General features: G+C 32.4%; 1 protein-coding gene across 1 annotated transcript; it reads left to right on the forward strand.

The window, feature by feature from the left end:
* The first annotated feature begins 18,503 nt into the window (after positions 1 to 18,503).
* On the forward strand, positions 18,504 to 52,964 carry LOC118202572 (RWD domain-containing protein 1). Its single transcript, XM_035374738.2, has 7 exons — positions 18,504 to 18,653; positions 25,212 to 25,289; positions 29,889 to 30,016; positions 36,727 to 36,870; positions 46,160 to 46,286; positions 50,062 to 50,124; positions 52,663 to 52,964. The coding sequence occupies exons 1-7, from the start codon at positions 18,581 to 18,583 to the stop codon at positions 52,743 to 52,745; spliced, it is 696 nt and encodes a 231-aa protein (XP_035230629.1). The 5' UTR covers positions 18,504 to 18,580; the 3' UTR covers positions 52,746 to 52,964.
* The last annotated feature ends 19,125 nt before the right edge of the window (positions 52,965 to 72,089 follow it).

Genomic DNA, 72,089 nt, shown 5'->3' on the forward strand with positions numbered 1-72,089 from the left:
ACCGAAGCATAAGAATAACATAATTCAAGTATGGTAGTACATATATTTGAATTTAACAAATATTCTCTATTTGTATAAAGCTATTATAAAATTAAAATTTAATTAAGTTGCTTCACAAGAAAACGTAAAGTTAAATTAAATTTAAATAATTCCCTTGCGCCACTGCTGCAAAGAATGAAATTTGAATTTAACAAATATTTTCTGTTCGTATAAGGCTAATATAAAATTAAAATTTAATATATATATATATTCAAGTATGGTATTCAAGAGTGGAGATATATATATATATTAGACAACTATACATAAAAACGCAAAACGTCTTCATATATATATAATATATATGTAATAATAAAAGCAAAACAAGGAAAAAAGACGGAACACTGTAGATGCGTGATTAGACCCATATTGAAGAAGATTTTGATTGCGTAGTATGCTAGTAATGCTAACTTGGTAATATCTAAAGAACTTGGCAGTCGAAGCAGTTTTAATTCCATTTTTATTTCCAATTGATATTTGTGGCCACAATCACTTGGCACTCTAGTCGTGCCTTTCCACAGAAGATTTACATTTTTTATATTGTTGAGATAGAAAGCAAGCCAGCGAAATTACATCTTAGCAGAGCAGAGGGCAAAAGCTGAAGTGCGTCGTTATGAAAGATGGAAGCACGTGAAGAGAAAAGTTTTGGTTTACAAGGTCAGTTTCAGTTCTTAATTATTACATCATCAGAGTTGCGCGGGCCATAGAGTGATCTGTATATATATATATATATATAGATGTGTGTGTGTGTAATGATTTTAAAAGCGTAGATGAAAGCAGTGGACCTCCCAACAGCTTACGATACTGCGTAGTGCGTAGATGACCGAGAAGACCGTAGTGGCTTGAAGGTGGCAGAGTGGAAAGCATGATGACGCAATTTAGCACAACATATCTTGAAAAATCACAATCTTTATTTTTTCCATGCATATCAAATAATCCTTTTCAAACAAGATATTTCTTAATAATATTTGAATAGAATAACTCCCATTTTGAAGTACGACCGTCATCTTAAGCAAGTAAGCGGCAGCAGCATGGATGAAAAGCGTCTTACCAGCAGGAGAGCTCACGCGAAGAAAGGGGAAGGTTATAGTACTTTCATAGGAAGAAGGCTGGGAGTGAAAATGTTTCAGTTCACAGTTTTGGTTTAGAATTAATTTGATTGGACAAGAGGCATCTGCATTAAAACGTTACATAAGATAGAAAAGTCTGGAACCTGTGAGAAGAGATGAATTTAGGGGCAGATTACCAAATTTAGAATGTGAATTTTGAGGTCGTCAATTATTTTTTTGAAACAGCTATCATATTTTGTTATATCTTACATATATATATATTAGGAGATAATATAATCAATATTTCTTTAAAACAATTCTTTTGAAAACCAAACACAACCGAAAATCATTGAAAGAGTTAAAAATCTTAAAATTTACAATATAAACTGCTATGACCATTGAAAACCTCTACACGACCCGCCACTCCAAGAAATCTACGAAAGTCTTGTAGATATGACAGAATTTTTCCTGAAATACTTAATATACTGGATTTACAAAATGCAAATAATTTCTACATTTTTCACTGTACAATAACTATATTAGACATTCAAACTTTCTTTACCTGCAAACAATTCCAAAGGTAAGTTCATATTCCACTCGTATTTGTAACCTATTTCTATTTATAAAAAAGAATTTAAATTCCTTAAAAGCCTTTCTGATAACGATTTCAGTAAATTTGAACACACTTATAGATACATTGATGACATTATTACTTTCAACAATTTTAATCTCATTGGAAACAGCAACATCTGCCCAAATTGTCTAAAACTAAATTAAACCAATAAAAACCAACAGAAATAGTTTATCTTGATCTTAGTATGTATAAACTAAAGGAAATTAAACTTTTTGATAAAAGAAAATATTTTAATCTTTCTACTAATAATCCTATTAATTGGAATTCAAACATATCTAAAAAAGTTATTGCAAACACTATTTTTAACCAAATTAGTAGAATTAAAAAAGTTTGCACTGAAATAGAAGAAAAGAAGAAATTTTATTTCTCATCAATATTTTAAAAGATAATGAAATTGCTTTAAAATTGATTAATATTATGTTAAAGAAATCTGGAGTAGTCTACACCCTATAATATTTTTTAAAAGTGTGAATTTTTCATTTGAAATCTCCAAAAGAGAAGGATAAAGAAGAATGTTTCAAAGGGTATATAGTTTTTTTTTTAATTACTATTCAGTTACTAGCATGGCCTTACACATTCTCAAAGACGTCATGAGAAGCCCATGACGTGAACACGTTTCACTTTTCTAACATACACTGCTGTGCAAAAATTAAGGACGAGACGGTTTTTTTCAATATAACTTTGTACAAAAGCTTTCCAAATCAACACACTTAATACCGTAAGATCCCCAAACATTTAATACCGTAAGATCCCCAATACGTAAGGACATGAGTAATGTAAGAAACACTTACTAAAAGAGAAATCAGAGGGATAAAAAGAAGCTTTATTGAAAAGGTAGCATGGAGCGCAATGCGACTGAAGGCCGAAACATCCCTGTGATGGGTGTCCAGCAAGAAACATCCGGTCTTTAATAGGGGATATGATCTCCCCTGACTGCTAGGCAGATTTCACAGCGTCTGCCCATGCTGAGAATGAGGGTGTCAATGAGTTGTTGAGGCATTGCTGCCCATTCGTCTTGCAGCGCCAATCGAAGCTCCGGAATCGTTACTGGTGGTAAGGTACGAGCTGCCAAGTGTCTCCCTAGAAAATCCCATACATGCTCGATGGGATTGATATCCGGAGATCGTGCCGGCCAATCCATACGTTCAATATCCTCACTCTCTAAGAGCTGTTCGGCAGCTACTGTGTGATGACATGGTGCATTGTCGTCCAAAGAAAAGGAACTACGGACCCATAGCGCCTCTAAAAAGACGCACGTATGGAAGAAGAATCTCGTTACAATAACAGGTCCCGTTGACTGAACCTGCGTCGAAGATGTGAAGGTCTATACTACTACCAAGCACGATGCCTCCCCAAACGAGAACACCGCCACCTCCATACCTGTCCCTTTCAATGATATTCGAGGGATGATGGCGGCTTCCCCGCTCTCTCCAGATGAGTATGCGATGAGAATCGCTACTCAGACTGAATCTGTTCTCATCTGTAAAGAGTACTCGTCCCCATTCATTGTCTCACGAATTCCGGTGTTCCCGGCACCACAGAGAACGCCTTCTCCGATGGGCAGGCGTTAAAGGTACACACCGTACAGTGCGTCGTGCAAACAGACCACCACCGTGCAGTCTTCTGGCCACGGTAAAACGCGATATCGGTCGCCCAGTCGCCTGTGTCGTGTGTCTAGAGATTTCTCGCGCTGTCTGCCGCCTGTTTCTTCTGGCCTGTCAGGCAATATACCGGTCATCTGCGGGTGTGGTTCCTCGTGTACGACCACTACTAAACTCCCGGATAGCTGTTCCTGTAGTTTGAAATTGTCTCCAAAGTCGTGAAACGATGATGAGCAATTCCGAACTCTGCAGCCTACTTGTCACACTGCGGCCTTCCTCCAACTTCCCAATGATTCGACCTCGGGTAAAAGCATCCAGATGTCGTCTAACAGATTGATTATTCGCCATTTCTCGCTGAGGCAGCAACTCGGTGTGATTTTAACTGCTATAACGCGTGCAATCTCTTTGCCAGAAATACTGATCTTACACCGACAACATGCTTTATACTACTCAGACACTCCCCCATTACGTCTACCTGCATATCTGGGCATGTGCTACCGTACATCACCTTACTTAATCTCCTGATTGGTCTTTCTGTCCGCTCTGCCTCTTCGTTCAGTTGATATGCTAATTTTTCGACTTTTTCCTTAATTTTTGAACACCAGTGTAGTTCCTTTACTTCTTTTTTCAACTCTTTCTGTAATTTTAAAGTACAAAATTTAAAACCTAAAATTTAACTTTATAGATATATTACTCATATCTACTAAACAATTATTAAAAACTCTTTGATCACTTTTTGGACAACTTTTTGAGTTTTTTTAAGGATTAATTGATTTTAAAATTTAATTATTAAAGTTTTACACTAAATAATGTTATTTATTCCCTTTTTGTTTTACAAGAATAAGCTTTTACGTAAATTTCATTAAATTAATATGCAATCTTTTTCTATGACTAAAAATAAAAATGAATTTTCCTTGAAATATTTAAAAGTTTTTCTTTTGGTTTCAAAATTACATTTTACGTACAAGATTTTAGCCTTTTGAGCGATTACTTTCTAGCCAAGTTTTCTTAGTTTGGCCAATGAAGTCAAAATGGCGAACCTGTATGTACATTTCTGTTTCGACTCTTATGTTTAAAATGGAGTCTAATAAGAGTTATGGAATTACTTAATTAATTCTTAATTACTTTTTGCGTATTCTGAATGGGTTTTTTTCAACTACATCTTAATTCATTGGGTTATCTGTTTAAAGGTAAACATTTTAATTAAAAATTTTTCACTTTCGTTTTAAATTCTTTTAAAAAGAAAAAGAATTCTCTTTTTTTTTTAAGATTATTCTAATTTTCTAATTAGAATTTACTTTGTTTTTCCCCTTGCTTTGGGGAAGGGCCAGAATTTTCGGGATAACTATATCAATTATAATTAAAATACATTGAAATGGTTCATCGACTAATTCTGGATACAGAAAAGCAGGGATTTTTGTTGAAGAGACATTTCAATTAATTTCATAGTTCTTCCCCCCTCGATGACGTGACATTAAAGTTGATAGAATTCTTCTTCTGTTTTTGTTCATTTTTCATTAAATTTCAAAGAATTTTCCGAAGTGGGATTTTACTTGTTTGAAATGTTTTGGTTTTAACATTTTAAAATTCTTTGTTGCATTTATATGATTATTTGAAATTTACTAATTATGAATTTCAATTTCTGGTCTTTTTGAAGTATTAGTTCTAAATTTCGTACTTTATGTCTTTAACTATATATATATATATATTATGTAGTCATATCGCAAGAAATTTTGGGAGACCCTTATTTGAAACTATGGTTGTCATTTACAAGAGATCAAAAGTCAGTATTTAAAACTTAAAATTCTTTCTTGAGAAAGATAACACTTCAGCTGCGGAAGTAAATCATGTAAACTATTTTAGAATCCAAATAAATATGTTTTACTGCAGATATAAAAATGTATTAATAGACTTCGGAAAATTTATTAAGGCTACACTTCCCGAGTAACGTAAATATTTTTATAAACTAAGCATACATAGCAATCAAAATACACTTTAAGGAACACTGAGAACTTCAAATGAGCTTTTCTAAAGAAGATACCTCAATGGAATAAAGTACAGACAGCCTGAGAGAAAATTCCACAGCCCACCGAAATAGAAGAAACTTGTCCATTCAATCGTCGCATAAAATTTTTAATATGAGATTATATGTCGAATAATTAACATATTATTGAATCAGATAGAGAATTCCATGGAATAACGAGCACATGCATGCATCGGATAGAGAAATGCGCGGAGTGAAAAACATATTTTGCGCATCGGTAAGAACCCAAGTCATTTGTAAATTTGTACAATTTATTCTTCTGTCCTTCTCGGAAATGCGGTTCCCTGCCAAACATTTCCAAAACTCGTAGTTATAAATAAATAAATCTCATTTACCTGACAGGTCTTTCGTTTTCGCCGGTATTGTTCTGAATCATGAGTCATGTTAAAGATCCTAAAAGCAAGCATTTTATTAACACAATATTTACAGGAACAAACTAGAACATTTCAGCAAAAAATTGCATCACTGTAAAAAAATAATTACAGCTGTTATAAGCAATAAATTAGCTGCTCAGCGATGAAAGGTCTGATCACAATAGTGGTGCCTTAGGCCATTTTTTTCCTTCTTCCTGATGCCAAAATTTCAGAAAAAAATAAATCATAGAGGGGGAATCTGCCACCACCTGACAGTAAGAATAGAATACCTGTAACTGATAGAAAAATATTTTATAAAACAGTGTAGAGTCAAAGCAGAAATTTTACTTGAGTGTTGATGTTAAAAGAGAAGTTAAGTGTTCCTTACACCCTGCATGATACATGCTTACTGAACATAACAAGATTTCGTGGTTTTCCCCATGTGTCACGTGGATACGAGCCACTTTCCCTTAAAAAGACCTCATCAGGGTATCCCTCCCTTTCCGTCTAATGCCCAAGGGCAAAACACGTAATAAGCCAAAAAAAAAAAAAAAAAAAAAAAAAAAGAACATAGGAAGAAATTTATTGTGCAACTAGTTTGAGTTTACCTAATGCAGATATTATGTGTAGGTGTAATAATTAACAGTCGAATGTCCTATGGAAATTAAAATTTTTCGGTTCAGAGACAGGAGCACGCACTTATTTGGCGCATTTTATGAGATTAATCATCGCGCCAGGTGTGACATCCAGGCCGATTTTAATGTTTTGGAAGAGAGCGCATTTCGAAGCATTTTCGCGCATGCTCAGCATGTATTTTAAATTGACATGTTCTAATTGGTGTAGACCGTAATAGATGAGAGAAAAGCATTTATTTCAAACGATCCTTCAAATATCTGTTAACAGAGTGGAAAACCTCTTTAACAGCACAATATTTTACTAGGTGAATTTATTTTTCATTACGTAAAGTTTTACAGATACTCACAATGAATTCCGGTGATATTAGTATCGTTGAAAATATGAATGAATGCTTCTTAAAGTATGTTGAATAGTCTGAAAGTATTTTTACCATGTTGCATGCTTTAGGAAAGAGGGCTATATTAGAATGGTGATTGAAAGACGGGCTGATTTGATCACCGTATGCATGTCCGAAATGAGGGAAAAGCATGAAATTGAGAAAAAGAAAGGGTAAAAATGCAACAAATGAGGGTTTTGAATAGTATTTTAGGAATCACTCTAGTGCGAAAGAAAAAAGGCATGATGTGCGTAGGAGTATAAAGAAAAGGTCTTAGTTTGGTTTCAGCAATTTGAATAGATGTGCAGTTTTGTTAGTGATGCGAAAGTGGTTTGGAAGGTGCCCTTAGAAATATACAATCGAAGACTTGAATGTTTCTAGTTACACGGTTGGCGATTGATATAATTTCTGTAGGTAAATATGTATTCCTGTTATGGTGAGAGATAGTTGCAAAATTGGGAGGAGTGGGTGAGATTGTTTGGGAAGATGAAGTATAGAAGAGACAGGCTCTAGAAAGGAAGATGGGTGTTTGGAGGAATTGAAAGAGATACGAACATATGATTTTTTAGACTGGTTCCGAATCGAAAGAATGCCTGCTTGCTTGATGTAATTAGTAAATGGGTGTTGCCTGGCATCACAATCATTTTCGACTGTTGGGCTGCCTATAAATGTCTGGAAGACGAAGAACTTCGGCATTTAGAGGTAATCCACAGTTTGACGTACTCGTGTGCCCGGTAACATGTGTGCATACTGATACTACTGAAAGTCTGTGGGGCAGGAATCAAACGATTTATTGGAAATTATACTAATCGAACCGAAGAAATGTTTGACTCATATCTGTACGAATTTATGTGGAGAAAAAGACATGACGACTCCATTAAAAAAATGTATTTTAAAGCTTTCTTGCCGATATTGCAAGAATTTATCTCCCCAGTTTACGAGATTCAAAGCCCGAAAAAAACATTTTTCACGAATTTGATGGGGACGATGTTTCAGACTTCGATGGCCATATTGATCTTAATTTATAATAAAATAAATGGGAAGATTTTTGGGATACAGCCTTTTTTATATTCAGGTAAGTGAAAGTATTTAATTCTTTCAGTGTTTTGTAACTATTTTAAGTGTCTCAAACTTACTATGTTTTTGAAACGATTTTCTGTTTTAAAATTGTTACGCTTTTTAAAGGATTTTCAGTTTCAAAATTGTTACATTTTTTGCAAGGATTTTCCCTTTTAAAATCGTTATGTTCTTTAAAGGATTTTTAATTTTTAAAATTGTTCTTCAACTTTTTTTGTATTTATTTTATTAGTTAGACACTGTAAATGTCGCGCCTTGCGCAGTGTCTTCAGGAGAGTTTTTCAAATCCAGGTGACAAAACGCGAGTGTGTAGCAAGTTGGCGATTTTGAAAATTGCTCCAAGTAGTGGGTGATTCTTCACTTTCCTTGTGTGCAAATGTCAAGGTGCCACTTCTAAAACCCTGTTAATTGCTACAAATTACGAGTATTAGTTGAGTATGCATACTTTTTTGTGGTCATAGTTCATGATTTTCAGTGGAAATTATGGTGCTTTGATGATGTTTAATAATATAGTAAAAATGTAAGCAGTTTTGGAAAAGCATTGTTTGCTGATTTCAATTTTAAATGGGTATATAATGTGTTGTGCCTTAAAGAATTAGTGCATTAGCAATTTTTCAGAGGGATTTATTTTGTAGATTTTGAATTTCACAAATATTTTTTTTTCGTCATGTTCCTGCATGGAAGAGGCATTTATTAAAGCTGATATTGTTTTACATAATATCATTTTATTGTGAAGAGAAAGGCTATTTTTTTTCGAGAAAAAATCTTAGGCTTTCTATGGATTTATTTTTCCTTTGAGTTTGGCAAACTGTGTCTAAAAGTGCGTTTATTGTCAAGTATGATGCCTAAGATGTAACTTCTTATCCCTAGTTTATTTCATCTTAAAATACCATGGGAGTAGATAGCAAATTAAGTAAATGACCTTCGTGAAATAGAACCGCATTTGATTTGATAACGTTAATTGACACTCTTATCCAGTGTTTCCCAACGTTTTTTGTGCGGTGCCCTACCTAACCCTCTCTAAAATTTTTATGTTCCCTCCTAGCATATACATAATTTTTAATATTCTCAAATTGAAATGTTCACGAAAGAAACTTGAATGATAGGTTTCAGTACGAAATCACTAGAAAATTTTGTGAGCAAACACACAAAGTAAACTTTCAAAACATATAACGGAGAACTGAAATTCAAGTACGAAATAATTTTAACGAAAGTTTTCTCTGCGTTATTTTGAGCATTAGTAATTATAGATTACTTAAATTAGGTCCTTGCATTTGATGCTTACTGCAAAGACACTGCACTTGATGCAATGTCAGGTTCCAATTTAGTTATTTTTAATCTCAAGTCTTCCCATTTTATTACATCCAGCTGATTTCTTTTTTTAGCAGCAAATTATTTATGGCATTAAATCCGCATTCAGGTAAATATGACGATGGAAACGGTAACAATAGTCCTCTTGCACATTTTGTTGCATTTGGATATTTGATTTCGGTTTTCTCACAAAGACATGCCATCGCTGCTTTTATGTTAAGTAACTTTTTTATTGACTCAACATTTTGCATTTCTGCAAGATCTTCTTGATACTGCTGTTTGAAACGTACACCAAATCCGCTAACATTGGCTGCATCATCCAAGTTGGGAAATCAATTTGTTTCAAATCAGAAAATCTTCCATTTAAACCAACCGATAGAATTTTCAGATGATCATCAATAACATATATAGCGTTATGAAGTAGCCAATGAAACTCTTCAAAATTTTTATTGTAAATATATGCCTGACATAATTCAATAAAGATAATAAAACCAAATAGCTTCGCTTTTGCATCGACAAGAATTTTGTTTGCTTCTTCGAGTTGTGTATTTAAAATCTTAAGTTTTTCAAAGATATCGGCTAACTAACTCTCAACCGTTGACCAATTTTCATTTAAGGTTTGACGCTTAAAAAATAACAAACAGTGTGATATAGTTCCATAAATATTTTCAAGCAGCTCCCTTTCAACAGTCATCTTACTTCAGTGTGAAGTATAAGTCTCATATAGTCTTCATTTTGTTCACAAAATAACTTAAAGCGACGTTAACATTTGGCACTAGCTTGAATTGATACGCTGTATAACAGAATTTCGTGCTTCATTTAGAACAGACGAAATGTTTTTAGCTACCAGGTTTTTTCCTATGGATAACACAATGCACAAGAAGCATGTCTGGATTCTCATCTTTCATCAGTTTTAAGCAACTCCTTTTCTTTCTCATCATATTAGGAGCAGCATCTGCAGCACAAGATGTTATATTTTTCATTGGTACATTTTTAACATCTAAGTAATTTGTTAGCTTATTATAAATATCTTTGAAGGTAGTGTGCTTTCTAATGATTTACAGAACATTTCTTCGGCAAAATGGCCTTCATCAATATATCTTACCTAAATTATAAGCTTTACTGTCTCTGAAAGTTGATTCATCCATTTGCACCGAAAATTTTCTTGTTTTCAGCCTTTTCAATAATTTGTACTTCAAAATCCTCACTCATTTCATCTATTCTTCCTGCTAACAGTATTGTTACTTAGTGGCATAGCTTTAACATCTTTGTCATCTTTTTTTAGAACAGCTTTAAGAAATGCTGATATTCATATTTCAATTAAGAAATATTGATATGGTTTGATTAAATTTTGCCCTACAGTATGACTTATCCCAGATTTAGCGATGAGTAATTAAATTTGATAACTAGCCTCCCCAAGAGTATGATAACTGTTGCCTCCTACGCGGCAATAAAAGTTATGTACAGCTCATAGGTTCTGCGGAACTTCAGTCAGTTTCAATCCGGACTCCTAGCGAAGCATACATGGTTTTGATCCCGTATGGTCGGGAATTCATTTCGATTTTGATTTATAGACTTTGTCATTTCTTAGGCAGTTTACCTGCTTCTCGAGAGTTGGTATACGAACGGCTCTTCATCGCAACACCTTGTGAGAATACCATACTTTTGGAATTCTCTGCCTACTTCATCATGTTATGATAGAAACGTCATGCTAATTCGCAATGTGTTACATTCAGGATGAGGCTTTTAGCCTAGGCGCCTGTAAACATGTGCTTCGCACCTGAGCCTTCGATTTTGATTTTAGTTATGTTACAGTTCAAAATATAAAATTGGTTGTTGTTGTAAAGTTGTTTTTAGTATGCAGACGAACCAGCGCACCTCAAAACATTTGGTCACGATCGGTCGCAGTTAATTAGAATAACAAAAATGGCTAATGAAGACATTATTATGTTAAACAGAAAACGTTTTCTATCAATCATCATTCATTTTTTTTATCAACTAAACACCGAGATCATGAGCTCTACATTAAATTCTTCGACCAATAGTGCTGCTGGATAGGGGTGCCTTAGAAATTAATTTTCTCACAACTTTCCCACATAATAATAACCATCTTGAAAGCAGCCACAGAATAAGCTCTTCTGCGATGGGATCCGATGGTGATTTATTAGTAGTGCCTTGTGATTCTTGCGATTCACAGCGACCATTTGAGATTAAGAAAAGTTTGTTTTCTAACTTTGGATGAAAAACACAATTTACTGTACACTGAAACGTTTCACAAGCGTAAAACTATTTACATACAAAGTCTACCTGCTTTGGCAGGAACAAAGTTCATAGCGCTTTGTAATCTGATAAGTAAATCTATAAGTAAAGAAAATTAAGTAAAATCTTGGCTAAACGAGAAGAAAACGAAAATATATACATTACCACCGACTATTATGGTGAACAGTGCGGGGCCTCTTGTGGCGTTGTTCAATTGTGAAATCATAATTTCCTAGTTTTTTGATGATATTCTTAGGATGACTGTCACATTTCATAAAAAAGTTATGAGAAGATTTTAGAATTTCAGAATCCGTGGGTTTAAATTTTAAGTTATTGTGAAGAGTGCTGTTTCGTACGAACCAAGGCGCATTTGTAATTATTCGAATGACCTTGTTTTGAATTCTTTGTATTTTTTCCCGATGAGTTCTTGCAGTTGCAGCCCACGCTGGGGAAGCATACATTAAAATCGGGCGGATAGCATGTAGATAAATAATTCTTTTTGTAGCGAGACTAAGTTTAGAATTTCTCCCCTATGAGTGCATACATACTGCCTATTGCTTGGTTGGCTTTTTCACAGATATTTTTGATATGGTTTTTGAAGGTTAGTTTTTGATCGAGATAAACACCTAAATATTTGACACATGTTTTATTTGGAATGGAGATATTATTAATTGTGATATCGTTGAGATGTCTTCTGGAAGAGTTCTTTTGGAAATATATTGTAGTGGATTTCCTTTCATTGATTTTTAATTTTCCAAACGTTAAACCATGGGAAGATATAGCCTATTGCATTTTGGAGGTTTTGGATGCATTTTGTTCCTTATTTAAGGCACTTGAAGAAAGATATGATAATAAGAGACTGGTTGTAAATTCTCATATCAATGAATTACTTTTTATCGAAAAACTAGTTTATGAAAATCCTAAAAATTTACGCCCAATAATTGATATAGTTCAGAAACATTTAAGAGCATTAAAAGTTATGGAATTAAATATGGATAAATTAAGCAAAGCTTTGCTGATTAATATTCTCAATAAAACAGATGAAGAATAAGGTAAGCAATTTGCAATGTCATTAAATAGTAATGATTTATGTGAATGGGAATCTTTCATGACCTCTCTTCAAAAGCGATGCCAGAGATGTTAGAAAATATGCAAAACGAAAGTGTATTGGCAAAACCAAAGCAAAACATTCTTCAGAATAAAGTTCGATTACTAGTGACAACAACGATAATAAATTTATGTGTTCGGGTTTGTAAAGACAATCATCCAATTTTTAAATGTAAAACATTTCTAGCATTAGATCCAATGGAACAATGTGAAATTATTAAAAAGCTTTCTTTGTGCATTAATTGTTTACAGTCAAATCATAAAGTAGATTCCTATCGGTCTAGACACTTTTGCTCGGTTTGCAAAATCGAAACATAATTAATTCACTTCTTCATCGGAATGAAGTTTCCATGTTGTCTTCAGTAAGTGGGAGAAAGCGAAATGAAGCCACGCGCTCACCAAAAAACCTCAAAACCGAAGTTGTTTTGAATAGTAATGGATCTACAGAAAAAGCCTTATCGGCGTGTCTTTTTTCGAAACATAAAACTGTTCTCCTTTCAACTGCGGTTGTTTGGGTTAGAAATATTTGTGGACAATTCTTTACAGCAGGAGCTCTTCTTGATTCGGGTTCACAGTCAAATTTTGCCGCTCATGAATTCTGTGAGTGTGCAATTTTAAAAAAAGGAAAGAATAAATATTCCTGTTTCTAGTTTAGATGGGCAAATTTCAAACATTAAATCTCGTACTTTTTGCTTCTATTTTTAACGGAAATAATTCGTTCTCTGCTTCATTAACTTTTCTAATTGTAAATAAAATCACAGATTTAGTACCTTCTACAAAATTAAATATTGAAAATACAGATATTCCTGATACATCAAGTTTGGCTGATCCAGAATTTGTAATTGCATCTATCACAGATATGCTTTTATGAGCAGAAATATTTTATGATATTTTTATTAATGGCCAATTTAAATCTTCTACTAAATCACTCGCTTTTAGAAATTCTGTGTTTGGTTATATAGCTACTCGTTCTATGAAAACATCCCTTGAAAATTGTCAGAATTATTCTGGACTTCTCGGTAATTTTAATAATATTGATAGATTGGTAGAAATATTTTGGTTAGTGGAAAATATTGTTGAAGAAAAGCCAATTCTTATTCAAGAAGAAGAATTTTATGAACAACATTTCAAAGACAATTACTGACGAAATGAAGATGGTATATTTATCGTAAAAAGGCTTTGAAAGACGAACAGTTAGGAAATTTAAAGCTCAGCCAATATTAGACTCAATCAATAAGTTTAGCAAAAACTATCGCTCACGAATGGCAACAAATAGTTTCAAATTTAAAGACTATGGAAAGCATAAAAATTAATTGTTACATCCTCTCCACTCATCCAAGCAAGATTTCACTCATTGCATATGCAGATGAGTCTGAAGCCGGTTATGGTGCAGTTGCCTACTTGAATTGAGTCGATGAAGATCACAGCGCGTCATCTCATCTACTAGCCAGCAAATCTCGTGTGGCTCCATTGAAAACCTTATCTATTCCAAGATTAGAACTTTGTGCATGTTTGGTATTGGCTCATCTGATTTCGAAAGTTAGCAACTCATTGAAAATGTATTTAGGTGCACTGATTCAACGATAGCACTGTCATGGTTGAATACTTCTCTTCATCTTTTGAAGACCTTTGTTGTAAATAGTCTCCAATATCGAAAGACTAGCAGAGCCTCGACACTGGAAGCACGTATCGTCAGCAAATAATCCTTCAGATCTGATTTCCCGCGGTGCTTACCCTCATGAACGTGTGACATCTTCCTTGAGGAGGAATGGTCCTGAACAGATAGAACTTAGTGCTAATTCTTTATTTGAACTTGACAAGACTCTCATAGATTCTCCTGCCTATCAGCTATTAAGAAACCTTTAGGCATTAATTTGAACTGCAAGTTAAACTTGTTTTGGAATACCTTTTTTGAATAAAAAAAAAATTATGTTAAACTCATTAGAATCTTAAGTCTTATTTTCAGGTTTCTGTCCAATCTGAAAGGTCGAGTGAAGAAAACAGGCCCCATTAGTAGTATCGAGTTTCAAGATGCGGAAATTCATTTATTAAAATGGTTCAGGTAATAGAATTTTCAGAGAAGATTCAATCACTTCAAGATCAGAGAGTAATCAATAGTCAGGTAAAAACTTTAAATCCAATTTTAGATGGAAAAGGTATATTACGTGTGGGCGGTCACCTAACTATGCCACAACTGATTACGATTCTAAACATCAGATTTTATTGCCAAAAAATTATAAGCTTCCTAAGCTAATATTTATTCACTATCATTTGAAAAATTTTCATGCTGGTCCTCAAGCATTGTTACATTTTGGTAGGGAAATGTTTTGGCCCATTGGTGGCAAGAACTTAGCTAGCAAAACAGTTCACTAATGCTTAATTTGATTTCGTCATAAACCTATGATTTCATACCAATTAATGGCCGATTTACCTCCTGAACGTGTAAATCCAAACCTAATCTTTCATAACACAGATATAAATTTTGCAGACCCTTTCCTAATCAACTATAGAAATCAAAGAAAATGTAGTTTGCAAGTTTACAAGTTTATATAGCAATCTTTGTTTGCTTAGTTACAAAAGCGTTTCATTTAGGTATTTCCACGGTACAAGTCCGCGGTACATTCCGCGGTACAAGTAAGGTCCCAATAAGCAGTCACCGATGATTCCAGCCCCCACATTTATCACAAAACGATATTGCGTAGCTTGGCGTTTCATACCATGCGGGTTGTCGCAAGCCCACACATATGAATTTTATGTATTGAACACACCTTCACTAGTGAATGGAGCTTCATCTGTAAAAATGATAGAAGCTTGAAAACTTGGGCACATGGCTCTTTCTGCATGAACTGTTGTGCAAATACCATACGCTTCGGTAATCGTTAGGATGCAGTAACTGCAACCTTTGCAGATGGTAAGGATGCTCACATTCCTCGAGCAATATCAGCCACACTGCTCAGTGAGACATCCCAAGCTTCTAGGCATTAGATCGTGTGCTGATTTCCGAAATATCTTCGATGGACTGTAGGACTTGTTCTGCGACGTTGACCATCCGCGTCAGTCGTCTTCTCCGCTGCGCAGTGAATCAACGCAAATTGCGATGCCCACGCGCAAATATTTGATGATGCGAGTCTTTATTGCATGTTTAAAACGATTTTTCTCGGGTAGAAGTAAAAGCTCGTGTGTAATTAGTGACAATGCAACTAATTTTGTAGGAGCACACAAAGCGTTAAAGAAACTTGCTTCTTTAATTAGTGTTCCCGATGAAGTTTTGGGTAAGTATTTGGCATCTGAAAGTATCTCTTGGAAATTCATTTCTCCTCGTGCCCCCCAATTTTGGTGGAATTTGGGAGGCCGGAATCAAATCTTTTAAACTTCATCTTAAAAGAATTATTCCCGATGCTAAACTTACCTATGAAGATTTTTTTAACCGAAATTAGTCAAATTGAAGGAAAACTAAATTTGAGACCTCTTTCTCCTTTATCGTCTGAAACATTAGATTAGGAATCCTTGACACTAGGTCACTTTTTAATAGGTAGACTCATAAACTCAATTGCAGAACCTCAATTTTAGATCTGTCAGAAAGCAGATTATCAAGATGGCAGAAATTAACTAAAATGATATAGATTATATGGAAACGATGGATAACTGACTATCTTAATTACTTGCAACAACGAAAGAAATAGTATTTTTCAAACGACAGTATAAAGCAAAATACAATGGTTATTATTAAAGATGACCATTTAAATAGTTACTAGGAAGAATTGATCAGAACATTCCTGGTAAAGATGTTAAGATATGAGTAGCAGTCATTAACACCAAATTCTGTCCAATTAAAAGGCCAATATAAAAAATTTGCGTATTGCCTATTGATGACAACTACAAAGATTAAGTTCCATTGTTAATAAAATGTATACATTGTTCTTTATTATACTTACATTTAGTAATTTTCATGACAAAATTTGAATTTTTTACTGTTTGAAATGTTGATATACTTACCATAATTATTGAAAAACATTGTAAATGTTCAAACTTTATCAAATTCTCTGAATTGTTAATTTACATTCTGTAAATAATTTACTAACTTTATCTCTCTTGTTAATGCTTAAAAAATGAATAGCTGAATTGATAACATTTGATATTGAATTAAATGCTAAGATTTAGTTTGCATATCATAAATATTGCGACGTGGGGCGGACGTGGCTCCTACGCGGCAATAAAAGTTATGTACAGCGCACTGGTTCTGCGCAACTTCAGTCAGTTTCAATTCGGACTCCTAGCGAAGCATACATGTTTTTGATCCTGTGTGGTCAAGAATTCATTTCGATTTTGGTTTTAGTTATGTTACAGTTCAAAAAATAAAATTGGTTGTTGTTGGTGGAAAGTTGTAAAGTATACAGTCGAACCAGCGCATCTCAAAACAGTAATAGTTGCATTATGAGCAGTAAATAGAAACTTTAATGTTACTCTTTTGTCAAACTGAATCTGAATCAGTTAATCTGAATCTGAACCAAATCTGAATCAATAGAGCATTGTGTTTCACCTTCAAAAGTGCCTCAAGACGACCTCGTTTCATTGCTTCGTTGGTCAGGCATTGTTAGCATAAAAGACAAAAAGATGACCGTTCATCGTGTATAGCGGGTATGAAACCAAATTTTAAAAATTCCTCAGTTTTAATACTGACGAACTTTGTTCTTGCTTGGCCACTCATTTCACTAAAGGGTGAAATAAATAAACATAAGATAAATTAAAAACGTCGTCACACCGCTGAATATAAACAAAACTTAAAGCAGCTGCTGTTGCATTCAATGGAAGAATAATTCACCTATTGGTGTTCCTACAGTAACTAATAAAATGAATTCGTTCGTTAACATGTGCAAAAAATGTCTGGAAAGCGTAATGTCGCAGCTATTTAAATGCCCTTTAAAAGTATTTAAATGTCCATGTCTACATAAAAAATTCCTTATGAAATATTTAAAATGCACAGCAATTTAAAACCTTTTTTACGTCCTGACATTGTTCTTTGTTTCTGGGAATAAAAAATGGTATTTCCACTTCTTGAAGAAAATTTGGGAATTTGAAGGTTCCTTTTCCCCTTAAAATCTGGACAAGTCCATTTTCAAATAGGCCCCCTTAAAAATTAAATTGCGTCCCCCCCCCATGGAATATGGGCCCCACGTTGGGAAACTCTGCTCTGCTCTAATCTCTAAGCTATTAACAATTTAAAATAATGCTGAAGTTGACTGTAAATATTTTGAAGTTTTCTGGCCTTCGCAAGAATAGATGTGTCAGCGGTGTAAAGAATTAATTGAACTGTAGGATGTTACGCGATGCCATTCGTATATATAGTATACAAGAATCAGAATTGAGCCTTGTGTTTAATTGACCTCTGTGACAAGTACGCATTTCCAAATTAGAAGGTGAATGATCTGTTACGGAGAAACGAAGCGATAATTCAAGGTAGATTATCTGGAAAATTAAATATGGTCAAGTGACAGATGTGGTTAAAACACGGAGTATAAAGAGTATATTAGTCACGGAGTCATTATTCTCCGTGGGTTAAGCACAGCAGTAGCATAAAGGAAAGTAAACATAAGTATTGCCAATCCCTAAAAGATAAATTACAGCAAATGAAAGATTTATTCTTTACAATTAAAATAGCAAAAGTAGTATTGGCTTTGGGAAGAGACAGTGTCAGACAACTGGACATGCTTTATAAACAATGAAGGAATAAAATTTGTATCCTTCAAATAAATTCATGGCAAGATCTTGGCAAAATGCTATGCCCTCTTCAAGATATACAAAGGCCGACTAGTCGGCCTTGGATATATTTAAAAGTGTATTTATGCTCTGTTAGTAAAGAAAACATTAGTTCAAAATATTTATATTTTAGTTCTTTTCCCTATTTTTATCTTTAAACTTCTTTCCTCTTGTATTACTTTAATATGGTCATCTTGCTTCCCTGTTCCTTCGCGTGTACAATTTATAATTTTCGGCTTTCTGGCAAAAGGACATAACAAATGCAAAAGAAAGCTCTTTTGTACATTTCATTCTACGCTGTACCCATGTTAATTTTTGAGATAGGTTTAGTGGAGTAATAATGACAGACTATAAAGAAGAACAGAAAAATGAAATAGAAGCTTTGGAATCTATATATCCAAATGAACTTAAAAGTATACTATATCATATATTTAAGTGTGCAATGTTTTCAAACAAAGCTCATTATTAATATTTCTTGTGAAGTTATCGTAAATGTATTTCTCATGTGTGTATATTATTTCCTTTGCAGGCTCATTTTTCCGAAACTGTATCATAAATACGTATAGCTATTTTTTTATGACTAATTGAATTTTTAAAATCCCTTTAAGTATAATATATCATGGGAATGACAACTGTTTTGTTCTTAATTGCATCACGTGTAATCTCGTGTATCTTAATCGTATTTGTGGTTTCGAAGAGTGCGGATAAGTTGCATTCAAAGTAAATTTTTTTTATTAAATGCAGTTAGCTCCATGATAATAATAATAATTTATTTACTATAAATCTGACAATAATAATAGTTTATTTATCCTTCCAGTGGCCGCGCTCTAATATATTTCACGAGCGAGCGCGTGTCGTAATTTTTACGGCGGAATATTTTCGTCTATTTTTACACATTTAAACTGTTACAAATGCAAATTTTTTTATAAAAATTAAAGGATAACTTAATAAAAGTTATGCACATCTATTGAAATTATTCGTCTTTGATTATTTAAAATATATATGTATACTCGAACTACAGTAAAAGAAATTAACAACTATTTATTAACGAAAAACAAAATTACTACTTTACACACACAAAAGTCTATTGAAGGTGGAAAGACAAAGTTTAGAAAAATCCAGAATGTTTAATGTAAGAAAACTAATCTAAATACTTCTCTGTTTATGAGTCTCTAATTAGTATCAACAATGTCCATAATTTCAGACATCATATTTTTTTAAGCAAATGTCGCTTGCAGGTATATCTGCTGCAGATATAGCATTTCATGGATGCCGATGATCTTTTCCTTTCTTTTACACACAAAACCATAAGTTCCTCATTTCAGTACTTGCTGCTCAGTAGTTTCCTCAGAAAGCAGTGCATAATTCATATTTAGAAATATTGAAATATCACATGGCAATGAAGAGATTTTTGCTTGAACTGTAAGGTGTTCTTTCACAAGACTTAGAGCTAAGTGTTTCATGAAAATTCTTCAGCTTTGTTGATTTTCAGATTTCTTAGCAAGTATATAATTTGTGCATTTATTCTGCCAATGTTCATGAGACTGTAAAAGATGCACATGGCCATCTCCTTGTTATCTGTGTTACTGAGTAAGTAGCGCACATTTTGTCAACATTATCGAACCCTCCTTTTGTAAAGTTGTAATCGAAGATAATTTCAACTTTACCGGTGTCATGCGTTGTTGAAAGCAATATAACAGCTCTGTTTTTGCCAGGAACCTGCGAAACAAGAGTTTTATTGTTTTGAAAGCCAAATATACTCAATCTAACCATCTTTTTTCTACATGGCAAGAACTCTTGAGAAATTTCTTTCTTGTTCTTTTTCAGGTTTCCTATGAATGTCAGTTTTTTTTTTTTTTTTTTTTTTCTTTTTTGTAGTAAATAATCAGCTAATGGAATACTTGTGTAATAATTGTCTGTAGTTACATTTCTGAGCGAATTTTCAGTTGGAGTAACCAGTCTTTTTACAACGTCTATTGGAGAATTTGAAACTGCAGTGGGCCATTTTGTTCTGATCCACAATAAATTTTGAGATTATATGTATAAAAAGTCTTCGAATCATGCAGAGCATACATTTTTATTCCGTATTTTGAGGGTTTACTGGGGATATATTGAATAAACTGGCAACAACCATGAAAGGGAAGTAGCATTTCATCTATTATAGCAAATTCACTCATATTAAAGCAGTTCATTAGAAAACTGTCAAAAATTGTTTGTCTAGCTGCTAGTTTATCTATTTTAGACCTGTTTTTTCTAGTTATTCTGTCATCAAATCGAAGACATCTTGTTGAAATAAAAATTTTGTAACTTGTGACTGCCCTTGCAGTATGCACTCCCGTGTCATCGTTTGTTTCTTAGCATCGGCATGATGCATTTTTTTTTACTCCTATCAAATACACTAATTCAAAATATGCCATAATTTCACATCTTGTAGTATTGTGACAGTCTCTTAGTCATATTTATGTCTATTATTCTCGTAAATGATCCAATTTCATCATCTATGTCTTTTGCAAAACTTTTCATATCAGGAAGAAAATTTTACTTTTTCAACTTTTTAATTTTGGAGGACCTGCATATTGCATTTTACGCAATCTACTAATTTTGTCTTTGCCGATGTAAAAGTCTTCATCTTCATTTGATTCCTCTTCATTGTTTTCAGACATAGATTGCTCAGATTCAATGCTGATGTAATTTACTTCAATATTTTCCTCACTAAGATCACTATCGCTGTTCAAAAACACTCCTGCATCAGTCCTTTCATTTTCTTCATCAGACAGTTCTTGAAGAATACATGGGATATTTTCCCATTTTACAAATTTTGAGGACATATTGCCAAAAATATACAAAATATGTAATTTTTATCTTTAAGTTACAATAAGTTAATAATACAGTATAATTTAACATAATTATAAACATAATTATAAAAACAAAACTTTAAAAGACGTAAAAAGTCTAATTATTAAATCTACTAGCAAGAGTGAGCGTGCATTGTAAATTTTACGAACAAATTAAAATACTGCATAAATTAAACTTGACCGGGGATAGTGCCAAATTTACCCACTGCTGCCTGCGTTTCTCAAAATCGTGAACTTGAAAATAACAAGTCAAAAAATTGCGCAAACTTAGTATCCATGTACACATCGGGCTATTTTCACTTAAAAAACATCAGAGAATTGCACAAACTTGCATTGCACACTTCCTTGACTTTGTCCATGTATACATCGATAGGCACCATGTAATTGGGCGAGAGAGATATAAGTGGGATTAGACACATTCAAAAAATGAAACACAGTATGTTGCATTGGAGTTGGATGAAAGTACTTATATAACAAATAGCTCAAATATGTTTTTAAGAAGATAAACAAATTGCCGAAGAGTATTTATCTGTGACTCTCTTCATGATACTGCAATGGCAAATGACATTTTCAATGTAATTGATAATTTTATGTCTCGAAGTGATATTCCTTGGAATAAGTGCAGTGACAGAGCTTAGGCTTTAACAGGAAAACATTCTGTTGTTACTTCTCAAATAAAGAAAATTGCAACTAAAACTAAATTTGCTTACTGCTCATTCATCATGAAGCTTTAGCATCCAAAACAGTCCCACAAAACCTGAAAATCGTTTTGTATGAAGCTGAGAAAAATATTTATTTGTATTAACCCTTTCGGTCCTAATGGGCACATATGTCCCAGAGATTAGATTTCATGCCTTATTGGGTAAATAAAATCCACTTTTAAATGGGTTTTCATGTTTGCAGTGTTTTTAAGCAATTAGGGAACAGATATATGACTAAAGAAACTTGGCAATACTTTTAGATTGCAGATTATGCACTTATGTTTTTTAGCATGCCAATTACTCATGTTTTGATTTGTCTATTTTTTTTTTTTTTTTTTTTTTTTTTTTTTTTTAATTTTACAGTAAGTACAATTATATTTAAAGGCATACTTAGTATGAAATAGTTCTTATTGTTCTTATTAAATCGTAATTTAACATTTTTAATGTCAGATTTAAAACGTTTTGAATAAATTCTTTTTGTGAGATATATTGTTTCAATCATATTTACCAGTGGGTTAATATGTCCCATCAGTGATTAGATTACTACATGCTGATATATTATGCTTGTGTTTATGAAACATATATGAAAATTTTTGTTATATCTGAACTAGTGCATGTGACAGAGTTTATGTTTTGTAATATTCACGTTATATATTACCGTTTTAGTTTTGTTTTCTGAGAAAGGGTAATATCCTAAACGATTGGGATAAATAGTCCCAATTGACAATGCGATTGGGGCATATTGTCCCAGGAGTTTTCCGGGAAACGGGAAAAACTTTAAACTCTACTCTTATTACACTTCTTTTAGTATGTCAACATTAAATTAAACTACTTTTCAGTACTCAACTAGTTAAATTTTAATCATGCAAAAGTCAGTCGAAAGGGTTAGAAACCGAGCTTTAAATTCAAGGATATTTACGATTTTATGCCAAGAGATGGGCAGTGAACATGAAACATTTTTATTCTGTTCTGAAGTAAGATGGTTATCGAGAGGCAAAGTTTTAAATCATCTTTTTGAACTTGACAATCGATAGAAGTTTCCTGTAATTGAACTCTAATGAAGATTTCAAAAATAACAAACTTGTGAACTTTTGACTGAACTGAAAAAAATGAATTTAAAGGCATTTCAGATAAAGCTATTAATTTTTTTTTTTTTTTTTTTCCTTTTTGCACAACCTATCTGTGTGATCAAGGATTTTCTTCCATGTTATATTTGAAAAATAAATATAGAACAAAATTTAAAGTGGATCCTAATTTACAACTAAGTGAAATAAGACCAGACATAAAGAAATTGATCTCTCTCTTAACCCTTTGATGCGCGGTGGTCGCGCCCTGAAACCACCATTTTTCAAATTTTTTTTCTCTTATTTTTTCCGAAATTTTTGAGTGAAAATGAATTGATTACTGATCTTTTACATCCAAATAACACAAAATGACTGTAGAATCATATATGTTTTAGGTATTAATACTTTAGATCGGATGCCTTTTAAAATTCGTTTTCGATGAGACAAAATAACTTCCTTTTATTAATATAAACAACTTTAAATTTCAAAAGTTAGTCATCACACATCACGATTTCTATCATAAACAATAAAAAATTGCAGTAATTAAACTGCATATATGAAAAAACCCCTCTATATGTATGGCTTTGCTATGTGGTTTCAGGGCGCGACCACTGTGCCACTAGAGCATTGTGTCACAATGCTTACAATCCTCTAGAGGCTTGGTGGTCTCGCCTTGAAACCACTCTATGGCATTCACTTGCTTTTCAAATAGGAATGTTTATTTTTACCCGGATATAGATAAAGGGCTTTGAAACCACAGAGTTATTTTATTACTAAACAATACATGCACCTGCCCAGTAAAAATGTCTTTTCCAAATACTTTTCCCTGACATCAACACACTTCCTCCCCTAGCTAATATTGTGATTTTATAAATTATTTTTTGTGGTTTAAATTTAATGTAAATATACTTTGCTATAATTAAAAATAGAAATTGCGTAAAAGTTTTATTTAAATTAAAAATATTTTCTGAATATTTTGAGACGAAATACGAATAAAATAAGTATGAATGGGAAACGAACGATTCGTACAAAGCCAAAAAGACCAAGCCCCCCCCTCATTAACATAAAAAACCACAAATTTCATGCGCCAGATGAAAAGAAACTAAATAACGCTGGACATATACCAGTGAAATTTAAATCCAGGCAGTTTACATTTTGTAGCTCAAGGAAGAAACCTCATAGAACAAGATGTATGTGCGAAACGTGCAGTGTGGGTCTATGCATGTACCAAAAAGACGAAACATCCTTTGAACAGTGTCAAAAAAAAAAAAAAAAAAAAAAAAAAAAAGTTCTTTGAAATTAAAAAAAAAAAAAAACACAGAGTTCTTTTTTATCCTTATTTTATTGAGTTTTTTAATCCATTTATCCAAATGTCCTTATTATATAGGTACTTATATTTTCACTGCTATAGAAAAATTACAAAAATATTTATTTTTTAAATTTTTTGACGATTTTCTTTGTAAAATAATGTAAAAAAATTATATATAATGCAATTCTTATATACATTTTTTTTTAAATCCGTAAATTTCGTCGTTTATTGGAAACGCGCACGGAAAATGGTAAGTTTTTTTTCCTACTACATCAGTAAGTTTCAAAGTCCTAGACACGCGGTGGTTTCGCAGTGCGACCACCACCCACAGAACAATGGGCAAGAGTAGATTTTTTTTAATTCATATATTATTTGTCTCTAGGATCATAATATTCAATTTCTAGAGTTTTTAGTTAAAAAAATTATAAAAATAATATCGTGCACGTTAAAGGGTTAAACAGACCCAAATTTCATACTAAATCTTAGAATTAAAGTATTATGACTTAAATTTTGATAATTGGTAACCAATTTTTAATCTTTTTTATGTGTACATATTTAATACAAATAGTGAATAGGCTGTGCAAATGGCAAAATGTTTTTTTTTTTTTTTTTTTTTTTTAATATTTCTGTGGCGAAAGGGAAAATCAATATTTGTAAAATGTAGAGGTGTTACTAAGGTTTTTTTCAGTTTTTGTTTAGATGGTACACATTAGACAAAAGGTTGGAAAGTGCTGTTTTAGAGCATAAATGCTTTATTATTTCATAAATCACAATATAATTTCTACATGCCATCTGACTAGATTTAAACTGATAATCTGATATCCGAAAAAATCGCAAATCCGGAATTGCCGAAGTCCCGACGATTCTGAACCTCAGACTTTATACTGTATAACCTACATAAAGAAGCGCTATTATCATATGACAGTAATATGTTGTTTTATGGATATATTTGTTACTTTGGTGATTTTTTGTTTAAATGTAACTTGTTTTATTATATATTCCAGTGACTGAATATTAAAAATTGTTGTTTAAACTTTTCTAGTATTATCTGATACTCCAAATTATGTTTTCACTGTGGACATTCGTACTGAACCTTTGAAGAATGATCCTGAAGAATATAGTATGTATTTGATTATTATATTTTAAACTGTATCCTATTTTAATTATAGTACATTATCATCTTTTGCATATTAATAATTTTATGAACTGCCAAAGATAATAGATTTTACTAAAATACCTGCATATTTTTTTTAAACCTATTTAATTAACCTATTCATTCTCAGACTATATTTTGGAAGAAAATTTTTAGCTTGAAATGCATGCTTTTCCTTGTCACTCTGCAGTGTTTAATTTTATGCCTGGTCTGCATTATTTGTCTGTGGCTTCTTGTCTAGGAAACTTTGCTAACTTATATTGGGATAAGGGAAGGCAATGTTTTCTATGTTTCTAATGAAATCAGCCTATACATGATGCATAAATGAGAATGATAAATCTGATGAATAGCAAGCCAACCATTATCTAAAACAGCAAGGGGCAAACGGTGAAATCCAGTGTCCAGCTGTCATAATGATAAATAGAGTCGAGTAAAAAAAAATTTTTTTTTTTTTGGAGGCGGGGAAGTTATATATCATAGGTCTTCCATCTTTCTGCATGCCTTCGTGGTGTAATGGTTAGCACACTTGTCACGTATTCGAGAGGTTCAGGTTCGAGTCCTGGCGAGGGCATTGCTCATTTCATCCGTATCCTGACATTCAAAAAATCCTAATGTCTACAATGTGAAAAATCTCCTTTTTAATTAACATATTAAACATGCAAAATTTTTCTCAAATTAGATTTGATCCTTGGTTGCTAAAAATCATCCTAAAATTTTAAGCATTGCTACAATTACTTCAGAGTTGATGTATTAATGTTCTGCTTCTTAGCTTTGCAAAGTATTCAATTTTCAACTTGAAATGAAGCTCTATAAAATTAGAAAGCTATATAAGCCTTCTGGGTGCTAGGGATGAGATGATTGCTACCAGGATGGTTATTCTATGCTACGAGAGTCGATAGCAAGTTTTGGACCGCCAGATGTCGCTGCTAGTGAAAAACAGGTCTGCCCGACATCCTATATTCTGAGGGCGGAAGTTGTCGAAAGCGCGCGAAAAAATGTTGTCGCGTCGTCAACCGTCTGCTGCAATTTTTTTCTTATTTTGTGCTGGCAGTTTTGCACCTCAGTTTTTTTTTTTTTTCTGTACACCAGAGGTCAGACTAATGAAGTGTTCATCAGACCCTTATCTTACTAAATAGCAGTAAGGAGTTGTAAAGCCATAAGTTGCATTAGAAAAAAAAATTATCTATTATCTAAATTAAGGTGTGATCTCAGATTTATTTCTATGAACGTCTTTTTTTTAGTGTGAAACATGTGGTAAATTTACTTTTTATTTAAAAATAATATTTGTGTTATGATTTCAATTTCTCCACTATAATGTTGACATATATTTTATTTTTTCAAGACAAGTGTATATGTGATAAAAGTAAAGATAAATCTATGGTTCTGTTGTTATTAAAGCTAATTGACTATTAAGCTACTCTTGTTTAATTTTCTTGTGCTTCCAACAAATTCATGCTTTTGCATTTAGTCAGAAAGCGTAAAACTTCAAAACCATAGCCAAAAGGTAAAGTTCAACTAAAGTATTTATTAAAAAGGGTCCTTACCGTACAACCATTGCCATCTTTGCTTGGTAGAGGGAGGTTGCAGAAATGCAAACATTTAAATATGTACATTATCAAAGATAACAAGTAACACCTTATTAACCTGGCTTTAGATATCCCTACTTCTAACTTTGCAATGTGATAAATATGAAATTATTCACCAAAACCATATCCATGGTGATTCACTTAATTAATAACTTGCTTGCGAGTTGTCAATGCAGAGGAGACTGACTGAAATAACAGCTTACTGTTGAGTTGCCATAGCTCTCTCTGTCTGGTGAGTTGTCATAGCTCTCTCTGTGTTTTTATTCTGGTGAAAGTTGATGGGAAAAGTTACAAGGGAGGATTAACATAAAAATAATGTGTTAGCTAAAATAAACTTTACATTATTTTACAAACTGCTTCAACTACTTAAAAAATAAAATATTTTTTCCACTGTTGTAAAAGCCAGTAAGTAGTCTCTATTTTTTTGTACAGTCAAAAGTCTTTAATCCGGACTCGTGGGGACTTCGGCGATTCCGGTTTATAGATCATCAGTTTAAATCTGGTAAGATGGCATGCAGAAATTATAAAATTAAAAATATGAAACCGTAATTTATGAAATAAAGAGCAATTATGATCTAAAGGGTATCAAAATTTACAAAAAAAAAAAAAAAAAAAAACTATATTTATTTGTTTACTTTATTAAACATTTCGTTCAATGCACGCATGCATAAAGCATACATTACGCATAGTCGAAATTGGAAAATTGCAACCAGAAAACTATTTGATGTGTATTCGTGATATTTATAATGACGAGGAATTTGATTTATATCATATCAAAGACAGAGTACATCGAGATGAAATACTACATTTAGTAAGGAATTATAAGCCGAATAAAATAAAGACATCTGCCCTGAAGATAAGGGTAGTACTGACAGATCAACTTCCAGTTCATTGCGCGCCGCATTGTCCCCCCACCCCCCGCAGAGCAGCGTGAAATTGATAAACGTATTTCGGAATGATTAGAGAATCAAAGGATATGCCTTTATCCATTTTTTGCAGCAATTCCACTTTTTGTTTGATGGACATCGAAACATGCTTTCGCTTTGTACATCCTTTGGTAGCTCCAGAAGTGGAAATTCTTTTTGATGTAATCCAAAGTTCAAGCTTACTTTTATAAAATTGCTCTAACAGTATCAAAAAATAATAAGCCGGATCCAATTTGAAGATTAAGGAACAACGCAATCTGCAACATTAACTGAAATAGATAATTGGATAATTTTAGCTTATCTTATACTGTCACATTAAACGCATATTCGTAAACGTATTTTGCGCACGCGCAAATTCGCAGCCGTAAAGGTCTTGCGCACATCGACGCATGCGCAGAAAGTTTGTAGCTTTGAGGTCCAGGTTATAGATCATTCCGAATTATGGACACCCAGATTAAAGACTTTTGACTGTATTTAAGTTTAATCATAGTAAAAGCTGTTAGAAATAATTATCATCATAAAGAAATGAATATGCATATTGTAAGGACATAGCAGTTAGAATTGTTTATTTTTGCTTAATAGAGACCTATTTTTATTAAGAAATGTAAAAACTTTGGGAATTGATTTACAATTCCTCCCCCTCCCCGAATCTGGTTTGCTGCTGTTAAAATGATAAAAACAGTTTTGCCTTTTGAAGTTTGTGAATTCTAACATGCAGTTCCAACTGACGTAAATTTGGCCACAACTAATGTAAATTTGGTTTGCTGAGTTCAGTAGACCTGCCAGCAGTTTTCCATGTAGTATTGTTTCTGTGAGCATTCATAACTATAGGTTCTTCTGTTGATTTCATCATTGAACCAATATTATTTCTTGAAGTAAAACTGTGTAAATGTATTTATATAATTTCAAAACTAAGATCTAAGGGATAAATTGTTATATGTTATTTTAGGTTTTTCATCCTATGCATAAGAAGTGTTTAGTTTTCAAAAACTGAATTTGAGGAATAAATATTTTCATTGAGGCTAATATTGTATTAAAAAAAACTAAGCAGAAATACAACTTTTATTTAGCATTAAGTAAACTCTTGTCAATTTTGTAAACCACCCTTGAAAAATTCTTCTTCAGGAAGGGGGGGGAGTGTAAATGATGGGAGAAGGGCAATCATTTTATGCCAAAACCAATTTTTGAAGAAGTTTGATAATCGTATAGTATGTGATCTACTGCTTTTAGTTATTTATTTATTTCTTCGATGATGAGACTAAAATTAGTTGCTGTTCTAATTATTTTTTACAACCATTTTGCTGCAAGTTTGAATTAAAAAATAGTGTTTTAGTGTCGCCATCTAATAAATAAATACTTAATTAAAAGTTATAGCTTGCATACTGTATAATTACCAAAACTTTTCCTTAATGTGTTCAAATTATTAACATCTTAAGTTATATATATATATATATATATATATATATTAATATTAACATCTTAAGTTTATATATATATATATATATTGACAGATGGCACTGTGTTTTCCTTTCACTTTGGTCCATCACTTTCATTATAAAATGTTTGCTTTCTTTCTATCTTTTGAAAAAAAATTACTTTTGCTACTGGAGAAGAGGGACATGTGTTTATCGTCCTCAAAACTAATGGAGTTTAACCCTCTCAGCGTTATGACCGGCTTTTATCTGGTCATGAGATTTTTTGTCATTTGTTATATATTATATTGCTTATAATTTATGATATATTGCTTTCTTACTTTCTTTAATAATATAAATATCATCTTAATAAATGTAAGTTTATGAAGATAGAGTCTTTAAAGAGTATTTTATTTAAGTAAATAAATATACAAATTTAGCTAATAAAGTGTCTTTGAATACAGGTCTTCATGACAGATCCAAAAACCCGTGCTGCTCAGAGGGTTAATTCAAAATCAAACTAAAATTCTACATTAGCTTGTTTCTCTTCCAATTTAATATTACAATTTTATTGCTTAAGAAGTAAAACAGATTATATTCTTACACTTAAGAAATTCAGTAGTTTTATTTCTTATTTTTCAGTGGCTGTTTCTTTAAAGTTTTCTTATGTTCCTTCTTATCCGGATGAAGCACCATTGATTGAAGTTGCAGATTCTGAAAATTTATCAGATGAAGATAGCACTGATCTTCTCTCATTTTTGGAAGGCAAAGTAATATATGTTTTTTCATCATTTTGATTGTGTTTTACTTGTCATTTGTATAATTATATATTTGTTACCACTTTCTTTATTATTTTCTGCTCTCATTTGTATTTCAGTATACACAAAAGAGGGGGGGGGATAGTATAATAAATTTTAGTGACAATTTTTGTTTTAGAACATGTCATATTTAGTGTTAATTTTTCTATATATAAACCAGTATTTAACCTTCAAACCCTATATATTTCTCTGACCTTCAAACTTCAAAAAGCTTTGAAACTGAATATTTTTCTGCTTCATTGTTAATAAGGAGGCAAGGAGGAGAAGGTTGTCACATGATAAAGTGTGTATAGAGTGTCAAGGGGGAAAAAACCATAATATGATGAAATGTATTAGAATATGTTGACTCTTAACTACATATGCATGTTTGATTTTAATCAAGAATTTGTAGTACTTTGATGAAAATCTTTTTTTTTTTTTTTTTTTTTTTTTTTATAATTCTTTTATCTCTTTAAATTCTAACTGGTAGTAAAATGTATAGAATTTTATCATTGTGCCATAATCTGTAGATGACTAAGTTGAAAGTCTCAGAATTCCTAACTTTCTTGAATGCTTGAGATACAAAATACTTTGTAAATGTGCTATACAGTATAATGTATTGAGCTGTCCAGCAACCATTTGAGGAAGAAAGTTATAATGACATCTGTTTAACATTGTGAGAGTTTATAATATTTGAAAGAACAGATTGCTGTCTATAATATGAATACATTTTCCTACTGTTATGAGATATACTTGCATAAGTTTCTGCTATTTTTTGAAAATTATGAATTTTGCTTGAGTGCTTTCAAATAATATTTCTTGCTGTTCCATTGCAACATATACAGGTGGGCACAGTGTAGCTGTTAGATGTATTATACCTACTCACATACAAGCATAAAAATGAAAATTTGATTTAAAAAATACCTGTGATTTAGCTGAAATACACTAAATGCTTTTAAATTATGACCATAGAGATAATGGTTTAAGTTCTCAAAGTGACACTGATGGAAGTCACTGCAGAAGAAAGATTATGTGGCTCACATTCAAAATCGATGAAGATAGCTTTAAGTAGAAATTCTTTGCTTCTTTTTAGAATGCTGAGTATGAAATTTTTATTTCTCTAGATGGAAGAAGAGTGTTAAAAAAAGATCCAAAAGGAATAAATAAAATATGATTATTCTTCAACAATAGATGATTGAAGTGCCAGGAAAAATTTGTTTAGCACGGAAACCTGGAAATGCTTTTTTGAGAATTCTATTTTGCTCAAGTTGTTTGGTTTTCTAATAATATAGATAATGAAATTAAAAAATTTGTAAGCCTCATTCAACTGATGTAACTGAAATCAAAGCTGTTGTACATTTGTTATATTAAGTAAATATTTGCCATGTTGTGCTTTATATTAACCCCTTAACTGCCGTGGGCGTGTATAAACGCCCTGCCGAAATGCTATCATTTGTTTTGTGCTGCTACCAGTAAAATTATTCGCAAAGCTTTGGAATGCAATGCCACAATGACCTTGATAGAGTTTGCAAAGGGGTATACGAGTTCAAAGAAGGGAGGTTGACCTGGAGAGGGAGATGTTTCTGAATCGGTGAAAGTAATGAATGAGTTATTGGTCATGTTTCTGTTTGAGAACAATGCATTTTTTTTATTGTGTGTCTTCCGTTTTCGTTTACTGTTTGTAGTAGATGCTTTTTTTTTTATGAATATGTATGACAGTGAAATAGATGATTACTTTCCATCATCTTCAGGATCAGACACCGCAAAATATGATATTGTGTCAGATGAAGAGGATTGCGACTATTCTCCGAAATAGGCTTGACATTGGGTACGACTTGATATGAAAAACTTGCCTATACCGCCTCTTCACTTTCCATTTAAGTATACTGATTTTACAAGGTATATCAATGAAACCTGATATTACTCTTTATTGGTTTAAAAATAAATTGATCGAAACTCCATTTTTAGGGATCTTTTTTATCATACTTTTACTCTAAACATTAAATTTTATATTTATATTTTTTCTTTTATTCTTTATTTTGTGAAAGTAAACAGGTTTTAATTAGCAAAACTTGCACTTATTTTTCCCCTATACATCGCATAACTATGCACGCCTATGTAAAAAACAGTAGCACTGGGGAGTGAATCATGTATGTTTACCACGGCAGTTAAGGGGTTAATCCTTAGATGTATTGTATTTAATAGATTGTTATGATATCGTAAATAGTTTTTAAATTATTTATGTTATATCATTTTGTTTACTATGTCTGGATTGCAATTCAAATTTGTGCAATTTATGCAGTTTTTCATAAATTCAGAAAAATATGTTTTTTTGCGTTATTTAACATGTGAAGCACTATGCCAGTTAGCAGTGACTGTTCGGACTGTGTCAGTCACTGTTGAACCACAGCATACTTCCCATTCAGACTACATTAGTCACCGGAGACTGATGGTGCACTTTTCATTTGCACCAAGTCATTTATTGGTGACTAACAGTATACTCTTTTCCCGGCCTCAGAAGTCAGAGTTGCTTAACAATATACAATTTGAAAAGTTATATTCTTCTATCAAAATCTCAACAGATCTTCGACTATCAGCACATGGGCAAAATTGGATACCATAGGTTGAATGGAAAGGAAGATGAAACAGACTTAGTGTTAAGTTGTTAACTCTCATATCTTCAAGAAATTAAGATAAAAAGTAAAGACATTACCAGTTAACTCGTGTTAATTGAAAATTTTACTGAATTACTGCTAATAGAAAAAGGTCTGTAAATTTAGTCTTTAGTAATTATCATGTTTTTTGTAGCTTTTAGCATTAACTGTAGGCTAACCTAATTATTGTATATTTTACAAAATATTATTCAGGAATGCAGAACAATCAAATGGACATTGCCTATGTAAAATTTTAAACAAAGATAACATCTTTATCTGAAATCTTTGTCTTCGAGGGGAAGATTATTAAGTTTGATAGTTTTTGTTTTTATTCTTTAAGGATATTTATTCATGATAATTGCTTTCCAAACTTCTGTGTGTTTTGCTTAAGCAAGTTGTATCCATCAAGTTTCTTATTCTTTCTCTCTGTATTTTTTCTCCCCCCCCCTTTTTTTTTTTTTTTTTTTTTTGCAGAATAAGATAGTTGTGTTCAATTAGTAAATATTTTCTTTTTCTGTACATAATAAAAATTCAGGAAGCTGTTTTGTTTCACTTTCATTGGGTTTTTAATGGAATTGTTTTTAAAATAAAGTCCATCCCCCCTAAGATATTTTGATAGCTATGAGCAAAACTAAAAATTGGAATAATAAATATTTAAGCTGCTGTATTCTTTTTTGTAAATTTTATTCATAAAAGGATTCATTTTTATTTATTAATGATTTAAAAAAATCCAGTGAGGAGCTTAAAAATATAGCTTTGTTCCAACTGGCAAACTACCGAATATTGTTAGTTAATCAGTTTTATAGTAGATGGCACAACCTCTTTTTCACACTTTTATTTTTGTAAAAGTTTTTTTTTTTTTTGTTTGTTCTTATGCTTATTGCTTCTTTCACATGCAATTTTTCCTTTGAATTTGCAAAGAGTTTTTAAAATGCTCTCTTTGAATCTTTGTTATCAATTTACTCTCAAATAGAAATCTTTTTTTTTTTTTTTTTTTTTTTTCACGTTTACATTACAGAGTGTTGAAATAAGAAGCAAATGAAATAACTGTTATCTTAAGTGGCAACTGTATTTAATTTATCTCTCTTAAATTCATTATATCTCTTTTCTTAATACTCTGCTGACAACAAATTGTTTGTAAGTAGATTTTGAAACAACTAAATGTAGCAGTACAAAATCGGGTGTATTTTGGCTTACCTCTTATCTGTTCCATTTATTATATGTGCAAAATTCTTGATATAATCCGTATTGATAACATTTAAGGGTTCACTTTTAGTTATTTTAATATCGAGTAATTCATTGAAATATTGAACTGCAGTAGCTTACACAAACCCAATCCTCAACCTTTGATTTATGAATGTGGAATATGTGCCTGTCTTTTGTCATGTCAGGGAACTGTTGATAGAGAGAGGCCATACATCAGGGGTGGCCAGATTTCATGTCAGTAAAAGTGGCATGCTGGAATTCAGGAAAGTTTGAGAGACACAACTAGATTTTTCAAAAGCCGCAAGTCCATATTTAAAGTATTTGAAAAGTAGTGAAAGAGGTTTCAAATATAAAGAAACATCTGATTGTAGACAATCATTTAGTGACAGTTTGCCTTCAGCATGTGATCATACAGTGAAGACAATGCAGTTTTGCTGTGTATTTGTTTTCTCTAATTACAGCTTGATAGGGTAAAAAGTATTCTTTTTCAGTTTTTAAGTATTCCAATACTTCTATGTGGATACTTGTGGATATCGATCTATCATAGATTTGTAATGCTAATGAAACTTCAGATTCCTTTTAAATCTGCAATACAGCAATTTAAATAATTTCTCTGCTACCTCAAAATTATCTCATAATTCCCTTGCATGCTCGTTTAGGAGCAAGTAAGCCATATATCTGTTATCCACACAGACCACCCCAATTTAGTTTCTAATGCTATTAATGATTAAAAATTTGGCAGACCCTTCCTGTGAAGCAACTGCAAGCAAATCCAACTTCTAAAGATTTTTTTGCAAAATCATTTGAATGAATCAGTACAATATTTTTATTTTTATAGCTTTTATGTTTTTGAATAACATTATTAAGAATTTGTTAACTAACGGGAAATGAAGTAAAATAATTGTGTTTGAACATTGGATATTTTGAGTTTACCAGTAATTTTGTGAAAAGAAATGAAATTAATTAAATAATTTCTTTTGGACATTAAGTAATTTTGATTTACTATATTTCAAACATCTATTTTATTTCCATAAGAGCCACAGCAATCGCCTGCGAGAGCCATGCTATGGCCATCCCTGTCATGAGCGTTGCTTTTAGTAGAATGGTTAATTCAGCAAAAGGAATCTTTAAAATTTGTAAAAAACTTTCTGCCCTGTATTTTAAGGGAGTTTTTCTTCACTATGTTGAGAAATTTGTTCAACAAACTACAGGAAGGTGCTTTATAATATTGCAACTTAATGGTTATTTTGTATTGTTAGGTTTTTTTTGGGGGGGATAAGTTTTATTTCCTATTAATTATTCATACATTAATTCAATATATTGTTGTGATGGTTAAAAAAGGATTATACTAATAAAAAAAAATTAGGTACTTGCATACTATGATGACTACCTAGATATCTCGCCAAAACTGGCGACCCTTGTAGGTTATACAGGTTAGCCCTAACATAGGTTGTAGAGGGCACTAAAATAAAGAGTATTATTCCACACTTGCTATTACAACACCTTTTTTTGCTACATCTACGCGGATTGTTAAATTTAGGTTAAACATGGGAAACTTTTTGTGATTATTTTTTTCCCAATGGATATCAACATTTTCCAACTTCATTAAAATGAAGAAGTGATAGAATTTTTCAGAGAGGCTGGAATTTTACCCAAAGAACGTGTTTGTAAAAACGGCCATGATATGAAGTTTTATAATTCAGGATTTTATTGGAGATACAATGTCAAAAATTGTCAATAAAAGTCTGGTGTCTGAACTGGTACATGGTTTAAAAACAGTCGTATTGAATTTTTAAAAGCTTTAAGATTTATTTAAGTTTGAGAGTTAATATGAGTTAATTTGAGAGTTAATATTTAAGAGTTAATATGAGCAGTTGTCCATTAAATAGTGCAAACATCAGTTGGATTTATCCGATAAGACTGTTATTGATTGGAATAATTATATGCATGAAGGATTTGGAGGTGTGTGTGTATATATATATATATACGTTTATTTATAATATGTATATATACATATATATGTACGTTTATTTATAATATGTGTATGCAATATTTCGGCAGTCGGGCATATGAATTAAGCTTGGCAATAAAATGATGATACAGAAGTTAATTGTTTTGATTCCACATCGTTATTCAATTAAAAAGCATATTATCACTCTTTACTAAATAAAATTAAATTCACTGCATCATAGTATTCTAACAAGGAAAAGGCAGAAGAGCAGCGGCACAGGTCTTAGCAGCAAAGGGAGCAATCTCTGACGCAAAATGGAGCGAGTTCTTTATTTATAGAAGCAGTTACATAATAGGCTGGAATTTTCTTGTACTGACTGGTCTAAGGTGAAGATCCTGAAATTGTGGAAAGTTAATTAGAGGTTTCTTGTTCGCATAAAGCAAAGCCATCGTGTTTTTTTATATTTTACATATATATATATATATATATATTCTGGATTTTTGGTTTTTACGTTTTTGTTCCTTTATAATTAGGTCTTTTATTTTTAAAGGAATTTATAAACATAAACCAAAAAACGCCAGTGAAGATTTTTATCGGCAAATGTTGCCAAGGTAGTCATCATGGTATGTAAGTTTTAATTTAAATTTCAAATGCATATTATTTCTTTCATAAAAAGAAATGTTAAAGACTAAAATTGAAAGCTTATTTATGCAAAATGGGTTTAACTGTGTATGTTATGAAAAACACGTTATTCAAAAATGGCTGCATATTAGTTGAGTTAGATAAATCACAGCATATACTCATTATTATTTTTCATAAGTATTTTAAATAAAACCATTTTTAAATTCTAAATGTAAAAATTTCATATGCAGGTAGAGGAAAATATAGGCATGGTCGTGGTGTTTACTTTAGTCTCAGAAGCCTCAGAATGGTTGAATAAAAGATTACAAGATGGTATATTGCAAAGAAAAGAGGAAGAAGAGTTAAGGATAAAAAAGCTCGAAGAAGAAGAAAGGGTAAGTGTCAAGCATCTTTTCATAAGTACATATAACCACCTTTCTAAGATATTGTTTTCCCTAAATGTTAAATCATGTTTAATGAAAAGGAAAGAATATTCTTTTAAATTGTGTGGAGGTCACTCTAAAATTTTTCAGGTACATGCAGGTGATAAGTGGCAGAAAAAAAAAATAATGGTTAGACTTGAAAATATGAACTATTTTAGCCTAGCAGACAATTTTCATTAGACAGTTGCTAGTAGTTTTACATAGAATAAATTTTAGGCAAAAGGGAAAATGGAGTTGATGTGAGAACATTATCGTCATATGATTTTCTATTGTTTTAAAGTGGAATTAAATCAAAAAAAATGTATTCAATGTCTACAGTTAGCATTTAGAAATGAATGTCCATTTCCTGCTGTTGTATTCAGATGGCTTACAGAATTTCACAGAGGTTACAACTCTGTTCGGGATGAAGAACATATAGGGGAGCCATTGTCAGCAATAATCCCAAGTAATATGTCTGCCATATGGGAAATGCTAATTGATGGTAATCGCTGCTCCTACCAAATGATACAAAAGGTACTTAACATTGGAAATATGCATAAAATTATGAAGAATTACATATGAAAATCTAGTTTTTTGTTGGTTTCCCCATAATCTAACTGAGCACTAAAAAGAGGAGCATTTCAGAATCAGTAAAAAACCCTTGAATTACTTAAAGATGGTGGCCACCTTATTATTTCTAAAATCGTAATGGGTGATGAAACGAATATACATATTTTTATGTTCCAACACATCAAAAAAGTAAATATGGGTCTTTGTAAGATGATCCCATGCCTTTAAAGGTGAAAAGACAATGTGCCATGAAAAAAGATGTGGATGGCATTTTTTCAGAAGAACAGAACTGATCAAAACCATCAAGCTGGAAGGACAGAAGACAGTCGCAGCTAACTCTTACACCACTAAGTATGCATCTTTTTATTCAGCAAGATTGGCAGTTGAATTTCTTGAACAAAAACACATCAAAGTGATAGAACATCCACCCTATTCACCGGATCTAGTTATGTATGACTTTCGGCTATTTTTTAATTTAAAAAAGAACATGTGGATGCCATTTTCATTCCCAGGATGAGATTGATAAGGCTATAAATGCATTTTTTAATCGATTCCAATAAATAAATGGTTTGAGGCATTTAATGCTTGGAAAATTCGTTTACAGAAGTGCATTGATGCTGGAGGAGGCTGCTTTGAATACTCCAAAAATTTTAACTTTAAAAACCTATGTGTATCTCACAAAACTACATGGCCCTTGTATACAAGATGGGATTATTAAATAAAGAGATTTGTAAATTTAATTTCAACTGGCAAAAATATATTTTTCAGTTTCACTCAATTTTTAAAGTAATGCATTGATTTAAAACTTTTTTACAAAAAAGGGGGACTTAAATTAGATCTTTCCTTTCGAAGTAATATTGGAGCATGATGATTGGAATGCCTCCTGGAAATACTTTAAATGAAGTGAACCTATCAGCCTCTATAATTCAGATTAAATACTTAAGAGTCGCAATGGTGCCTTTTAATTTGTTTATCTTTGATAATTAAAAATGCTTTAGGTGGCCAAAATCTAGTGACTACTAAAAAATAAAATAAAATCTGAGGGTAATAAATCTTTTGAAGTTGATAATAAAGGACCACTGCTAGTTTCTTTGCTGTTGAAAACTTATTCTGTTTGGGTACTGTAGCTTGATCATGCTGAAGTAGTGACATCCTTTCCTTGCACAAGTGAGATTTTTTATTGTAAAATTCTATCATTTCATACAACTGAAAAGTTACCTCAGCAGGTAACTCTTTAGATCCGTTGTTGGCTGTCCGTCTTTGGAGGCCTGAGCTCTCAGTATACAGACCCCTTCATATTTGGTAAAATGTAAATGCATTCTTATTATGGTATCATGGTTTGTTTATGTATCGATCAATAATAACTATAAAAAATTATTATAGCTCATTCACTGTCTAAATAAGTAATAAAATTTGCTATCATATAAAAATAAATTGCCTAAATAAATATTACAATTCAATTTTAACAGTCGGTTCATCAAGTTAAAAATATTGTAAGATCTAGTTTTGTCAGACCAGTAAAATCTAGCTATAAATTATATCACTGGGCTTATTCCTTTGAAAGCTATCCACATGGGATGCAGTCCTCTTCACACCGAAAGAAATTATTAGCATTGCTTTTCTTGCACTTTTAACTTCTCTTCAGTTTGGTCATGAATAATATGAATCCTTTAATTTTAGGCATAATTAAGGTTATAGAATCATCCTCATTGCTGTGACCATATTCAGTAGAAGGCACCCAGGCTGAGTTGCAAAAGATAGGTAAACGTTAAATTAAAAGGTGTCTTGAGTGTATTCCAGTCGTGCTGCAAATACTGGGATTGGTAAACATAAATGCTAACAGAAATGGAGTTTGAATTTTCAGATTTTCTGAAATATATTTTTAGAGGTATGCAGTAAAATATGTTTTAACAGGTGAACTATTTCATCAGCAATATCAGAACAACTGCACTTCTGAAAATCTAAATTTAAACCCAAAATATAGGCGTACGAGATGAAAAAATACACTGGCGAGCCAAAACATTATGACCATTCCCAATTTTTCAATGAACTCATCTGGAACGGGATTAAGTGGGAGTGGTATTTAACTATTAGTGGAGAAGGTAAGGAATCATTCTTGCACTTATTTGAGTTATAGGAAAGGCTGCTGATCTAAGTGAATTTGATAGAGGGCAGATTGTAATGGCTCGAAGACTGAATGAGTGTGTCCAAAATTGCATGACTGGTAGGTTGTTCACAATCTGCCATTGTTAGTATTTATGCAAAGTGGATAAATGATGGTGAAACCAGCAGTATATGCCAAGGTGTTGGATGTCCACATGTCCTCAAAGAAAAAGGCATGGGAGACTGTTGCTTGGTACGGCAAAATCGCACCAGACAGTGGCTCTGCTAACAGCCCAATACAGTGCAAGTGTTTTTCAACACACAGTTTAGCTGACACTGTTGGATATGGGACTGCACAGCAGACATCCCACTCCTATGCCTTTGTTGACCAAGCATCACTATCAGCTACTATCATTGTCATCAACAATTTTTTCCCATCACATTCTCTCAAGAGGACATGTAATAATCTGACATGTATTGCTAAAAGAGAAAGATGAGAACAGGGATGAGGATAGTAATGGGGAAGGAAGCTGCTTAATGATAGGAGATTTTTGTAAGATTTGCCGAGCAATATTTATCTATATCGATACATAATGTTATGAAGCTTCATTTGTATATACAGTGAATTTTTTTAAATTCCAGCGACTATCTCGTAAGCAGGCAGACATTCAAAGTTATATATCATCACACTGAGATATTCATAAACTTATGTGATAATATGTATGGTAATTTTAAAATGTTATTTAGTTTTACTTTTTTTAAAAATATAAAATCATGTGTACTTTTGAAATTTAAGTAATCTGTACCATTTTCAATATTATTTATGTAATTGTAAAATTGTAATTTATGTAATTGATATGTATAGATTAAAAAGTATGGTCAACAGGCTTTGCATGCTAAAGTTTCTATTGATGGCACAACAAAATATAAACTGTTTAAGTTCTAATAATATGTACCGCATATTCTGGTGTATAACATGCACTGTCGATAGAAAAATAAGATTGAAATTCACGGGTATGCATTTTACACCGGGTATAAAAATGATTTATTTGAAAGTAAATGAACATTAAAAAAAATAATTAAATTTCTATATGTACCTAAATGCTGGTTATTTAAAAGAAACGGTATACCTAAAACTTAAAAATTTTTATTATTGGGTAATGTGAAAAGTTCATCATCTTCATCCTCTGTTGTATCTTCAGGCTCATTATCAAGTTCTGTTTCATTCTCACAATCACTGTTACTCTGATCTGTTAATAGATAAACATCTTCCATTCCATTTAGATTGTTAGATATACTGCACTTTTTAAATGACTTTTGAATTATGTTGGGGTTTAATTTTATTCCATGCTTTTATTATCTGCTCACACACTATTTCTAAACTGGCATGATGCATTTGGCCTCATTTTGTAAATGATTTTTCACCTTCTAACATCCACATATTCCACTTTCATTTTAAATTTTCTTTGAATAGTTTATTGATACATGCATTTAAAGGCTGAACCAGGTGCTTATCCACCTGAAATAACTGCCATGTCAATTATTTCTTCTTATTACCTGTTAAATGAGATCTGAGAATCTCCTAGACAAAAAGACTTTCTGGATTCTTTAAGGCAAGAGATGCCAAGCATTTCTTATCCACAATTTCTCTTCATTTTTGGCCATCCATCCTTTCTCCTAAACATGAATGAAAACACTATTAGGGAAATTACATTTTAGCATCATCTTTCATTTAAAAATAACCATGGGTTTCAATTTTCAACCATCTGGCTAAGTAAGAAAGCCCTATGGTGAAGTGAGATCTTTTGTGATGCGAACCATTTTTGGTACTATTCCGTTTTGAGGGCCGTAAAGAAATTGCAGCGAAAACGTATGCGCAAAAGCGCCAAATCTAGCAAACGCGCCCATTTAACAGCACGCCAAATCTAGCGTATACGTTGATTTCAGATTGTGTAAGTTTATATAGTTCTATATTTCTTAAGACACCATTGAAATACTAGTTTAATTTTTAAATCCTTTTTTTTTTTTTTTTTTTTTTTTTTTTTTTTTTGATATCCTATGGATTTAACAATTTGGGAATTGCCCATGACAAAAAGTCAGCAATACAATTTTGGGTAAAGTGCAGAATCCCCCACTGTTTGACGCGTTTTTAAGAATTGCACATACTCGGTATCCATGTGCACATCAACCTATTTTCACTTTAAAAAAAATTCTAGAATTGCACAAAAATGGCACTGTGCACACCCTTTATCTATGTGCACATCTACCTATTTTCACTTAAAAAGTAAAAAAAAAAAAAAAAAAAAAATGACAAAAATCCAATTGTTTTTACCCTTGTGAAAAGCGGCAAGCAAATAAGTGAGCGATTCTGCACTTTGCCGAAAATATTTTTCAAAGAAAAGGCATCATTCATTGTAGAAAATTACGTTCGAACAACCAACGAGATGAAATTATGCTTTAGTGATAAGTCGTTAGCAAAATAGTGACGCAGGCTTCCATTCAGTTATGTTTAGCAATTTTTATATAAATTATAATAATGATCTGAAATAGTTATATATCTTATGCTTCCATTCAGTCATGTTTAGCCTTTTTCATATAAATTATAATAATAAAAAAGTATTATATGAAATTAACCTTTCATCTAAATTAAAACATCAATCTTAGATAGTTATTTACTATTATACAGTCAAGAGTCGTTAATTCGGACACCCATAATTCGGAATGATCTATAATCCGGACATCAAAACTAAAAACTTTCTGCGCATGCGCCGCATTGACACATGCGCAGAGGCGTTCACGCGTGCGCGTAAGACCTTTTACGACTGCGCATATGAGTGTGCGCAAGTGCAGAATACGTTTTCGCGTGCGCATTTTATGTATAATGGACGTATAAGCTAAAATTATCTAATTATCTGTTTCAGTTAATGTTGATGATTGCGTTGTTCCTTAATTTTCGAATTGCATCCGGCTTATTATTTTTTTGCAGACTGTAAGAGCAATTTTATAAAAGTAACCTTAAACTTTCGATTATATCAAATAGAATTTCCGATATATATTTGTTAATATGTAAAGGATCTAAAGCGAAAGTATGTTTTGAAATCCGAAATCTGTTTATCAATTTCACGCTGCTCGGCGGCGGGCGCGTAATGAATTGGAAGTTTATTTGTCAGCACTATCCTTATCTTCAGCACAGATGTTTTTATTTTATTTGGCTTATAATTCCTTACCAAATGTAGTATTTCATCTCGATATGCTCCGTCTTTGATATGATTTAAAACAAGTTCCTCGTCATTATAATTCGCTTCCGATAGTGAAGAAAAGTGACAGAGGTTATTGAAAACAAAAAAATTTCGATTGACAAATTAGTCGGTGTTCTTGACACAGCAATTATAGGACTTGAACGGCGGAACTTTGTAACTGAACAAGAAATTATGTCTGTTTAATAGAATTAAAGAGAAAGTATTATCACATGAAACGAAGCAAAACTTAAACAACTTACATTGAAAGAAATGTTTAATAAAGTAAACAAATAAATATTAAGCTTTTTCTTTTTGCAAATTTTGATACCCTTTAGATCATAATTGTTCTTTATTTCATAAATTACGGTTTCATATTTTTAATTTTAGAATTTCTGCATGCCATCTTACGAGATTTAAACTGATGATCTATAATCCGGAAAAATCGATAATCCGGAATCGCCGAAGTCCTGACGAGTCCGGATTAACGACTTTTGACTGTACTTCCTTTCTTGCTGCAATTATTAGGGTTGCCTCATTTATTTTTGGCAGCATTAGCATCAACAGTAGTTTGGCGATTTTTCACGGCCCTCGAAACCGAATAGTACCCCATTTTTGTTGCTTTCATGTCAATTGTTATTACTGGAGTTTTGTCCATATTTTCAATATGCAACAGTAAATACTTTTTTGCCTTCGTAGGTCAATAAAATATTTCTAGAAAGTATTCAATTTATTATCTAAATCTTCCAGAAGCCTTTTTGAAACTTTTGTTTTTTCTTGTAGAACTAAGTTATTTCATGTTGTAAATCTACTACATCAACTCAAAGTTGCTTTAAAGTTTTCACTTTCATCGGCATTCTTTTTGGCCCATTTTAAGGCTAATAAACATATACTGTTTCTTGTTACAATTAATCCATTCCGACACTTTTCTAGGACTGGGTTTGCAACATTTTCTTCTAGGAAAGGCCATTTCATTACTCCTTCACACATAGCATATTTATTTTTTTGGCATATTAATTATCATGATTCATTTTTCTTCCACTCACATAGAGCTTTCACCAACATTGATCATCCTTGCTGAAACACGATTTCCATTTTCTTTCACAAAATGAACGGCTTTACATTTGAAACCAGCACTGTGTTTGCTTCTTCGCATGAAAGCCATATTTACTACTAAAAGGAACACTAGATCAACTGTATTTCGACTAAAACAAAAGGATTTACCAAAGGCTTTGATTTTCAATTCAAAATCACGGCTTCAAATGACTACAGAAAGAGAAAACATTTAACTCCTAATTCTACGAATTCATTCAAGTTGAAAATACATTCCTGCTCCTAATTATATCCCCCTTTTCTCAAAACCCTACAATAGCATTCTTTTGGACATCTCCATCAAATACAATCCACCCTCTTTGCAGGAATATTTACTCCATTAAGCATTTAACCCACATTTCGTCTGATCGCTCCTCTGTTCAGTAGACCATTATTCAAAAAGTTAGGACTATTCTTTGAATAAGTGATCTCAAAAGATAAGAGCATTGCACATATATCTTTTAGGTTTCTTCATGAAGAATTGGGGGTGCATTATACAGCAAATATACCTAAAAATTTTAAAAATGTAGCTTGAAATTATACACTCATGGACAAAAAAATTAGCACACGAAGAAGGAGGCTTCAAAATGAAACGAAATTTTACATACGTAATGACTGCTTTGATATAAGTAAATGATAAGAAAAAGAAAAAGGATAATTTATTTCAGAGAAAAAGGCAAAAGAACGGAGGAGTTAATACTCCATTGGACCCCCTCTAGCGTGAATGCACGATGCAATGCGATCGGGCATTGAGTCATACAAGTTCTGTATGATGTATTGAGACATTCCGTTCCATATTTGCTGTAACCTTGCCTCTAATTCGTTCAAACTCGCGGGATGCCCAACTCGTCGTTCCAAATGATCCCGATATGCTCGATTAGAAAAAAATCTGGGGATCGGGCAGGCCAAGAAAGGGTAGTAACAATGCGGAGACAGTCTTGTGATACTCTTGCCGTATGAGCCCGAGCAATTGTCTTGTTGAAAAATGGCTCCTAGGAGGCATTGCATGAGTGGCAACACATATGGTTGCAGGATTTCATGAACATATCGCTGGGCTGCCATGGTGCCACGGAACAATACTAGGGGTGACCGTGTATTGTAAGCAATGGCACCCCATACCATCACACCAGCTGTGGGAGCGATGTGTTGCTGTACAGCAAAGGCAGGATTGAGGCATTCACCATGGGCTCTCCACACATGAACATGATTGTCATCACTGCCGAGATTGAATCTGGATTCATTGCTAAAGACAACCTGGTTCCATTCCGCTGCAGTCCAGTTTCCTCGTGCTCGACACCACTCCAAACCGAGGCATTGATGAGTAGGCATCAAGGGCGGCACACGTAATGGGCGCCGTGATACCAACTGTCCTTCAGCCAGGCGCTTTCGTATGGTTCGAGAAGACACAGGGACCCCTAATGAAGGTGCTACCTGTGCCTGGATGGCGGTCGATGAAGCAGTTGGCTGTACGCATGCATTTCTTACGATGTGGCGGTCTTCTCGATGACTGGTCTGTCAAGGGCATCCTGAGCCTGGTCTTCGTATACATGACATCTCTCGGGTTCACTGGTCCCAACACCTTCTCACAACACAAATCAGAGTGACCTAATTGACGAGCTACTCGCCTAGCTGACCACCCAGCTTCCATCATCCCTGGTCCCAACACCTTCTCACAACACAAATCAGAGCGACCTAATTGACGAGCTACTCGCCTAGCTGACCACCCCGCTTCCATCATCCCGACGATTCTCCCCCTCTCAAACTGCGACAACTGCTCATATTGTCTTCGAACACGGCGTAATATCATGTCTACCTAAGCTCTTCCTTTGTAAATGATTCAGCACACTCAAACAAGCTTTGGTTACCTGTTTTATACTTCACAGAGTACGACGTTCAATGCCCTATACCAGCTATACGTAATGCGCAATCATGCTGCATTTCTAAGCATTTGCATATCTCCCCAACATGTACCTTCGTTGCAAGTTTCATTAAGATCCCGCAATTATTTCTTGGTGCGCTAATTTTTTTGTCCATGAGTGTAGATGCACATTATACGCCGGAAAATATGGTGTTCATGATTATCTGGAAAAATCTCGTATCCGGAGTGGATAAGGACCCATTGCTGCTGGTTAAGAGATATTCTACTGTATTTCTGTTTTAAATAGTACATTAAAAAATTGTTAATCTTTAAATGGTTGGTTGGAATAGAAAGGTCTGTAGATATAGTTAATATCTGTTTATTTTAATTTATTTGATTGTAGAATAGGTTTGAAGGTGTTCGAGTAACAGTGGAATCATTCATGAGTTGGAAGGCCAAATTTGATCAAGAAATGGCAGAACTTAAGAAATTACAGATCAAGGATGAAGTGACTAATAAAAAGTTAACAGGTATGTGTAATTTATTTAGCAAAATTAATTGAAATTTCAGAAAATCATGTCACTAATGTTGTTAAAGAAAACGGGTCGTTTATGTAATTATTTTTAATCCAATGGGCGGGCACTTGCCTATTCAGCATTGGCCACTCCTAAGGCCAGAAAGAGGTGGCCTTTTTCTTGTGGAGGCACCTGATAAGCGGCCACCATTGTCTCTTATAAACGGATGGACAGTTACCACCATGCCAGCTCCTTGATTCAAACATGGGCCCTTTGCTACCACAATAGGCTCCCGTAACCACTATACCATCTGAGTGGTTAATGTAATTAATATAACCCAGATGTAATTAAAGAATGTAATTTTTATATATGTAAATTTAAACAAATTAAAATTTAATTTTTAACAAATACGTATAAAAGTAAAAAAGCAAATTTAAATCCTATAAAAAGGAAAAAAGCCAAAATAATTTTAAAAAAATATGCAAATATATAAAAGATTTAATACTCGAACTAATCTACAATATCATTTAAATTCAGAAGCATAAGCAAATCAAGTGCAAAATCAATCCATGAAAATAAATTTACTAATTTAATAAATTAAAATTAAATTAAAATTTAAAAAAAAAAAATGCATATGTGAATGACCGTTGAGTAGGCAGGAGACAAACTTATCAAGGGGAAGTTGCCTCCAAACCTAACTCTCCAATCATTCAATTCGTGTTTCGTCATTCATGCAGGCTAGGGTAAAAGTCAAAACCAAAAGTAATTTCAATAAAGTGGTTCCCTTAGAAATTAACATTTAAGAATTAAAGTTCAAAAAGGAAAATACTAATGAAGTCTTTTGAGAAACAAGCAAGTAAAGTCAAGAATTAAACTTTTTTTTAAAAAATTAATTTTTTATATAAAAAAATAATAAAATAATAATAAAATAATTTAGAAACCAATGTATTTTAGAAACCCTTGTCTACAGAAACCTCCCCTACACGAATATGCATATCAATAAAAAGAATAATAGAAATAATTTTTATATGTGTATATATTTTTTATATAGTGCTCCTGATTTTTACCATCACAGCGTTGGTAGGGGTGTTCTTACATTCTCTTTCAATAAAACTGAATGTGGTAATAAGTTATATCCATGTTTATCAAAGTTAACTTTGAAACAGAAGTTTCTAGTTTCCGAGTTTTATAGCTTGACTATCATATTAACTGAGAATTTCGCTTTTTGTGTCCGAAAAAAATAATTCTAGATTTCAAGTGTTAGCAGATTTTTTGGTCTACTGATACAATAACTCCATAGAAATGATTGAGAAAGATTTATTTATTTATACAAGTGCCAGACATTTGGCCACTAAGGCATTAGTCTTGATCCTGCTTCCCAATACAAAGGAAGAATAGAATTAAAAGATAATAGTGCAGTGCATTCACCAATTTTTTTCTTATCCATGGACTGTCCAGAGTTGTACAGACTGAAGGGTTCTTCAGTCGACTTTTAAAAAGATGAGCATTCAGGCAGTTGTGCCCAGTCAAAAGACAAAATAATGTCATGACTAGAGGACGAGCAAAATCTGGAATAACTGGTTTTGAACTGGTGAGACACTCCCAGGCCTTTCCCTTAGCTTCATTTGATAGGTAGGAGGCAAACCTCTTCTTAGATTCTAATTTAATAAAAGTGTTGCAGAATTAAATGTCATTATTAGTGGTTTATAGAATAGTTGTTCCTTTCTTTGCCAGGAAGTCGCTCTTTCATTTCCCTTGACGCCACAATTAGCAGGAATCCACTCAATTTAGTCGGTTGTGTTGAGAATTGTCCTACATTCGTTTGGAAGTGCAAAATTTATTGTTTGAGATAGCCTGCAAAGCTTTTTTACTATCCGACAAAATAGCACGAGAGCAATAAATGTACAATGAGGGGTTAACGTGTCAGGCCTCCTTGTGGTGCACCTTGGTTAAACCTAAATCTGTCACAGCATTGCCTCGCTTCCTTGTTCTTTTGAGTGTCTGCATTGTATTACTACTGAAAAAGAACATTGTATCAAATGGATGCTGTATGAAATCTTACTTAAAAGTCAGTCAAAAATTATATTGGTATGCTATCTCATCAAAGTTTTAAATAAGCAAACAGTTAAGTTATCACTATAATTTACTTATTAGGATGTGCAGAGTACTTCAGTAGATATTCCCGTTAATAAGTATGCTATTTTTTTGTCCTAATACTTAACAGCAAGTGTGAGGTTAATAATGGAAGATATGATTTACCTTTATATCAAGTGCTGTAAATGTTCACTGTTCTGGAGACACATTTGAATCATGTCTTCTGATATCCACATCAGTTTCTCAGTAATGACAACTTTGCATGTGTTGTTTACCCAGAAGTTCTGGTTCTTGTAGCTTTTATATTTTCTTTGTGTTGTGTTAATGTTTTGTGTTTGTGGTCTTAAGTAGACCAGTAATTCATCTTGATAAGCATGTGCTACTTTCCTCTGTATATGTTCCTCATTGCTTTTCAGAAATAAGGTATTAATACAAGAATAGCTGTCTGTTCTGCAACAGAATGCTTTTTTTTTAATTAAAGAGGTTTTGTCCCTGCAGGACTATTGTTTTCTTTTTGAGATTTTGTGTCCAAATGCTATAAATAGATGTATCACTTTTCAAACTTTTTCCACCAAATATTATCGCCCTGTATTATATTTGAAGAAATTAAATAATGAAGAATCTGCATAAATGTGTGTATGTTTCTCGCATTGTGATAAAACAACGATACCTAGAGCCATCAAATTTTGAATGGCGTAGTCCTACTGAGAATAAGGGCATCTGAAAGCCCAAATTTGAAATTTGGAATTTGTTTTATTATCAATTTCATATTTAGTAATTAACAAACTCGAGGATTTCAAAGTGAGAAATGGCAACATTATACAGAAAACACATTTTTATCTCCAGTGTATGAGACTGCTTATCGAAAATTCTAAAGATATGCTCAATTTAAAATTATTTTGCTATATTGCTGTTGAACTGAATTTTATGGTTTAAGTGCAAAGTGCAAACTTTGCACTTAAACCATAAAATTCAGTACATGATATTTAATAAATAAAAGAACATAAATTCAGTACATAGTAATATTTAATAATAAAAGAACATGATACTTAATAAATAAAGGTAACATACAAAATGTTAAAAAAATGCGCATTTGGACGTATTTTAAGATCTGAAACCTTTCAGATTTTCCTTTTTTTTTTTTTAAATTTTTAATCTGTATTTATTTATTTATTTATTTATTTATTATTTTGCCTAAATAAGAAACATGTTAAAATTATTAAAAAGTGAACAATTTCTACATTTTCTTTAACATATTTATGTATTCAAAAGGAATTTATAGGGAAGATTTTATCAACTGTAAGTCTACTTTGACGGAAGAAAAACATTAAATTTAAGGAAGCTCAGTCCAGACTCTTTTTTAGGTCATTCCATAAAGTTTCATACAAATGTGAATTGGCTATATTATTTAGTAATGAAAATAAAAATTACTGTGTTTAATATATTATTTATATGGCATTTATGTAACAATGTATTTTAAATGTATGTTTATTATGTAACATGTATGTTAAATAAATACTATGTAAATAATATTAAACAAAATAATTTTTAAATTTATTTTTTAAAATAGATCAGGGAATGTAATCATAAATTGTAGATTTTATAAATGCTACTATTTCTTTTTTGAATTCTTGTTACTTTTATATAATTATGTTATTATTGCATTTATATATATATGTATATTATTGGCTTTTAGGTCGGGAACTTTTTGAGAAAGATCATTCTTTGGTAGATTCTGATCTTCAGTTCTTACAAGAAGGTGAATATTAATATATTATCCTGTAGTAACAGTGTTTCCTTGCATAAAGTGTTTACAGTTTAATTAAGCAATTTTGATTTCTGCAATGAAGTTATAAAATATGAACAGGTTTATTACTTCCCATGAATATTGTGTAAGTTAAGTTTTAGTGTAAGTGAGGTTTCAACAGAAGAAAAGTAATAAGTTTTTTAATCTAAATGCCATAAAGTGCAGTGATATAATGAAGGTTTTCCTATGCAGTTTTTACAATAGCATTAATTTCAACATAATTTTCAGCATTATTAGTTAGTCAGTGGAATAGAATTTTGGCCAAATTATATAAGAACTTTTGATGTGCAATATAACAGATCAGTCAGATCATTGGATTGAAACTGAATATGTCATATCTGTCAACATAATTATGTGTACAGAAGCATAAATTCTCACGTTATGTTAACCTGTCAGTAGTGACAGTAGTTGGTCACTTATGAAAATTTAACAAAGGTAAAATTTTAACCCTTTTTTTTTTTAGAAAATATGAAATTCTTAATAAATGTTTTACATCAGTAGTCTTGAATTAGCAGCGTCTGAAGCAATTTTATGCAGCTCCTGAAAACATTTTAATCATATATTTGTTGTAGATAGGCTGTTTCTTCCCAAGGTTTTAGTTATTTGAAGTATGAGTACATTATTTACATTTCCATTAAAAACGAACTGAAAAAACTCATTAGAAAATCTATAAATGGATGCACCTATGAATATGATGGTGAGGCAGTGAAAGATGTAAATTTAATTTTCATTTTTGTTTTTGGCATATTTTGCTCCTTATTTCTTACAGTTTGCCACTGTGCTCCTGTTTTTTTTTTCCCCCTAAATTTTTATTAATTTATTTATTTTCTATGTGGTTTATTCCAAATCAAATGTGGGAGGAATTTTAAATGCATTTTTTTCTTTTGTTCTGCATTATTACCATCACTTGCTGCTATCAGCCTGCAGTTGGATTAGGTTTTGACCTGTTTTTTACTTTGTATTTACTATTTTTTAGAGCTTTGTGTGTATATATATGTGTGTGTGTGCATATATGTGTGTATGTGTTCTTTATATGTATTACATATTAATTACAACATATTAAATATGTCGAATAAAATATGAATATGTAAAATATAAAGTATGAAACAAAATTACTAACAAAACTATCAAACTTAATTGGAACCAATTGGTAATAGACCTAGAAATTGATAACTTTTAATTAAGCATATCCCCTCCTCAAGGATATGTTTTGCATCATGTTATGTCCTCTTTCCCTGCAGTTTCTCTGCACTGCGAAAAACTTTGTCCAATCGCTGCTCAGGATTAAAACAAATACTTTCCGAGCTTATAAATACTACTGTAATTATAACTTATTGCTCTTTTGCTGCTTGCTCTGCAAAGGAAAGTCATGTTTCTTCTGTCATCCAAACCGTAAACTGCATATATAGCAATTGTGGGTTGAGTTTAGTATCCGTAGTGTTGTACCATTTTAAGCTAAAATGTATTTCTGAATAATTGTTCCTGTTTAAAATAAAAATGACATTTTAAACATCAAGCCCATTGTGATTTTCGCTTCAGAATGATAATAAGTATGCAAAATGTTATTTCGTAGCTGGAAAGTACAAATTTTCCCATTTTGTTTCCCAAATGTGCTGACTAATAATTTTTGGATTTACTGCTACTTGTTCTACAGCTAATGATGTAGGTGAATTTGGTTGTGGTTTTGAGTAGCATATGCTTGACCAATGCAGTAATCATCATATTGTGAGGCACTATCTATCGTGCATTCATGATAGAAGTATATTTCAAGAATGGGGAATCTGTCATCACCACAGAATTTCACCTTGCTGGGAATGCTGAATTTCCTGATAGGAGGACCATTTTGTTCTAGAAGTGAAAATGATCTGAAGAACTTGCTATTTTGAAAAACAGTACCTCATAACAGGACTTGTAGCAGGCAGATACCATAGAATGTTGAAGTAGTGGGTTAGGCCATTATGAAATCTCCACCTCAAATTAACAAAAGCAACCAAAACAAATTAACAAAAGCAAACTATACACTAACAGTTTCTCCATGAAAAGGCCATTTAGGGAATTTTTGAGGATTAGTCAGTGCTCAGATGCAAATATTTTGTTTATTCACACAGCCTGGTAAATGAAAGTGTGCTTTAACACTGAACAGTATAATATCATTGTGTCGGCCATTTGCAGGAAATCCTTAGCAAATGTGCCTCATTATCACAATCATATTCAGTGAGTTCCTGAACAACAATCACTTTGTAAATATCTCCATCATAAGTCAAAGTGTAAAACTTTCCATGGAATGCTATCAGAAATTTTGATAGCAGCAGCAAGCCTATGGGTCAGCCATTTGAGGATTTCATAATGTCATAAAGCAATAAAATTTGGGCATAAAGCAGTAAACTGTTTTATCTAATGAAGTTTATTTTCTTAATTTTTCAGGCTTCCTGCCTTTTTTTATTTTTCTAAAAACTTTTTCACTTTTAAATTTATTAAAATCTTTTATAGGGGAAGAAGAGGTAAAGGTTGATGAATCACTTTTTCAAGAACTGGATGACTTGGAATTACAAGATGAAGACATTTCTAACTAGCAAGACAAGATTTAAATTATAAAGCACTCCACAGAGAATATATGGTCATTGTATTTAATAATCAAGCTGAAAATTTGCTTAAAACTAATCTGAAATAATATGCAAGTCATTTTGACTAAGAAATTATCAAAATGTATGAAAATATTGTGTAAAATTATTATTCAGTTTTCTCATCTTTTGAAATGGTGTTTGATTGTTAAAAGAAGCAGTTTCAGAGTTTTTGAAGGTTTTTGTGCTTTCTTGAAAATATTTGCTCATTTCTTTCTATGCGCTTGAATTTGACAACTGCAAAGAAAAATTTTTTTCTGTATAAATTAGTATTCTTATGTAGAATGATTATGAAAATGTAAGGATGTATATACCATCATATTTTTTCAATTATTAGCAGTTTTATAACTATAAAATTATTGCTTTAATACTGAAATGTGCCTTCAAATATATAAGTAACAAAACAAGAATTATTTTATGTATAATTAGCTGTGCTTCTTCCTCCCTGTTGGATATAGTACTGCTAGCGAAGTTAAGGGTGCAGCTATATGGTGCCTATAATAACGGTGTTACTCTGGTCTGGCATTCCTAAGACCTGCATAGCAGCTCGTTGTTCAGACTGCAACTTAATCTTTGCAAAAAAGTCCATTGAGACATCTCATTAGCCAGCAGTTTGTTGATGTGTTTATATGCATCATCTTTGTTCAACAAATTATAACATTTCTCCAATTCAAGCATCTGTGATGTCATCAATGAACTTTGAAACTGTTACTTTTATACTTTATTAGGATGTTTTAGAATTGACTTAATCGTGCAATAAATTTTTGGATAACTATAAAAATACAGTCAAAAGTCGTTAATTCGGACACCCATGATCCGGACCTCAAAGCTAAAAACTTTCTGCGCATGCGCCGCGTTGACACATGGGCATAGGCGTTTATGCGTTCGCGTAAAGGCCTTTACGACTACGCATATGCAAGTGCAGAAAATGTTTTTGCATGCGCGTTTAATGTATAACGAACGGTATAAGCTAAAATTATCTAATTATCTATTTCAGTTAATGTTGATGATTGCGTTATTCCTTAATCTTTGAATTGGATCCTTTTTGCAGACTGTAAGAGCAATTTTATGAAAGTAAGCTTGAACTTTCGATTATGTCAAATAGAATTTCCGAAACTGGAGCTCTCAAAGGATCTGCAAAATGAAAGTATGTTTTGATGTCCATCAAACAAAAAGTGGAATTGCTGCAAAAAATGGATAAAGGCATATCCATCTCAAAATTATGCAAGGAGTATAACATTGGAAAGTCAACTGTATATGACATAAGCAAAAAAAAAAGGAACTTTTTGATTTTTTTGTGGATTCCGACACCCCACTTGCAATGAATAACAGAAAAAGGGTTCGTTATGTTAAAAGTGACGATCATGACAAAGTGATGATTGAATGTGTCAGACAGCGTCACAGCAAGGGCGTGCCATTGACGGGTCCAATGGTAATGGCTCAAGCCAAAATATTTCATGAAGAAATGAACTTAAATGGAGAGGGCACATATTTGACAGGTTGGTTAAATAATCGCCATGGTATAAGACAATTAAAAACTTCTGGTGAAAAATCTTCAGCTGATACTGAAGCTGCTGAACTATTTGCAAATGAATTCATTGAATACATTACTAGTGAACAATTATCTGCAGAACAAATTTACAATGCTGATGAAACTGGTCTTTTTTGGCAATATGTACCGTGAAATACCTTGGCAACCTCTACAGAAAAGGCTCCAACTGGTGTAAAAGATTCCAAAGCGAGACTAACAATTTTAGCATGTGCAAATGCTGCAGGAACGCACAAATGCAAACTTTTCGTAATCGGAAAACATGCACAACCTCAAGCGTTTAAAGGAGTAATGATTTTCCCTGTTATATATCGTGCAAATAAAAGAGCATGGATGACACAAGTGTTGATGAATGATTGGTTTGAAAATCATTTTATGCCCGAGGCTCGGCGACATTTGAATTCGGTTGGTTTACCTGATGACTCAAAAATAGTCCTGATTGTTGATAACTGTTCGGCGCATACTTCACTTAAAGCTTTAGTGAAAGATAATGTATCCGTATTATTCTTCATAATTGTACGTCTATCATTCAGCCTATGGATATGGGAATAGTGCATGCGCTGAAAGGCAAATATAAAGCAGCATTTTTAAAATCTATGTTAAATTTCTTGAACAGTGACAAGACTATTCAAGAATTTTTGAAATTTTTTAGCATAAAATCTGCCATGTGGAGCATCGCAAGATCGTGGGAGGATGTGTCTCCAGGTACATTAAAAAATGCTTGGCATAATTTATGGCCATCTACCATATTTCATGGTAAGGAGGATGAAGATGATAGCTGCGAATTTGAAGGTTTTCGGACATCGCAGACTAAAGGTGAAATTTTTCAGTTATTGGATTTTGTAAAGAAATCTGTAGAAGTGGTAATAAATCAAGATGATATAAGAGAAGTTTTTCATTCCGACGATAATGCACCAATCATCAATCAATTAACGGACAGCGAAATCTGTAGTATGGTTCTAGATCCAGAAAATATCGCTTCCAATAGTGAGGAAAGTGATACAGAGGTTATTGAAAACGAAACAATTTTGATTGACAAATTAGTCGGTATTCTCGACACCGCAATTATAGGACTTGAACAGCGGAACTTTATAACTGAACAAGAAATTATGTCTGTTCATAGAATTAAGAGAAAGTATTATCACATAAAACGAAGCAACTTAAACAACTTACATTGAAAGAAATGTTTAATAAAGTAAACAAATAAATATTTAGCTTTTTTTGTACATTTTGATACCCTTTAGATAATAATTGTTCTTTATTTCATAAATTACGGTTTCATATTTTTAATTTTAGAATTTCTGCATGCCATCTTGCGAGATTTAAACTGATGATCTATAATCCGGAATTGCCGAAGTCCCGATGAGTCCGGATTAACGACTTTTGACTGTAGTACATCTATGCCATTATCAGTGAAAAAAAATAATATATTTTTGTTAATATTGACAACAATCTTCTAATGCAGTGATGCCAACAGTGAGCTTGCATGACTTGCATGGCCCATGTTCCCCTTTTTGTAACCTGTAGCAAAGTTAACAGGTTTTTTTTTTTTTTTTTTTTTTTTTTGGTTATTATTTATTGTGATTCTGTAATGGCATGTATATCAAGCTTTTAATCATCTTAGCAGAGACATATTGATAGATTTTCAACATATGAAGAAAATCTCGAAATTTCAAGCTTGAAAATTTAAAAAATTATTTTAACATTAATATTTAATTTATTTCAGTTTTACACTGCCTATAATTTTTAACTGAGGTAAGCATATCTTTTCTACCTGAGCATGAATTTTCATCTTGAGAACTTAATAAAAGTGAAAATGCATTAAAAACTAACTTTAATATCTTGTTTTTTTCTGTGAAAGAATTCTGTATTCCTTTTAGCAGGTATTACATTTTAAAATGTAAAAAGTAAGTGCATAAGTACCTCAAAGAAAAATACAATCAAATTAGTATTTTATTGCTGTCACCATTGTCTTATCTTTAAAAATATTTATAAAAATAATTTAAAATAAATAGAATTTCTTTTTTGATATAAAAAGTGTTTATTTATTTAAGGCAATATTTTTAGCTACTGAGTTGACAGAATACAGTGCGCAGCTTGTATCATGCCATATATCTTAAACTGGCCATTTGGTAGTACACTACTATTTTTCAAAAATGTTTCTGGAAGCTTTTATATTAAAGAATATTTATATTAATGAAGATTATTTATTATCTTGTATTAATGAAGAATCTGCAAAAATGTATGTATGTTTCTCGCATTGTGATGAAACAACGGTACCTAGAGCAATCAAAATTTGAATAGCGTAATCTTCCAAAGAATATGGGCATGTGGAAGCCCTAATTTGAATTTGAAATTTGTTTTATGATTGATTTCAGATTTTGTAACACTTCAACAAATTTTTGGTTAAAAAACTAAACGATTTCAAAGTGAGCAATCACAACACCGTACGAAAAAACATTTTTATCTTAACCGCGCGAGACACTGTATTGAAAATTCTAAAGATATGCTCATTTTAAAATTAATTTGCAGTATTGCTGTTGAACTGAATTTTATAGTTTAAGTACGTAGAACATGATATTTAATAGATAAAGGTAACACACAAAACATTAAAAAAACACCTCTTTAGGCGTAATTTAAAATGTGAAACCTTTCAGATTTTTTTTTGGAAGCTTTGAATCATACCAAATGCATGTAAAATGTTTTTAATAAGTATGAAACAAATGCATCCTTTGCTGCATTGTTCAAAGTAATAGTGTCCACCTAGTTTGTGCTTCCCTCAAAAAGTGGCTGAAATTAAAGATGCTGTTTTGCTGCAAGTCTGCCTATCTGCATGTAAAATTTTGATTAGATAAATCAAACAGTATGCACGAGATTGGGTAACAGAATAAATCATGGGAAATCACCCCCTTTGTGTTATTTAGGGTTAAATAATAATGGTGTTACCACATTAGCCATTCAGCTTTAATATTTATATTGGGTTGACCCAAAAGTTTATCCTATTTTTAGAGATTCAAATTAGGACATCCTACATGATAACTAGAATGTTTAGAAGAAAATAAAATATGTAGACAAATAGTATATAAAAGCAACATACTTGTAAGAGTAAAGCATTTGTTAAATCGTTTCAGACAGTTTAAAATAGCAAAGCATAAGGGGCTATGCAAGTTTGGTAGAGACAGTACTGCAGACCTGGCGTAACTAAACATTTGTCAAATGTACAGGCAAGGATTCGTACTGCTTCAAATCAGGCAGACCATCTAGTTTCAACCAATTGTTTTACAGAATATTTACAGCTTTGCGGTAAGTTCCATCTTTGAGGGGAAGCCGAAAAGAACGTGTATAAATACTTTGAACAGTTGTAAAATAGTCAGTTAATTCCCTGCTGGACTCGCATGCAAATTTAACTACAAGATTTAACAAATGATTTGAACATGGTACACTGCTCAAAAAAAAAAAATGGGACAGTGCTATATCTCCCGTTCTACTGGGGCGATTCACGAAATTTAAATTGTGTTCTTCATGTCTCGAAAGCGCGACTTAGGATATATATTAGATTTATATATAGCATTATTCTAACATAGGTATTTTGACACAAAATCGGACTTATTCTGAAATAACATACCAATTTTTTTACATATTTCGATTCTACGACTCAAATTATGCCAGAATACCAAGTTTTGTAAAAATCGTACGAGTAGTTTTTAAAATATTAGCTCTCAAAATTTTAGCTCCTCAATGTTAATTGAATTTGGCAAATATTTATTTATATCTCTTTTTTTTATTAAACTTTTTTTGATTTTTTCTCTCAGATTTCGAAATTTAGGTTCATTCCAAATAAAATTTACCCATTTTTTGTGTTTTATTTTTTAAATTTCTATTTTTAAATAATTTTTATAAATTTTTCGAAAAAAAATTTAAATTATAACCTATAAAATTTTTACCATCATCTTAAAGTAGGTATATTTTTAAGCATATCTGCAAAATATTAGACTTTTTTATTCAAAATTTTCTAAGATATACACAAATTTACATATTTTCGCATTTTGAAATTTGGCATCTTTTTTTTTTGAGCAATAATAACGCCAAATGTGGTCTATGGATTTTTGTTACACTGTATTGCCACAGCTATTTTTAACCTTAAATTTAAAGTAAAATTTTGCGGAGAATTAATTATATGACATTTTTCCCCTCAATGATGCGTAATAAATATTTATTAATACTATATGAAAAGCTATTTTTTAAATAAATTTTTTAATATTTTTTTTAATTTCTCACTATCTTTTTTTTTTTTTTTTTTTTTTTTTACCTTCGGCGTTTTATCATCTGCTACTTTACTTCGTTTAAATCGAATTGTCTAAAACTGAGAATTTTCGTTTGATGCTTATTTGAATTTTAGGACATTAACTGCACAATTTATTTCTAAACAAACTGATGCTTTTGAAGTGGCTGAAAGAGCGGCTGGTACTATCATCCATATTTTTAAAACAGTATATTTTTATAGAAACATAAGATTTAGAATAATCATTTTTATAAAAGTCAAATTATGGTATAAACATACAACCCGTTTAGAGACTGAATGGTGTGGTGTGGTGTATTTAATTACGGCAAAGCACACTAGGGCTATCTGCCAAAGGGAAGGGATGCCTTTCGTGGAGGACTTTCTAATAATATAATCTTTATAAAGTAATTGCAAATATTTCAAAAAACTTTCTGTCTGAATGCAAATATTTTTAATTTTATATTAATCAAGATTGCTCACGATATTATTTATTTGCATTTCAATTCTTAACGTCAGTTCTAGTAGAAGTTACAAATCAATTATATTTTATTAAGGATTGGATTGGATTGGATTATTTAATTATGGCAAAGCACACGAGGGCTATCTGCCTAAAGGGAGGGATGCCTTCATGGAGAACTTTCTAAGGGAAGCTGTCTCGTATACACGTTACACATCGGGAAAACCACAAAAACACTCATGCAACCAGCCCGTTCGCGGGATTCGAACCTCCGACCGAACTACCAGTGATCAGCGTCTTTACTGCTCGGCCGTTTGTGGGCCTTTATGAAATGGAAGGCGATAACTTTATTTAAAATGATTGTCAGAAATACCAAAATGTTTCGAAAAAGTTGGGTACTTTTTAATATACTTTCAGAATGCTTAAAGAAAAAGAGAAGAAAAATAAATTTTTTCGTAAAATTTAGTATTTGTATTTTTTTTAATTTAAAACTTTCTAATCTTATAATATTTGATTTTTGCGATTTCAAAAATAAAATATTTGACTAAAATATGAATAACATTTTAAGAAACCAAATGTAGGATAAAATTGTGTAAAGCAATGGGCACAATGATAAACTGTTTAAAGCATTGTATGCAAGTCATCCTAAGTTAAAATGTCGGTTATACATCTCTCTTATTTATATATATTTTTTCTGAATGGAACATCGAAAGGCATGTAAAACTGTGCTTTACTGTATTTTCTCTTTTAATATAGTATGTAGTTTTCAAACGCATCGTAGTCTGGGTTGCAAAGTATTCTTCCGAAAGAAACGCAGTTCAAATAAATAAAATCAAATTCTGGAAAATTGATATTAATAAATATATTTAAAATGCTCAGTTCAAAGGAATAAATAGAAAATTTTAAAACAATTATCTGAAGAGACAATGCAACACAAACAATTAAAATAAAAGTATAAAATTTTAAAATTACCTAAAATAATAACTATGACGAAAAATATGTATAAAGAAAACTATTTGAAAAAAAATAAAAGCTGCACCTTTATTTACGCAGTTCGAATAGGTAAATAGAAATTTTTAAAACAGTTATTCGGGAAAAAAAAAAAAAAAAAACGTGCAATTTAAACAATTAAAAGGAAATTCAAAAAAGAAAAAATTACTTAAAATAATAAGTTATAATTAAAAATATAATATAAAATATTTGACATTATAATATAATAAAAATATAATATAAAGAATATTATTTGGAAAAAAGGAACGATGGTGACTTTTTTTTCCTCTCACGGGAAAGGAAACTAGGTTGCCATATATTAAGAAGTTCGCCAAGTGAAGTATTCTTGGCGCAAACTGACAAAAAATTGCCAACATAAATTTGTGAATTTCTCCGTAAATTTCGCTCCAAATTTTACAAAATTTCAGATTTAGGCGTAATTTGAGTCGTAGAATCGAAATGTGTAAAAAAATTGGTATGTTATTTCAGAAAAAGTCCAATTTTGTGTCAAAATACCTATGTTAGAATAGTGCTATATGTAAATCTAATATATATCCTAAGTCGCGCTTTCGAGACATGATGAACACAATTTGAATTTTGTCAATCGGCCCAGTAGATCGGGAGATATAGGACTGTCCCATTTTTTTTTTTTTTTTTTTTTTGAGCAGTGTACATAAATAGCATTAGGTAACAATTCTTGTATTCATGCCTGTACTCCTGTGTAGCACCCCAACATATTAGCAGTATTATATGTTTTATCTGTCGATATCTAAAGCCACCGCACCGGCCCTAGATATCGACGGACATGGACGTGCAGGTAAGAAGCATGGATTATTTTTGAAAAATCATTTACTATTTTTTTAAAGAATTTTTATCTTAAACTGTCAAAATTTATAACTAGAAATTATGGTTGGCTCCAGCTTATCTGGACCCTTAGGTGCCTGCTCTAAGCGCCCAGTGGATAAACCGGCACTGAATTGAAATTATTTCTTTAGTGATAATTATTATTTGGAATAATATCAAAATGCCAATCAGTAATTCTATATCTATAGTCTTTAGCATACAGAACAGTACACACCAGATGCAAAATTTTCTTTTTTCCATGTGCAGTAAAATTTATTTTCAGTGTTGTTTTATAATACGGTATTTTTACAACATTTTCATGCAAACGGAATCGGAATAAAAAAAGTGTATTAGTTCACCTAACTTATTTCAGGTGTGTTCAGAACTTTCCAGTTGCCAGTGTATTTTATTTCAACTGTAAACTAATCGACATTTTGAAAACACCCATATTCCCTTTACTTTTCAATCAAATTAGAATAAATAAACTTTAAAGAAGAGATTATGTGTAAAAATATAGTAAAATACAAGTAATTTCGTAGTGAAGTAATTCAAATAACTTGATCATTAACGTAACTAATTTATTCACAAAAGGATATGAAGTCATCGGTGTGATATAGGCGCATCAACAGTAACAGTGAATAACTGGTAAAGTCTGGTAGATTAGAATACATTTTATTTTTATTTTTTATACATAATTTTAAAATATTTATTCTAATCACCTTAGGTTATGTATGGTCTGTATTCCTCCACAAACCCAAGTAAATGAACAGTGTTTATATGCAGCAGAGGGAAAAAAGTGAGCATGCTACAAGTGGATATAGTAATGAGAATTATCCCATATAGAGAGACAAATTGCCTCAACACATGAAAATTCAATTTTAACAACCTACTCACCGAACTGAAAATATTTATGAAATAATTTCATTGAACCTGAGCATAAAGTGTGACCCTTGCCTTTCTACGAGGGCCATCCAGGAAGTAGATTACGTTTCCGTCTGTGTCCGCTAGGGGCGGGGCTAGCGCGGCCATCTTGGGGTCAGAGCGTTGCGCAGCTCAGTCTGCATCTAGCCGTGCTAGTGAGAGGTTCGTGCTGTGCTCCGTTCAGATACTGTGACGGTTTGAAATGTCTGCGTTAATTGAAAATCCCGCGAGCTGCGAGGTGCGCTCAGTAATAAGGTTTCTGACTGCAAAAAACTGTAAACCGATAGAAATCTATCGGCAGCTTCGTGAAGTGTATGGGGACAACATTATCACTGAAGGTGGAGTGCGTCAGTGGGTCATAAGATTTCAAAATGGCCGAACCAATGTTCACGACGAAGATCGAAGTGGGAGACCCAGCATAGTGACCGCCGAACTTCTCGAAAAAGTCGATGCTAAAGTCCGTGAAAATCGAAATTTCACAATAACGGAACTTTCTTTGAGTTTTCCACAAATTTCGCGAAGTTTGTTGCACGAAATCATCAGCGAAAAGCTTGGTTACCACAAGTTTTGTGCAAGATGGAAGGCAAGAAGAGGTAACGAAGTGGTTGAAGGTGCAGGCGGCCGAATTTTTCGACGAAGGAATTTCCAAGCTCGTACATCGCTACGATAAATGCCTTAATTTGTATGGTGACTATGTAGAAAAGTAGTATTTGAGTGTGGCTTTCATCTGTATATAATAAAATTTGTTTCCTATACTTTGTTTATTTTTTTATTCCAAAACGTAATCTACTTTCTGGATAGCCCTCGTATAATAACATTCTGGCAGGGTATTAATTCTATTCATACCTGAAATTTTGTTGTAGATCTTATAGGATAATGTTCAATACCTGGTTAATGATGTTCAGAGTTCCACTGTTTGTACACTATGTGCAAAGTAATGCCATCAGAATTATTAATGTATGTGGGCTATCAGAAATACTGTTTTACATAATTATGTAATCATAAATCCACAAAGTTCTTGTTTCAGTGGCAAATTTCTGTGACAGTTATACTAATGATGAATTTGGAAGTTATCTGTAGCATGAGAGATGGAGCTGTTACCATCACAATGTGCACTGATACACTTACTTTACTGTTGTGAACTACATTTTTCAGCTCATAGGTTGGGTGTCACAGTGCCATCTATGAGTAAATTTTTGTATTCATTTGAAATGCTTCAAAGCAGTCTTACTGGTAAGAACAATTAATCATTTCTCAAAAAAAAAAATATTTATCTTTTTGTAGTGTGCTGTAATTTATCATATGGACTTCTTCCAATTATGATGACATAACTTTCTTTAAATGGTCTATTCCCCTTGTTAGCTGTTTATACCATTTGTTGCATTTCTTGTGTTAGAAACAGTTAAAATAATTAATACTGAAATGGTTGTAAGATAGTTCATTTTTATTTTTGATTTTATTTCAAATGCTTGGTTTAGTACATGTATTATTTTTTATTTTAAATTTTGCAGATTCTAGTTGATAAAACTTTGATTATTATTTTTCAAAAACTCAGATGATGAAGATATCTGGAATATTTTTATCTTTTTCCTTCTTTCATGCAATGCAGCTTACACAAGAATGTAAATTACTCGGTTTTTATTAGAAATTTTATATTAATTCATTTCTATCTATCTCTTCTTCAAGTGAAAGCACAGAATTTGGGAACAAGACATTGCTGATGGTTTGTAGCAAAGGAACTGATTAAAAAAAAAAGATAGATTGTTTATAGTGAGAGGATAATTGATTTAATTTTTGAAGCTGAAATATTTTTTGAAAGGAAGTAGTTAAAAAAAAGGAGAAAATCAAGCAAACTGATTTCATAGGATGGATAACGTGTGTGTTTTCCCAATTATTAAGCAATGTTTAGAACACATGGTTTCTAACTCAATGTTTTCTTTACAATACTTCAAAAACCTTGACTAAAATGAATCCATTATGCAAATGAATACTCGATAAATATTTTCTGTAAGATGATCCCCTTCATAGACGACCAAAATTTTCTAGAAACCATGTGTGTTCGGTTGTCTTAGACAAAGTTCATTGTATTTGTATTCAATTGAAATGAAAAGAAAATATTTTATATGATGATAAAATTGCCTCTGTGATTCGTAATACACAGCTTTTGCACCTACAAGAACAATGATGAATAATAAAAAAAGGACAAACATTTATAAAGTAAGAATCAGAATAAATGAACATGCAAACAAAAGTAAAAAGTTAAAGATTTAAACAACAAGGAAAATAATGTAAGAGATGTAGTCTTTACAAGGAGTTCATGAAAGCTCTAGCATTCCAGTATAGTTTACTTATCTCACCACGTTTCTGAGACTTCTTTGAGTTCTGGGCAAATAAGAAGATGCTCTGCATTCATGATGCTCGAATTGCAAATTTGGCATATACTAGATAAAAGGATGTCAATCTGAAGTTTGCCACAGCCTCTTTATGGGATTTTCCACAAAATGTTTTCCATATGCCTTGAATGTTAGTGCAGGATTTGCCTGTTGATTTTGCTGCCTGGTCAGATTTAAGAATATCCATTAATTTCTCAAAAATATGCTTTTTAAGTGACTCTGGAGGAAGAGGTTTGCTGTCTTATGGTGCAAGTGTTCCTCTCTTGGCTAGTGAGTCTGCCTTTTCGTTACCGTCAATACCTATATGTGAAGGGATCAATTGAAAAAGATTGTTTTGCTGTGTATATAAAGAAAGTTCAAGGTTTGTCTTATTTCTGAGATAATCTGGATATCTGTGTCATGATTTATAACTACAGCCTAGATGGCTGCATTAGAATCAACTAGATTAACTGCTTTAGAGAAACAATCGGATCTTTATATTGAGATTTTCCAGAGCCAGTGAGATTGCAAGGATCTCTGCATCAAAATTCGACATGAAGTGTCCCACAAAAGTACATTGGGAAAAAGTTTACTGTGTACACCAGCCCCAGTGTTGTCTTGTATTTTAGAGCCATCAGTGTATATACTCTAGTCCATTCAGGTTCAGGGTATTGTTTATATAACATATACAGTACATAGTCCGTAATCCGGACTCGTCGGGACTTCGGCGATTCCGGATTAGGAATTTTTCCGGATTATAGATCATCAATTTAAATCTGGTAAGACGGCATCCAGAAATTATACAATTAAAAATATGAAACCGTAATTTATGAAATAAAGAGCAATTATGATCTAAAGGGTATCAAAATTTACAACAAAAAAAGCGTAATATTTATTTGTTTACTTTATTAAACATTTCTTTTAATGTAACTTTCTTCGCTATCGGAAGCGCGCATGGGTAAACGCTTTCCGCGCATGTGTAAGTTTGTGGTTTTGAGGTCCGGATTATAGATCATTCCGGATTACGGACTTTGCACTGTATAATATGTTTGATTTTAATATTGCATCAGGAATGTTTTTCTTTCCCAAATATATATATCTTAGCTGGTATTTGATATTAGTATATTCAAGGGGATTAACCATGACATTGTTACAATTCATTGGCTTGCTTTCATCTATTTCTTGTAATAATATCTTACATGCCTCTAGGGAAGACATTTGTCTGTATAATTATTTCTTGTCATTTAAATCAGTGAAAAATTAACAAACTTATTTTAAGGAACCTATATGCTCCGAATGTCTAGAGTCCATATACCGGAATCTATCTTTTCTAAATTACTTATTAAATATATCATCAGAAAATCCCAATGAAAAGTCACTCTCAACATTCTTGACATATAAACACCAGCAGATCTTTGTCATTGTGGTACACTACCAGTACATTTAGTATCAAAGCTGCTAGACAAATATAGCCATTATATTTTACATAAGATGTTTCAAACAAAACAAAAACAAAAAAACTTCGAATCAAATTTCCAGCGAAAAACTTTGGAAACATAAAGAAGTTGGCCGTGGAGGAGACTACACGGAACCACAACCACTTGGGGAAAATAAGGGCGTTTTTTAGAAAGCTTTCTTTAATCAATGGGTTCATTGCTCCCAGCATGCACGCTCGCGCGTTCATGTCAAAGCTGCTAGATAAATATAGCCATTCCATAATAAATAAGATGTTTCATTGATTAATCAGTGCTGTCTTACAAATTGTTGGCATTCTGAGGCTTTCCCTGAAATCTCTAACTCTGGTTTAAAAGCATTACATGCTTACTTGCTTGAACATTCCTGTGAAACCTTTCGTAAGCCAAAATAATATAAAGGTAAGGAACAATTTATAAGAGAAAAATCTTGACATTTGTTTGAGCATTCTCAGGTCCTCTAGGAAATTTATCAAATCATACCAAAACACTCTTTAAATCCTTAAGTGACCTTAAACCAAATAGAGATACAGCGAATGCACGATCTCATGCAAACAGAAATCAATGTAATTTTATTCCACACTCAAAATAGAGCTAAATGTCGTGAATCGACATCGTATGTTGAAAAACATCGAAGCATGTTTCCTTTATCTATCAAATACCCACATAGCACTCACTCCGAACAAGGTTTTGTTACCTGTACATATTGTTATGAATTTTTGTATTTATGTAAATAATTTTAGTGAAGTTATGTTTAAAGTTGTAATATTTCTGATGTAATATAACGTGAAATACTTGAAAGAGACGATGTTGTGCTAGAAAAATAAGAATACAAGGACAAATCTATTTAACATTTGGTAAATGACTATCTCGCTTAGTTGGCAAGGTATTGAAAAGGTTTTAGGCAACTAATTTTTGTCCCCAGATTTGGAGAAAAGTACCCAAACTTGGTTACCATTTCGCGATATTTTGGTTAAGTCCTTGTATAACCGTAATTGGTATTTTAAGTGAATAACTGTAATTGATCCCTATGTGTAACTCTAATTGTATCCAACCCGTACGTATAACTTTAACTGTATATATGCCTTCTAGTAATTTTGAAAAATGGAAGGTACTAGAGATTTCTTGGTGGCAAGAGGAAAACTATATAAAACTAAAGATTTCATTAGTTTCTCAATTGTTGTTTCGTTCAGCATGAGTTTGGAGTATTCAGAGATCTTCGAAGGAGCTTCGCCCTTTTTAGATGCGCTTTGCATTGCATTGTGTTTAATGTTCTTAGTAGTCTGAAGTATAACAGCTGCTTGTGCTCTGTGTTAATGAGAAGAGCTGTATGAATGTTTCTGTGGAAATTTAGAGAACTGTAAATTGGTAAAATAAATTTCTCAAACTGTCATCATTTCTGTGTGCATTCAGTCCATTATGAACCCTTATGCACGCAGCAGCATAAAATTAGACCAAATCAAAAATTTTGTTTATGGCAGGGATAAGGATGAAAAGGTTGGGTTATTCAAATATAGCAAAGGACAGGAGGGTTATTTGCGTAAGGAAAGAGATGCCTTTGTTGAGGACATCCTAAGGGAAACTGGCTCCTACTGGTGTTACACATACAACCACGAAAACCAACTATGCAACCAGCTTTTTTGGTCTGGCTTTCACACAGCCAGTCCTTTCATCTGGGTTTTATTCAGCGGTTTTAACTACTCTGCAACTGTCTGGCCAACAGAAGTGTGTTTCTAAAACTTAGCAGCATGAAACTTGGGTGGGGGAGGAAGGAGATTATTTGTTTGTCTCCAAATTTGGAGACATTTACGAAATAAAAACTTTCATAAAAATTTAAATGATGATAAACTAGCAACTTGGAAAGCCTTTCGGGAAGAGTTACGTGAAATTTTGAGAAATAATAAAAAAAAAGAAAGAAATGAAAAAGGAGACCGACAATAATTTCTGAGAATGAAGTTATTAAAAATGTATTCAAGAACTGAACAGTACTAGATGTGGTACTAGAACAATACTAGATTTAAGGTGCAAAGTTCTCTGAAAATTCCGGACTTTTTCTCCGAAAGTTTAGGAGCTATATGCGACGCACCAGCGGTAGGAATTCATGAAAATATTCAAAAAAGGAAGCAGAAATATCAAGGTATATGGGAACTTATCACGATAGCAATTATTACAGCTTCTAGTCAGAGAAGATGATGTCGATTTTAAAAGGAATACATAATTATTAATTATTGAAATAGTGGAGTCTGTTAGGTTTCTTAGAACAGGAATCATTAGAAATCAACAGTTTCTTCGTCGGGATCCGAACAATAGCTTTTTACAACTGCCAGCTGAAAATCGTGACTAATTACATAACGAGAGCTTAGGTAAATACGATAATTCTTTAAATTCCTCTAATAGAAGGGCATCTGGAGAGACTCATGAGAACCAGTTGGCAAAATCCAAGGAGTGACGAATTATTGTCCACCAAATTTTAACTCGGATGTCATTTTAGAGTCTGTTACATTTTTCGGAGCAGAAATTATGAGAAATTAATTGCCGAGATTCGAACATCATTTTTTTATTTGTTGGAGATACTTCATGAAAGCACGCACGGGTGTTGGGATAATTTCTTACAAAGTATTTTTTAAATTTTTGAATACTTTACTTGCATATTTTAATTATCGTCCGTCACATTTTAGCTCAGGCGCCAATTTAGTTGCGTAGTAGAGTTTGTTACATATTTCGGAGCAGAAATTGTGAGAAATCAATCGACGAGATTCAGATCACCATTTTCCATTTGTTAGCTGAAGATCTTTCATGAAAGTACACACTGGAATTATAATAATTTCTTACGAAAGTAATTTGATAATACTTTATTCGCATGTTTTAATTATCGTCCACCCCATTTTAGCTTAGGTGCCACTTTAGAGTCCATTGTATTTTTCGGAGCAGGAATTATGAGAAATCAATCACTGATAAGTGAACCTTCTCTCCTTTGATACCGGTTTTCCGGAAACCCATATATTTTCGGAAAGCTTATGTAACAAGTAGGAAAGCTGTGAAATCTTACGGGCAGAGGGACAAGCGTTTAAGAGCTATAGGACCCTCAAAGTATCAGTAAAATAGTAAAATGTTGGAAACATGACATCAAAAGTCACTAAAATTTCACACATTTATATGAACTAATAATATGGTAAGAAGGTGGAGATCTCAATATAAAGAGGAAAAAAACTCGTTGAAAAGACACAATATACGTTGGGCTGTTGAAAATGTGACTTGTTATTGACTTCAAACAAAAGAAAAATCAATGAACAATTTATCAAATAAACATTGAGACGTGCAGAAATACAGTTAACATTGGTCACATTTTACAAAAGCGACAGCCTCACACTTTGCACACTGATCATTTGTCAATGAATCGAAACAGGGCTTAATTGCTAAGATTAGAAGTGCCGAAGCTCTATGGAAGACCGTCAGCAAAGAGGAACAAGAGTAAATAAATAAATAAAATGACTATTAAACTCGTTAATAATTATCAAATTAATTAATAGCTACTTAATTAATGTTTATAAATCGTTATTTAATCAATAATAATTATATAATTAATTAATTACAATTTAATTTATAATTATTAGATAATTAATTATTGTTTATTGAAATAATTAAAGATTGAAGTAATTGAATAATTAAAATTAAATAAAATGTAAAGAGATAAATGGAAATTTAATACGCGATTTTTTATAATTATGCATTTAATAAAAATTTTATTTATAATAATTTTATAATTATAATTTTTATAGTTATTATGTAACGCAATTTTATAATTTTATTGTTAAATTAAAATTTTCGAGATAAAATTTCTACGAAATTGTTATTCAATTACATAAAAAAAGTGCTGCAGCCTTCTTATTCAGGGCTCGGTGCGTTAAGGCTAGAATTATGATTTATTACAAAAATTAAGATGCACTAGAGCCGAGATCCACTGGGTTCCGCCCCAATTTAAGCTCTGACCCAAAGGAGGAGAGTTTTTTTATCATCACAAAAATTAAATATATTTAAAGTATAGCTGATAAAAATTCCAGGGCGAAACAGAATGAGGGGAATCTCGGTGAGAGAGAACGTTCTTTTTGACCGCGACTCTCTGCTGATAAAATACGTAGTAGCCATTAAGCAGATGTGTGTCAGGGGTAAAATGAAACCTGAATCTGACTCCTAAGGATGAATGTAAAGTTGCTGGTTACGTTTTCTTCCCTATTAGTGGATACTGTGCTGGAGCAGTTTATCTCAGTATTTTCACTCTTATTGTACTCGCTGTCACTTAACGTACATTTAAGAACACAAATTTTCTTTCCTGCGAGGATAGCTAACTGTAAGCATCGATAACAATACACTACATACGAAAACATAGTGAGAAATGTACGCTTTCCTAAACAAACTTCCCCAAATTTATTGCTTTTCTTAAAGAGAAAGTCTTCCGCATGTGAGTGAGGGAACTTTACTTGAACGTCTCATGTTCTCATGAGTTCGTATTTCCAGGGAAATAGATATATTCCAGGGAAATAGAGTATTGCGAGATCTGCTTATTGTTAAACTAAAACGTTAGGAATTCTAAATTTTTTTCCCTTTAAATTGTGGCTCAATTTTATAAAAAGAAGTGCCGGAGCTCATCTTATTTAGGGCTCCGGTGCGCTCCGGCTAAAATTGTAATTTATCTTAAAAATTGAGAAGCACCGGAGCCGGGCTCCGGTGGGCTCCGGCGCAATTTAAGCACTGAATCGAAAGCAGTAATCAATTGGCGCAATCCGCATTCCAGGTTCGTTGTTCAAGTAACCCGCCCTTATAAAACGCATACTTGATCAAGTTCTTGAAACGATGAGGGAAAAGAGTATGATATAGGGAAAAGAGTGCAGGGCCAGAAACTATCGCGATGCCAAATGTGCTCCCGGTGTCTCGATAATGATTGTGCCCATTATGTAACGAACAAATGATTTATAGTGTCTGAAGAAATGAATATCTAGAGTCTGGATCTTTCCCGTACATCCTTCAGGTACCAGGTCTTTCTGTAGGACTTTCTGTAGTACCATCATGTACTTCGGAAGTAGACAATGTTTGAATATACAAGAAATGAAACTTCAATACGGGAAATATGTCCACTATACACACTTTAATGATACTTAATGGTTCCTATAGCTCCTCAACGCTTGTCCGTCTGCCTCGATTCCACAATTTTTCAACTTGTGACATAAGACCTCAGAAATTGTATGGGTTTCCAGGAAACCGGTATCAAAGGAGAGAGGGGTTTACTTGTGAGATTGGAATCACTACTTTCCGTTTACGAGTATTGGTTCATGGAGGTAGGAAAAGGAGGAGGGGCCATTCCGCGCTAGAAGTGAAGCACTGCTTTGAAGCTTGGGTCACCAGACCGGGTGTTCTTTGTTTACATTCAGAAGCTCGCTTGACAAGATTCTGACAGTATTTCGACACACGACAGTTCCATAGAAATCGAAAAAGGGACACTCTCGCATGAAAGAAACATTCATAGTGTGATGGATAATAGCAATTTGTATAGTTTACTGACATTTACGCAAAAATCACATCTTGGTTATTTTTCGGTAACTAACAACAGCGATTTTGATTATGAATTTCTTTTATAAAATTCTAAGCTGTTGCACTACAAAAATATAGATTTTAAGAAAATTGCTAAAAGAGATCTGCCAAAATTTATTTTCTAGAAGATTTGAAAAGTTTGAAACTTGATGGCTAAATGTAAATATAAAATTATGTATGTTAAAATATTTGTAATTAGGCATATAGGTCAGATTAAGTTTTTATTAAATAGAGTAACGCATGCAAGGGCTCTCAGCCTCAAGAGAGAGATGCCATCGTGGAGGAATTTTGAAGAAAAACTGACCTTTGAGTGGGTATTAAAAATAATACTTATAATTTTCATTCAAATTATATTCATATATATTTTTTATGTAAAACTTTCGGGTGTATGCTAAATTAGTGTAAATTACTTTACACGAAAAATATAGTGAATGCACAGAAATTAAAGATTTGCACATGCCGGAAATGATAAATAGGAAATATGTATGGGTATTTATGCATGTGCTTGCAAAAAGCATGTATCTGCGTTTGACAAAATACTTAAATATTCATTAAATTATTTATAAATGTATTTGAAATGAAGAATTTATTCACTTATAAACAACCGTGAAAGTACTGTGAAGAAATCTAATGATTAAATGTATCTAATTTATAATGATTATAAATGTTATCTAAATATATAATAACCTTAATATTGAATTGTAAACATAAATTGAAATCCTGTTGACAAATACGTTATAAAACTATTTAAGCAAGAATTGTTCGTATTGGAAAGCAATCACTTAAAAGGTATTGTAAAGCAAATGCTATGAGATGCGCACTTA

The sequence above is a fragment of the Stegodyphus dumicola genome, chromosome 11 (assembly GCF_044657685.1).
Source record: "Stegodyphus dumicola isolate Sdum_Otavi_A_Nest chromosome 11, ASM4465768v1".
NCBI lineage: Eukaryota > Metazoa > Arthropoda > Arachnida > Araneae > Eresidae > Stegodyphus > Stegodyphus dumicola.

What these genes read in the sequence shown, in the direction of transcription:
- LOC118202572 (XM_035374738.2), top strand. Translation starts at nt 18,581, where the DNA reads ATGACAGACTATAAAGAAGAACAGAAAAATGAAATAGAAGCTTTGGAA. An exon ending in ATATCCAAATGAACTTAAAA is followed by an intron (nt 18,654 to 25,211) that starts GTATACTATATC and finishes AAACTTTTCTAG; the next exon opens with TATTATCTGATACTCCAAAT. An exon ending in TCTTCAGTTCTTACAAGAAG is followed by an intron (nt 50,125 to 52,662) that starts GTGAATATTAAT and finishes AATCTTTTATAG; the next exon opens with GGGAAGAAGAGGTAAAGGTT.